Genomic DNA, 72,089 nt, shown 5'->3' on the forward strand with positions numbered 1-72,089 from the left:
CTAGCAACTTCAACCAAACTAGTGATAGTTAGCTAGTCTTTAAGTGTTTTCTAGTACTAATACAACTTTTAACAAAAGGTGCATTCAAAATGTACTAGCAACATAACAACGAAATAGAGACAAACCACATTGCATAACAAAATGCACTAACAACATCCCAAAATATCACCATTATCTTAAACTCTTAAAACTACATTAACATAGAAGGATCATTTCTGTTTTGGAAGCCTTAGTCTAAGTGTTGGCATGAACTTAAAGATTCTTATAGTTGTGCTGAGACTTGTAGCAGCAAGTGTTTTAAGTAATGCTGAGTGGATTGGCCTTTATGGTGGTGTGAAAGTAGCTAGAGCTGGAGAGGGTGCTAAAGTAGATGGCAGGGTAGGTGCTGGAGGAGGATATGCATGTAGAATTAGTTGTTAATTGGATCTTAGAGGCCTAAATATTGCTTGAGGTGCAACATGAATGGACATATTAGTTGTCTGCTCCTACAAGAACACCAGATGAAGTGCATAAAGTTAGCAACCAATGATAACAATGCAATCTTTTTAAATCTAATATTATGAAAATAAATTGAACAAGCAATGATGTTTTACTTATGGCAGTGGTTGATGGACTGATTGGGAGACTTAGACCTCATCTTATGATGGTGAAGTAGATAAAGTATTTCCCTTAGTATTTGGTTCTCTCTTACCCTTAGCCTTTGGTGGTGGTTTAGGCCTTGGTGGTCACAATGTAACTCTTGTATGTCTTTGCATTGTGACCATCCTCACCATCTTTCTGACAAATGACCCTGAATGTCCTTCGTCCTTTTGTCCCATCGCGTGCATCCTCAATAGGAGCAGTTTTTTTTTCCTTGGTTTGGTGGCCAGTAGATCTCCTAATGGCGGGTGGCTCTAGAGACAAAAGATCAGTCTTTTTCTAATACTTCTCTAAATTGGTAGTTTGATGACATACTCATAAGTTGCTCTAAATGCATAAGCTAAGGGTGCACATATAGTTCTAGCCTATCACACCTTTTCTAAATAGCTTCCAATGCATGAATACATGGAATTCCTGCACAAAATAAAGGGCGATGACATAAGCTCAAAAGAATGCATTTGTTAAATACATATAAGTCAAAAATAACAATAACATTCTTATTAGTTGTTAGTTGCCACATGTTGCAAGTACAAGATTTCCTTTCAAGATGCACACCAACCTTCCTTGAGTGTCTCTGGACCTCAAACACATTATGATCGTTGTCACTATTCTATTGAGCTGTCCAAAACTTAGTATCTTTCATAATGTCTTCCATTTTCCTTTGCTGAACCAGTGCCAGTAGCCTAATGTAGGTGCTTAGAACCTTCTTGTGCTTGGCCATTCTCCTCATCAAGAAGCACCGAAGCTCTTCCAACATGGTAAGGATAGGCTTTCCCCTATAGTAGTTTATTTTGGTGTTCCAAACTTCACTCATGTTGTTGGTCACATTTCAAGTTTGAGATAATGACTAAAATGGACTTTGCTCCAGCAAAAGGGTTGCTACAACTTTCTTCTTACCAGCCTTCTTATCTCCTTTGTCACCTTTTCTCTTAGTTTTCTTCGTGAGTTCTTCATATTCATCATCATTGGTATCATCCTCAAAGCTTAGTGGTAGGAGTTTATACTTCTTGTCCTCAACACTTTTATAGTTATCATTATCAAAGATTGGTTCATTAGAAAATACCTCGACCTCTCTATCCTCATCAATGTCTTCTTCATTCATGTTATTATTAACAACATCTCCCTGACCCAAATTCATATCATCTTCGTTCACAAAATCAACATCTTCTATAATTGGATGATCAAAGAACAAACACAATTCATTAGTGTCTCTGTCCTCCCTCTTCTTGGCACACATCTCTAATTTCCTGGTTTCCATATATAGGGTGTAGGCCTACTTCCATGTTAGGAGCTCTTGGATCATGAAAGCTTGTTGTAGCTAGAACTAATTATGCAGATTATTTGGCTTCCCAAAATAAGATTAAAAGCAGAGAAGGGAGAAAGAGTAGAGAGAAGAACAAAAATTTTTTTATGAGTGAAAAGGTATAAAATTATATTGATACTAGAGTGAAAAGATTATCCCTTCCAATACATTATGTAAGAGTATATATAGTGTGAGAGTTCACTATGAGGAACTAAACAAGAGTGGTAAAATTAACTCACTTCCTAACCACTTATAGTTAAGAAACTACTAGCTAATGGCAATATCTCCCAAATTTAGAGGGGTTTACTAATCACTCTAAGTTTGTCCCTGAACTTAGAAAATAAGTGCAATGATAGAGGTCTTGTGAACATGTCTGCAATTTGATCTACAATTGGAATATGAGCTATATAGAATTCTTTACGATTCACCATGTCTCTTAAACAATGTAGATCAATCTCAAGGTGTTTACAGCAGCTGTGAAGTACAGAGTTGGTGATGCGTGAGCATCTTTCTTATCTTTTCTTAGTAAATTTTCAATTGAATTTGTTGAATTAAAACAAGATTTAGGTGTTTTAAGCCACCATGAATGCTATTTTGAGTTGTTTTGGAATTTGATTAATTTTAGGTAGCATTCGGACGAATTTGACAAAATTCAAAAAGAAGAAAAGGAGCCAAGTACATACAGAAGGTGGCGTCAAACTCCAGATATTCAAGTTTGGCACAAGGATCACAACAAAGCAACAATTTGGTTCGGCCATGGTGGCACCAAACGCCACCTCACTGGCGTTTGGCGCCAGATTACACGTAAAACTCCCATTTTGGTTCGAGTATAGTGGCCCCAAATGCCGCATCACTAGCGTTTGGAGCCGTGAACATTGGAATGGGTGCCAATGTTATGTGAATGTGGCACCAAACTTGACGTAACTCAAATTTGGCACCAAACTCCTAATTTTGAAAGGCTCTTGCGTGATTTTCATGATATCTTTTGATTTTATTAGGTTTTTAGAATTCGTTTCTTTATTTAAGAAAATATATTCTTAGGTTTTAGAAATAATATTTTATATTAATTAGTAAGAGATATAAAAGGAGAAGATTTCTTGGCCTAGGGTTTCTCTCTTCTTTCGCACTTTCGCACTTTTTTTCTGTTAGGGTTTTCCCGCATCATGAGCAACTAAACCACCATTGTTAAGGTTAGAAGCTCTATTTATTTGGATGGATTAATAACTATTATTTTCTACTTCTGATTAATGCATTGATTTACATTCAAGAATTAGTTTTATTCTTCATCCTACAAATTAGAGTATATTAGAAAATAACTCTTTTCTAACTTGAATTCTTGTTGAATCTTAGAAAAGTTATATCACCTAAATAACAGCTTGAAACAAAATTCTCATAACTTTCTAATTATCTGAATTTAATGTGATACGTGATATATAATCATATCATCTTTAGGTCTTTAGAGTTTTGTATGGCTATAAACTAGGGTTTGAACTTAAACCCTCTAATTAGATTAAGTGACAAAAAATTGGTGGTTGATTGAGTTACAGGAGGATTAAATTACCAAAGAATTGGAATCTAATCACTTAAAGTTGCTATGAATTAAATTCTTGCATAATCAAAGTGGTTAATAAGAATTGTTAATCCGAAAAAGTAAATATCTCCAAAACCTTAACTGTTTTTTCATATAATTCTCACAACTAATTTACTGTTTGCTTTCTTAATTTATCTGATTATTGTTTAATGCAATTTGAACCCAAAACACTCCTTTATACTTGTCTGACTAAGTAAATCACTCAACCATTATTTCTTGGTTCATCAATCTTCGTGGAATCGATCCTCACTCACTTGAGATATTACTTGGTACAACCCGATATATTTGCCGGTTAGTTGTGGTTTTCAAAATCTGCACCAGTTGGCACGCGCTACTATTATCACAATATATAGTGGGAAGAAGCGGTTGTGGAACCTTTAATTCATAGATAAGATTTTAGATAGTAATCAACTCAGATTGAAGGATAGCCATGGTTCAATATTCTGCTTCAGTACTGGTTCTACAGACCTTGAACTACTTGTTACTCTTCCAGACATTGAGATTGCACCCCGTGAAGACACAATAGCCAGAAATTGATTTTCTATCGTCAACATCTCCACCCCAATTTGCATCTGCAAAACCAAGGAATCTAAAGTTAGTAGATTTGTTAAAAACCAAACCTTTGTCAGTTGTACCTTTTAGATATCTTAGGATTTGTTTCACAGCTTTCCAATGCAAAATTGTTGGATGATGCATGAATTGTGAAACACGGTTGACAGCATAGGAGAGGTCTAGACGTGTGATGGTGAGGTATTGCAAAGCACGAACTATGGACTTGTATAATTTTGGATTCTCAAAAGATTCTGACTCACTAGCTGAGAGTTTAAGAGTGGACATTATTGGTGTGTTCATATGGTTAGCAGTGTGCATTTTTGCTCTTTCAAAAAGATATAAAGCATATTTTTGTTGTGAAATGTGTAATTTTGTAGGTGGTAATGCTGTAATTTCCAAACCCAAAAAATAATAAATATTGCCAAGATCTTCGAGAGAAAAGATATTGTTAAGATCTTGTATGAATGTATTAATTTCGTGTAGATCACTACCTGTGACAACTACATCAACATAAGCAAGCAAGAAATAACAGATTTGGAAGAGCTTTTAACAACAAGGGAACTATCAAATCAAATGCTATGAAAATCAAGCTCTAGGAGCTTGCTTAAGGCCTAAAGAGCCTTGTTAAGCTTACAAACTCTATTATCACTAGCATTAGCATAACCATTTGGCTGTGACATGTAGACATCTTCATCAAGTTCGCCATCTAAAACAGCGTTATCAAAATCAAATTGTCTAAGTGTCCAGCCAAAAGATAAAGCTAATGTTATAATAATCCTTACTATTGATGGTCTGATTACAAGGCTATAACCTCACTATAATCAATGCCCTATTGTTGGTGGAAGCCTTGAGCCACCAACCGTGCTTTTCTCAAGATGTTGCCTTTGGGATCTCTTTTGATGGCAAATACCCATTTACAACCAATTATGGTTGCATTGGGTAGTGGTTGAACTAGCTTCCAAGTTTGGCTTTTCATGAGAGGATGCATCTCTACATTCATAGTATTCTTCCAATAAGTGCATGTGAGAGCCTACTGAACATTCTTAGGGACATTATTAAGCAAATTAAAATTGTTAGAAGAACTATTAATAAGAAGAGCAGTAGGTATAGTTTGTTTTGCTTTTGATCTTGTAACCTTATTATGAACATTTAATAGGACAGAAGATTCTTGATCATTATTAGATGATATAGGAGCATTATCAGTAGAAAAGGGTACTAAATCAGATTGAGAAGTTGATGTAGAGGTAGAATCACTTTGTATAGTTGTTGTAGAAGGTGTATCATTAGGAATATGTGTAGAAGCATTGTTATTAGGAGCAAAAGAACTATCAGTATAGCTATCATTAAGAGTAAGGGAACTCATTCTCAAAAAAAATAACATGTCTAGAGAGGTAAATGTTGCTAGTTTTACTCATACATTTGTAGCCTCGATGCTTGTTATCATATCCCAAAAAAATACACTTCTCAGATTTATAATCGGACTTCACTCGATTATATAGTCTCAAGAATGGAAAACAAGTGCATCCAAAAACTTTCATTAAGTCATAATCTGAAAATTTTCCATACAAAGCCTCAAAGAGGCTCTTATTATGCAGAATTTTTGTTGGAAGCCTATTAATGATAAAAACAGCACTAGAGACAGCATCTTTCCAAAATGACATTGGTAGTGATGCAGTAGATAAAAGAGACAAACCAACTTCTGTTATGTGCCTATGTCACCTCTCTCCACTCACTTCTTGTTGGTGAGTGTATGCACATAATTTTATGTGTTGGATTCCCTGACTAGAAAGAAATTCAGTAAATTATTTTGACAAGAATTCTATACTTAAATCTATTTGTAAAATCTTTAAGACTCAGCCAGTTTGTTTTTTTCATGTACAGCTTATAATCATTAATTGGTGTAATAGCTTTAGATTTATTTATCAATAAGTATAAGCAAGTGAACTTAGTACAAGCATCAACAAATACAATGTAATACCGAAATCCATTTCTAGAAGTAGTTGGAGCGGGTCCCCGAAGATCAGTAAACTCCATAAGACCTAAAATTAAATTTTTAATTAAAAATTATTTTAAATAATAAAAAAGTCTTATATTAATATTAGTAATACATTTTAAATGTATAGTTATGGTAAGCATCATAATTATAGCCGAACCACATTATATGTACATTAAAATTAGCTATTAAAATATAAAATACATATTAAAAATAAATTAAATAATATATTTATTAATACATAAATACACAGTAATTAATTTTAATGTATAAATAGTAATTTTGTAAAAAATTTTATAAAATATACATCCACCAATTTATCAAATCAAAATTCATCAGTTAGAAAATTTTACCAATATAATTAAATTACATAAAATAATCTAATCTTTACTAAAATATTTTAACATCAAAGTTAGTTTCAACCACAAACTTTCTTTTTCTCTCTCTTCCCAAATAGGCCATGCGGCCATTTCTCTCTCTCTCTCGTCATTCCATTTCTTTTTTCCACCAATAACGTAAGAAAAAGAAAGCAACCATAAACATTCTTCCTCATGATTTCTAGCTTAAGTTCTGATCGCAATTCTATTTCAAATAACTTGAGTCCTCACTACACTTTCTTCACGTCAATACCAATTTTATTAAAGGCATGGTAAAAAATCTCTTCCTCTCCTTCTCTTGGAACTTCGTTCAAGTGGCCAAGAATGATGATCCAATTTTGTGATTTGTTCTTTGTTTAAGGAACCATAATCTAGATCATTAAGGAGTTGGAATCATAATCCTCAAGCTCTTAGGTGAGAAGAGAAATTCTCTCCCCTTTTTTCTTGGCGTCAATTCAGCCAAGAGGCCATAAATTGATTAGAATTTTGTTGTTGGATGCAAATTAGGATCTGTTGGTGAAATTGAACTCTAAAGTGGGATCAAAAGCTTGGATCAGATTTGAGGTAGGGAATTGTATGATCATTTATGCCACTTTGTCTTAAAACCCTAGGCTAGCCATTTTGCAAATTGATAGAATTATATTGTTTGTAACTGTCGATTTTGTTGATGACTACGTGCGTGTTTGGGGAATAATGAGAATGGATCGTTGAATGTGAAACTTTCATGCTAATGAGTTTGGAAGTCACTTGAATGATTATGGAAATTTCTCTTTTCATTATGTAGTAAAAATATAAAAAAAATTTGTACATAAATAATTTTAAGAATAATCTATAAATATGGTCAAACAAGAGTTAAATTCTTCTTAAATGTATTAGGTAAAAGGATGAAACTCAAAAAAACACTTTGAGGAGTTAAATTTTTCTTCCGTGGTAATTAAAATTGATAAAAGTGGATTGGTTGGATTTGAAGTGTAAAGGTGTCATCTAGTTAAAAAAAAAAAAACTAAATGTCACTTTACTGATGTCACATGCCATGAGTTTTAGTTTAACTTGTGAAAATCAACTTCTTACATTTCCAGTTGACAAGATTTGAGGTGATAGGAATACCTAAAGATATTTTGGAAAAAGCAGTAAACCAAATATCAGATTAAAAATCATTAGACAATAGATTTCTTTTTCATCATTGTTTTACACTATAAAAGAACCTCAAACCATCTCTTCAAATCATCTTCTTCTTCACATACCTTCAACCTGACTTTCACCTCCACTTTCACTGCTTTTCACTTTCACCTTCACCTTCTTCTAGATCTTTCTGACTTCTTAAGCTAATAAGCTAAAAAATCTATCTTTTTCCCTACCCAAATTTCCTTTCATTGTTCTTCATTTTATTCACCACCTTCACGAGTAAAAACTGGCATTCTGGTGTCCCACTAAAACAGTCGACAACCATTAACTGCACTATCCACTTTAAACAAAACTCATTCATCCTCTTGTAACATTAGTGGAGGTCTCAACACTTGTTCTCCACCTCTATTTCTCATCATTAATTCTTGTATTGCTTATTTGCCATTAATAAAAGTGTTTTTCCTCACAAGTTTACTTACTCTGAATCTCTCATCTTAACCATTATTTTTCACTTAATCTATTTTTCACGAAACCCACCTGAATCACCCTTTTAAGGGTAAATATGTCCTTTCATCCTCAAGATGTGTATGTTGAGTTTTGAATGTCATATTGCCACCATCTTGCTGAACAAGTCTTAAGAAAGAAAATGCTTTAGAGAAATCTCATTAAGTTACTAGGTCAAGGGTAATAGAAACCTCTAGATATTTTATTGTTCGATGAATGGTTAGTTATAATAAATCGTAACATATAATTCATATTCTACAAAATTTTATAAAACATCGTGGAATCATAGAACATAGAAATCTCTAGATTTCCTAGATAATTATTTATTGTTCCATGAACCATTAGTTATAGTAAATTGTAACATAGACTTCATATTCTGCTAAATTTTTTTTATTAGAGACAAAGAGGAGATCCTAGGTTTCGTACGAGTGAGTTCAAACATGCAATCTTGAAGCCTCGTATTACAAGTTTCAATCTTAACAAGTGTTTATCAAAACAATGGATATTCCCAAAACTGGGGTGGGCTTAATTGTAAAAGTGGGATAGGGCTCACATTGTATGTCTTGATTAGAATGTTTAAAATCTTTTGAATACTAAATTTTGGACTAGGTTAACATAGGACGACAATTATTTACGCAAAAAAAAAAAAGTAAAACTACATAAAATGGAATAGATACTTGTTTGGTTTTTAAAATTTAGAATGAAAATTAAAATTATCCCTAACTTTTTTTTATTTAAAGTGGTCCTCAATATTGTATTTAGAATTAAAATTATCTTTTCAAAATTTTTCAAACAAAAATACTCATATCTTTGTTCTGGCTCCAACCCTACCATCAACTATTATCACCTTTACTCCTACCAAGTAGTAGCCATCCTCTTTTTTAATATTATTCATTTCATCTATCATCAACAACAACACAATATTCAAATTTAAGAACAATACCAACAATAACATTGTTTATTGCAATCTAATTCTCCAAATTCAACAACAATACAACATTCATATTTTTTGAAAGAGAGAAAAAAGGAGGACAAAAGAAGAGACAAGATACATGAAATGAGTTCAATGAGGGAGGAGAAGAAGAAAGAAAGAAAAAAAAATGAAAGAAAAGAAAAAAAAGAGAAAGGGAGAGTTGGACGGCTACTACTTTCTTCTTCCTCCTCATAGCTATCCTAATTCCATCGTCCACGACGAGATTCAAGAACCCTAATTCAAGACTAAAGGTCAAAAGAAGACATGGATTCTGAAGAAGTCTGAAGGGGCATAGCTAAAGAGCGTGCGACCATTGTTTGCGTCGCTAGTAAAGAAGTCATCATTTAGGGTTGCAACTCTAGTGAGGTGGAGAAAAGAATGGCGATAATATTGGGAAGGAGGTGATAGAGGATGATGGTCTTTGATGGAGGATGATGAGGGAAAGAGGGAGGAGGATTTTTTAATTTTCAAATGAAAAAGTTTATGAGACAGCAGTTTTATTGAATTTTGGCCAGCATGTAACTAGCAGAGGAAGGTGAGCCATTAGATGAAATCTTACACCAATCTCACACCATCAAATCATCATTGATGGCTAGTTGATGGCTAATAATCACAAAAATTGCTGGCCCCTAGCATTGCTCTTTTCAAATTTTATAAAGGATAAATTTGTCAAAAAAATATTTTAATGTTAAATATAATGTTAAAAACTATTTTGATAAAAAAAAGGTTAAGCACCATTTTAATTTTGTTTTCAAATATTAGGGATCAAAATAATATTTTAAAAATTTTTAGTAATTAAAAAAATTAATCAAAAATAGTTAAAATTTGTCTTATTTAACATTCATTAATTATTGTAAATTAATAAAAGTTAATAAGATAAATTTTAACTTTTTTTGTCTTTCTAACATTACTAATAATATTTATCCCACAAATAATTATATGTATATATGCATGCAGAGCAAAATGCAAATATATACAAATCTAATAGCATCAAACTAGGTACCTAAACTACTTATTCTAGATTTTGATCCCTTTTCATTTTAAATATGAAAATAAACAAAACAAAGAATCAAATAGTTAATTATCATAATATTCAAAATTATTATGTCACAAAATCAACAAAAATTGTCCTTTCCCAATACGACAATAAATTGAGTAAATATTTTTTTTGTTTTTGACATTTTTTTCGTGAAATATATCGCATCCTAATCATTTTCAAACATTAACCCAATTCCCACCCATTAATAAAATTGAATAAATGGACCCTTACAATCGATTAGTAGTAAATTATCTATCTGACTTATCATGTGTGTGCCAAGTGCCAACCCCAAATTAATACAGGAGTCAGGAACTAAAAACTCTCTCTACAAAAAAAAAAAATACACATTTTCTCTTTTCTTCTTCCCATCTTCTTCCTTCTCTTCTTCTCCATTCTTTTTGCCAGTTACTATCATCCCGATCAATATTATCATTGGGCTTTACCTTCACAACCATCACTGTAGCACCACCATCCCGCGAACCAACTTCTATTTTCTTCTTTCTCTTCCTTTCCTTTTTCTCCTCTTCTCTTTTTCTTCCTCCATCGCGCCACTTCCGCCTTTATTCTCTTTTAGGTCTTCTCTACATCTTTTACTATTATATACTATTTATTATTTGTGCTTTATTTATGGAACAAGTTTTAGTTAGGCTAATGTCTGTCTATCAGGGTTGATTGTGTTCATGGTTTTATAGTTATGTTAAAAATAAGGCGATTTTTCAAAATTTGGTCATATTGGTGCCCACTATGGTAGTAAAAATATGTAGCCATCGCTGTCGCTGCTACCTAAGTTGTTGTTATCTTTGGGTGGTTCTGGTTGGGTAGGAGGACCTCTCTAGGAACGTTTGATAACTAATTCAGGTTCATAGTCAGTGGTACCTATTTTGTAGGTTTTAATTTTAGGATCCAAAGGAGAGTGTCTCTAACTATGCTGTCGAGATTCCTATGTAGCTTGAGCGGGTAAATGATTCAGTGATGGGGACTAAGTCGAATGTTGATGATGAATAAGTGATCATGTTCCATCAAGTTTACGAGATTGCTATGAGTGATGAGGAAAAGCCCCAATACAAGCTTCTCTTCCTAGGGGGAGTGGGTTTGCTACCATAACCCAAATCATCTTTGTTTTCTGCATTTTGTTTGGATGTATAAGTGTTTGTTTGGTATGCGTGTTCCTTTCTCTGATTTTTAGGTCAAAATCTTTTCTACTTGTAGAATTGCCCCTTCCTAACTACATCTAAATGGTTGGGCCTTCATCAAATCTTTCTAACTCATTTGCCAGTTTCCCACGTTGTCGACTTCCTTCAAAATCTTATTCTTTCCAAGCTCATGCTAATCGAAAGTTCTTTCATATTTTTAAAAATTTGTTCTTGAAAGTTCGTCCCATTTTTAGCATCTGCCTTTTTTATGACGAGTTGGAGCGACATATTCGCTATAACATCTATTGGTTCGAGCATCTCATCTAGAGTTTGACTTTAACATTATTGACAAAGATAAGCAAGTGGTCATGTAGTTTTTTTTGTGGATGTTAGGGGAAATCTCCAACCACACACGTGTTGACCAATATGTTAATCACCAAGAACCCAAGTCATATGAGGACCAAGCTTGGTATATTACTTTTATTATTATTGTAACTTCGTTATCATTGTCTATCACTTTGTATACTTTGTACAACAAGGATGACGTCGAGGTCAGGTGCCTTTTGTTGTCTTCAGTAGATTAAGAAAAAGGCAGCAAAGAAGGCCTCCAAGGATTTCTCTTCTATATGGTATCCAAGAAGTCCCATTTTACTCTTGACTTTGAAGCTCAAGGCCAAAAAACTACAAAGAGCAGAGACTTGATGAGGCTTCTTCTCAGAGCATCAATCTTCGCTTTAATATTGTTAGAGAATCATTAGCATCAAATTAGACCAATTAGTATCGTCTATATTTATATAGTATATCTGTATATTAATTATAGGATTCTATACCTTTATTACTCTGATTCATTTAGCACCTATAAATACCCCTTGTATATTGTACCTTTGAACACAACTCAATAATACACTTTTCATATTATTCTCTTAGTCTCTTGTTTCTAACATGGTATCAAGAGCTTAGGTTCCTTTTTTTCAATGAATATTAGTTCATAGCCCCATTATTTTTTCTTTCCGGCAGTGTTCTTTGGCCTTCTTTTTCGTTCCCTTCTCGACGCTTTGGTTCGTCAACCCCGTAACCATCTTGTTCACCTGGTCGCCGTGATTCCAACGCAACCGGAACCGCCGCCATCCGCCGCCGGACGCGCCGCCACGCGCCGCCGAAAGACGCTGCCACGACCAGGTTGTTCTTCCTTCCAGATTCCACCCGTGCCTCTTTGCTCTCGATTTTCGTCTTGTCTCTGACGCTTTGGTTCGTCACCTCCGGTATCATCGTGTTCTCCTCTTCACTGTCTTTCCAACGCCGCCGAGATCTCCGCCATCCGCTACCGGACGCGCCGTCACGCGCCGCTGGAATCCAGCTGCTCGCCTCCATCGTTTCTCCTTCAGAAGGTTCAGCAGCCGTTGGATCCGAGATCCAATCGGACGACCCTCGCGCTGCCACGTGTCGCGTTGCAGCTACCCTCCGTGCACGCCTGCCCCGACCCGCACACGCCCGGTCCGACCCGCCCGCTCTTCCACCTGGCTGCCCGCGTGTCTCTCTCCCTCCACTCAGGTGCTGCCACGTGTCCTTGTGGCACTGACGTGGTTGCTGACGTGGCGCTGACGTGGCGGACAAGTGGGACCCTCCCTAAGGTTTTTTGGTGAGCTCTTTCCGATTTTGCCATCCGTTTCCTCATTTTCTGCTCAGAAATTGCAGTTTTTCTCTCCTCTCCTTGTTCTCTATGACTACTTTTATGGAAAAGTCAGATGTTTTTGCTGCCACAGACAGAAAAGGGGCCTTCTGTCGCAACTGTAATTGTTTCGGACACCCGTTCTCCAGCTGTCCCTCTGTTGAATGTCGCACATGCCACCAGAAAGGTCATATTAGCTACCATTGTACGCAACTGTTTTGCCATTATTGCAAGCTCTCGGGACATTTGATTACTACCTGTCCTACTCGCCCACCACGTCCTGCGCCTGCTTCTACTGTTGAATCTACCACCACTGCTTCTCTCAACTCGTCTCCTGTCTCTCTATCTGATATTGCGTCTCTTCTTCAACGTCTTCTCTCCCTTTATGGTAATACCCCTGCTGCTCTTTCCACCCCTCCAGGTACTTCTAAATGGTATTTTGACTCAGGATGCTTTAATCACATGTCTCCATTGCGTGATCTCTTCTCGTCTCTGTCTACCACTACAAATGGACCTTCTGTCAATACTGCAAACGGTTCCCTCTTGCACCCAACACACAAGGGTTCTATATCCCAGTCGACTCTTAATCTTCCTGATACTTATTATATTCCCAAATTAAACTTTAATCTTATTTCTGTTGGTCAACTTGTTGATCTGGGTTTTGAAGTCACTTTTTCTGTTTCTGGTTGTCGTGTACAGGATCCTCGGACGGGACAGGTCATCGGGACTGGACGTAAGGTCGGAAGGTTGTTTGAACTCGAGAAACTTCATATTCCTCATGTACCAAATCTCTGTGCTGCTTCTTCTCCCTCTACCCTTCACTTATGGCATCAACGTCTTGCCCATACATCCTTAGGTAAACTGCGTCCTCTTGTGTCTCAAGGGGTGTTGGGTCAGGTTCCAAATGAATCTTTTGATTGCATTTCTTGCCAAACTGCCAAACAACCTGCTTTATCTTTTCACAATAATTCATCTCTTGCTTGCTCTCCTTTTGATCTCATTCACTCTGATGTTTGGGGCCCCGCTCCCACTGCCTCTATGGGCGGAGCTCGATACTTTGTTGTTTTCATTGATGATTATTCCCGTTTTACTTGGGTTTATTTGATGACTAATCGCCATGAGTTACCCCAAATCTATATCAACTTTGCTACTATGATTAAAAGTCAATTTTCAAAGGTCATTAAGGTTTTCAGACGTGATAACGCTATGGAATACTGTGATTCCAAACTCTTAACCTTTCTTGCAGAACAGGGCACTTTGTCTGAGTTTTCTTGTCATGGTACGTCGCAACAAAACGGTAGAGCTGAACGTAAACACCGTCACATTCTTGACTCCGTCCGTGCAATGCTCCTTTCTTCTTCGTGTCCTGAGCGTACTTGGGGTGAAGCTGTTCTTACTGCTGTTCATGTTATTAATAGACTCCCCTCTTCTGTTCTTGGTAATGTTACTCCCTTTGAGCGTCTTTATCATACCTCCCCAGATTATAGTTCTCTTCGAGTTTTCGGATGTGTATGTTTTGTTCTCCTTCAGCCTCACGAACATAGTAAACTTGAACCTCGGGCTCGTATGTGTTGTTTCCTTGGTTATGGCACTGAACACAAGGGTTATCGTTGTTGGGATCCTCTCTCTAAACGTGTCCGTATATCTCGTCATGTTGTCTTCTGGGAGCATCACATGTTTTCTCGGTTCTCATCCTTTGAGTCAATCCCTACTACTCAGTCACCTCTGTTTACTAACCCAAATGTTGATCTTTTTCCTAGTGATGATTCTACAGATTCTATCTCGCGTGAGCCTCCACAGCCTCCAGTTCTTCCGCCTTCTCCATCTCCCAATGATTCCAGACCGGACGATGATCCTGCTCCTACTGTCGTGCCTCCTCCTCTCGCTCGTTCTTCAAGGGTAAGGAATCCACCTCCTCATCTTCTTGATTATCATTGTTTTTCTACTATCCTTCATCAACATGAACCTAAGTCATTCAGAGAAGCCTCCACAAATCCAAATTGGCAACAAGCAATGCAGGAAGAAATACAGGCACTTGAAAAGGCACACACTTGGGATTTGGTTGATCCTCCTTCTGCTCAAGAAGTTGTAGGCAGCAGATGGGTATACAAGATCAAGACTCGCTCTGATGGTTCTATTGACCGGTATAAGGCGCGATTGGTTGCTCAGGGTTGTACGCAAGAGTATGGTATTGACTATGAAGAGACTTTTGCTCCTGTTGCTCGTCTCACATCTGTTCGTGCTCTTCTTGCCATTGCTGCAGTCAAAAAATGGTCTCTCAGTCAAATGGATGTGAAGAATGCATTTCTTAATGGAGATTTGAAACAACAGGTATATATGAAGCCCCCTCCGGGTTATTCTTGTCCCTCTGGCAAAGTTTATCTCCTTCGCAAAGCACTCTATGGGCTTAAGCAAGCTCCTCGTGAATGGTTTGACAAGTTCAGCACTACCATATGCAGTCTTGGTTTCACTTGCAGTCCTCATGAGCATGCTCTCTTTATTCGTAAAAGTGAACGTGGAGTCGTTCTTCTACTTCTGTATGTTGATGACATGATCATTACTGGGGATGATGTTGATGGTATCTCTAATCTCAAGGCCTCACTTCACCAAACCTTTGAGATGAAAGATCTTGGTTCTCTCAGCTATTTTCTTGGTCTTGAGGTCATCTCCACCGATGATGGCATCTATCTCTCTCAGGCTAAGTATGCTTCAGATCTTCTTGCTCGCGCTAGAATTACAGATAGTCGCACTGAGTCTACTCCTCTTGAGCCTAATGTTCGATTTACCCCTATGGATGGCACTGTTTTGGATAATCCGAATCTCTATCGACAGTTAGTTGGCGGTCTCGTCTACTTAACTGTCACCCGACCAGACATCGCCTATCCAGTTCATGTACTTAGCCAGTTCTTGTCAGCTCCTCGTACTACTCACTATGCGGCAGTTCTTCGCATTCTTCGCTACATCAAAGGCACTCTATTTCATGGCCTTTATTTTTCGGCCCATTCCTCTTTGTCTCTTCAGGCTTACTCCGATGCTGATTGGGCTGGTGATCCCACTGATCGTCGTTCCACTACTGGTTACTGTTTGTTTCTTGGCGACGCTCTCATTTCTTGGCGTGCTAAGAAGCAAACGTTCACTGCTCGCTCAAGCACAGAAGCTGAGTACCGTGCCCTCGCTGACACCACTGCTGAAGTTATCTCGGTTCGTTGGCTTCTCGCGGATCTGGGTGCTCCTCAATCGTCCCCTACTGATGTTCTTTGTGATAACCGCAGTGCTATTCAGATCGCCCATAATGATGTTTTTCATGCACGCACCAAACACATTGAGATTGATTGTCACTTTGTTCGCCAACGTATTCTTATTGATGCTATTCGTCTCATTGCTGTTGGAACACTAGATCAGACTGCTGATATCTTCACGAAAGCTCATCACCCGACTCGTTTCCGGACTTTGTTATCCAAACTCAAGTTGGTCTCCTTAGCTCCCATTTGAGTTTGAGGGGGGATGTTAGAGAATCATTAGCATCAAATTAGACCAATTAGTATCGTCTATATTTATATAGTATATCTGTATATTAATTATAGGATTCTATACCTTTATTACTCTGATTCATTTAGCACCTATAAATACCCCTTGTATATTGTACCTTTGAACACAACTCAATAATACACTTTTCATATTATTCTCTTAGTCTCTTGTTTCTAACAAATATTAGTGCCAAAGACTTCTGGGCTTCTTTATATATTGATTAGCGTTTTTTTTTTACTTTTCATTGTTCTCTTTCCCTTAAAGGGGACCTCTTTGTCAAAAACTTTCAATGAAGGGCACACTGCCTTAGTGAGGGCAAGGTGGCATCACCTTTGAACGTCGCATCGAGAGTAGTGGTCTATCTCTTCAATGTAAAGTGAACCTGTTCGGAAATAGATTCTCTCAATTTTTTGTAATACTTAAGAGAATAAAGTATGATCTTTTATAATTAATTTTATAAGTGGGATCAAAAATAAATATGAGAGAGAGAGAACAATAAAAAGTTAGATTAAACAATTGACACTATCTAATTTTTTCTCCGTTGTAGAGAATCTGCTCCTAAATTGTTCGAGATTACAGTGACCAATCTTGGGAATGAAAAAGAATCACTAAGTCGGGTCGGAATCGGGTCGGTCTTACACAATCCGATCTGATACTCACCCGCTCGGGAGGTCTAGGCTGCCCTAAATGTACCAAACTTGGGCTTAGGGCTAGCCCGACCCATTAAGCCCGTGGGATAAACGGGTTAGCCCGTTTAAGCCCGTTTTATTCGCAGGCTAAAATTTTCTAGCCCGGACCGTTTATGGTCAGCCCAATGGGTTAAACGGGCTAGTCCGTTTATCATTTTATTTTATTTTTGACAAAAATTACTATGTTTAGGACAAAAACCATTAAAAAAATATTTTTGTTGATGGGTCGATTTTCAGATCGGATCGGGAGAAATATTAGCTAAAAGCGCTACTTTTTTAAAAAAAAAATTAAGCGGGCCAACAATTTAGCCCGCGGGCTAGCCTATTTAACCCGTCATTTTTTTCGAGTTAATCGGGCTCAACCCGTTTAACTCGAAATTTAAACAGACTTAATTTTAGAGACAAAACCCGCCCAATTAAACGGATAAACGGGCTAGCCTGATGGGTTTAGCCCATTTTAACGTCCTACTTGGGCTTCCATTGCCAAAGCTCTTAGTGGGCCAAATGCAATTTACACCTTAAGTATAACCTCAATATCGGATATGTGCAACTTAGGCTCTTATTAGGCTCCTATATAGATGTAAGTATCTTGTCCATGTTGAGTCATATACCATGAAATAGAGTAGGTATTTTTTTTCTGGACTTAGCCCAAATTTAAGAGTAAAATTTTTTTTCGATTCTTGTCTATTTTCATTTTAGATCATCCACACCATATCAATTGGAAAATGACAACTCGTCCTTATCCTTTTTTTTTTTTTTGTTAGACACATGAGCTTTTTTGTGAGATTTTTCGATAAGTCTTGACGAAATTTAATGACATATTACATTAAATTATATAACGTGACGTCGCTTTTACTATATAGACTATAACTATTTGAATAGGATATTTAATCTCTGTCTAATCATCAAAATGACGTCGCTAATGAGAAAAATATTAAAAGATTTTTCTCATTATAAATCCCAACGAACACTCACGGCATACACCCTAATATCACCTGTCACAGCTCCAACAACTACAGCTATCTTATCCTCCTAATCCATTGAACAAACAAAAACAAAAGCTTCTTTAAACTAACATCACAAGTTATAGACTTATAGTTATACAGTTAAAACGTTAACAGCTCTCAATTCGTAGGTGTCAAATAAATTGAAATAAATAAAGGGACATAAGATAGCTACCTTTCTCTTTAAGTTATGAATCAAGCAAGAGAGAGATAAAAATGGCTTGTTGACTTTAATTTGCTCAGGAAAAGATGCTTAAGGATAATGGTGTTGAAATTACTGTCAGTCCTCCGAACAAGAAAACGGTATAGGTGGAAATAGGGCCAAAATTTAAATAACGTAAACAATACAGGAATGTGCAAGTGATAAAGAGGAGGTTGAGGTAGATATCATTGAATTTGGGGGTTGAACGCTTGGTCTTTTTAGATTTACCCCTTGCTTTCACATCGATGTTTTGAAATGAAATAAAAATTCAAAGAGTTCATGTTAATTCAAAGAGTTTAGGTTAAATCTACAGTGTTAGACATATCATGGTGAATGGAGCTGCTTGTTGCAGAAGGAATGGAGCTACAGTTTTGTTTTTGTTTTGGGGGAAAATTTTCCTAATCATCCGTGACATGTCATCAAATTCTGTCAGGAATTACGGAAAAAATTCACCAAATGACTCGTGTGTCTAACAAAAAGAAAAGATAAGAGAAGGAACTGTCATTTTTCAATCGATAGGATTTGAATTGTCTACAATAAAAATGGACAAGAAACTAAAAAAGAATTTTACTCTTACCAACAAAAAAAAAAGAGAAGTTAAATGATTATGAATTTTTCTTCTGAAAAAGCTGGTGAAGTTGATTTGGATGGTTTGGATCTTCTAATTGACAGTGGCGAAAATCCATTCCCACACTGGCCAATGAATTTGACCACCCAAAAAAAGAATAAATAGTCAAATTATTCCTAAAAGATCACTTATTCTTTAAATTAATCCTTAAAAATCCTTTTAATAAATTCATCTTTCAAAAATTTTAAGTTAATCACATTAATCTCTTTTATTTTTGACAACATTAAAACTCCTAACTGTTAACATACTAAATTTATACAATTAGATTAAATCAACTCCAAATTGAACAAAATTTTTAAACAATGAAATTCTTCAAATTGAAATTTGAATAAATCTAATTTCATAGATTTATCATGTTATCATAGAATGCCATATAAGCACACTTTGACACCATAAGCAATGAAAATAACTGAGTGACTAATACAATTAACTTAAAAAGAACCAATTAGAAGAATGAGTAATCTTTCAAAAACAAATTTGACCATTTATTCTTCACAAAAAGACAAAAACGTGAAGATTATATATAGTCGAATAACAAATATTATTACATATGCTGTAAAACTGACGCATATAACAAAGGAATAACTCATCCCTAAATAAAATCTGTCGAATTCAACAACATTCAAAAACAAAATCTTATTCTAAGAATACGCAGATCAGAACTTAATAACAAGATATATTTCAAAATAAGAAACAATGAATGAGTTCAAAGTGGCAGATAACTTTGCCCGCCACTGAATAAATCATACCTTTGATAAAAAATTTTCCAGAAATTATAAATGGTTCTGGGACAGAATCCCACTTAAGTAAATTTATTAAACAAAATTTGCCGCAGCAAAAATGTCTAAAACTCTCGAAACTAAATGATTTTCATCGCCATCTAAAAAAAAGAACACTATAACTTAAAACCGACGCTAAAAGGATTTAAGCGCCACCAGAACCGTACTTCTTGCCGAACACAATAACCTGAAGCTTGTCGTAACCAGCAAGCACACCAGCACCTGCAACGGCACGAAGGATGTTAGCACCAGCTCCCTTGAACAAGGACTTGGCACCCTCATTCTTGAGGATTTGAGCAAATGCATCCATGGAGCTCTTGTACTTCACGGCCTCGCCGGATGTCATCATCATTCTTCTTCTGACAGTGTCAATTGGGTATGATGCAAGACCAGCACCATTGGTGATGAGCCATCCAAGAGCAAAGCTAGCAAAGAAGCTATCCTGCAATAGTACAGAGAGAAAGCAATATTTCAGCTAAAGATTGTGGTGGTGAGAATCAATTATATGAACAATGCTATCACAATCTACAATAAAATCATATATTATCAAAAGATAGTGAAAATTTGAATAACTGTCAGGCTCCGCAGTGTAAGATCCAATATAAATTAAAAAGCTTCCAAATCACGGCCTGCAAGAAGAGTTGTAATCCTCTAACGTCGGTAAATGTAGGTGATTAAGTGATGGAGTAACCGCTATGAACCACTCATAAGCTATTGACTTCAAGGTTGTTACCCCCTCACTTCACCCCTTTACAAATTTTCACTCGAGAATCTAAACTCAACCAACATAGTTAACAACAACAGGGAACTGGTTAAACCAAACATCACAGAAAAGAACGATAGTGCAGCATGAACACTAACCTGCAGGCTTCCGGTGAGAAGAACTGGCTTCAGGGAATCATACATTCCAAAATAGAGACCACGGTAGACAATGATTCCAACACAGGAGATGTTAAAACCACGATAAAGCCCAGCAACACCATCAGAAGCCAAAGTCTTCCTGTATACATCAACAAGGCCATTGAATTGTCTTTCTCCACCCTTCTTTGCGGCCTTTGCATCGTTAGCAAGACGGGTACGGGCATAGTCGAGGGAGTAAACAAACAAAAGGGATGAAGCACCAGCAGCACCTCCAGAGGCCAAGTTTCCAGCAAACCATTTCCAGTAACCATCTCTGTCCTTCTTGAAGTTGAAAAGCCTCTTGAAGTAATCCTTGAATGCAAAGTTCAAGGCCTGCGGAATTCAAATTGCAAATTTAACGTTATGAAACAAGAAATAATAGCAGTTGATGGAACTGAAAAACAAATGAATGAAATAACTAACCTGAGTTGGGAAATAACGGATGACATTGGCAGTGTTACCTCTCCATAGGGAAATCACACCCTCATCGGCCATAGTTCTCTTAAAACAGTCACCAATTCCCTTGTAGGGCTCTGAGAGCCTACCTGACTTAATCATCTCATCCTGATTCTGGATCAAGAGCTTAACCCTTTCAATTGGAGCAGCAGCAGTTTTGGAGACTGCAGCAGAAACACCACCCATGAGAAAGTCGATAAGGAAGTTTCCTTTCTCTGCTGGAGCTGCGACAAAAACAGGGGAGGCTGTTGCTGTAACGGCACTCAAATCAGTAGTAGCACTACATGCCGGCATCATTGGGTACTGCAACCCTGCATTTGTGTAACTCCCGAATGCACGCCTTTGGTACAAAGCACGCTGGGGGAAGGCTCCATTATAGCTCCTGATATCGGATGATGGGTTGGAGCGGAGATGGAGCTGTCCAGCAACCTTCTCCATGATTGTTGGATGCTGAACCTGATCAACCATGGTGGATTTCCTGGAAAATAAATTAATCATAGCATCCATGTCAAATATATGCAATTAGTAACCGAATTTACTAAACCACTCGTATCCAGAACAACCACCCGAACAAAGTATTTACATCATATTGCTATCTATGAGGAACATCATACAAGCGATACAGGTAGAACAGAGTTATCTATACCATTGTTACCACCACAAAAATCAAAGATACCCCTAAAACATTAAAGGGTAACTGCATCTATTTGTAAATAAAAATTATCCCGATAGGGTAACTGTATATATTTGTAAAAAAATTATCCCGATGTGTTATTAGCCTCAAACTGTTAAATCTTTTAAATTATACCAAAACCATAGATTTAAATTATACAAAACCATAGATTATAAATCACAACTGTCAAATACAGTAACAGTACCAATACTCTATGAAAACAAGGGTACTAAATTATAAAAAAAGTAGAATGTTTATATATATATGAAAATACAGTCTAAGTTCCAAGAAATTCTCAATCTCTATTTATAAATCACATGTAAGATACAGTAGTACAAAGCATAAAAGACTCCAGGGATTTCATATAAACACGAGCTACAAAAGATCACATAACGAAGGATGCAATTACAATAATATATAAGGGACTTTCAAGTTTGAAAAAAAAACATGGCACCATAGTGACATAAGCCAATCTACGACTGAAAGCGACGTTTCCACCAATAATAATTACCCAATAGAAAAACCACACTATGCGAGACGGAGATCACAATAAAAACACAGACGAAAACAAAAGCCAATTAGATCTAGCCATCTTGAAATATCAAAATAAATAAAAATCAAAATTAATAAAGAGCCAATAATCAAATCATAATTCATATGAAACATAAAAAAAATTGTATAAAATATAAAAACAAAAGCAAGGACCTTTTCCACCAACGCGGTACGGAAACAGATCTAGATCACAGATCAAGGTCAGCACGAATCAGATCGAAGAAAACTAAGACACGGATCTATCATTTAACAATGAAACAGTAACCAAAACGTACACAAAACACATCTAAACCCCGTAAAAAGAAAATTTTGATAAAACGGTGGGTCTCGCTCATACACTGACAGATCTGAAGAGCTAACATGTTAAGGGAAAAGAGAGTGAGAGAAGAAAAAACAAGAACAACACGAAGATTTTCGGATCTGAAAGAGTGTGTGTGAACCGAATAGAAATGGAGGTTTGGGAGTTTAGCTTTACCTTTCACAAACAGAGGGAAATGAGATTGCGAAAGGAATGGGATGAGAGAGGAGATTTTTGCGGAGGCGTGCGTGCTTTGAACGAAGCAAAATCGCTCAACAGAATACCATTTTATATGCGAATGTAGGAGGGGAACATGTGGGTGGGTCCCATTAGGGCACACGTGTAACACTATTATTGAGCCATGTCAGAAGGGATCCATACTAGTGGGATGATGTTTGGTTGTATGCTCCAAGAGCAAGAAATTTTCCATACTCCATGAGCGTATATCACCGTCCGAATATGTTTGGATTTAAGAAGAGAAATAGGGATTTTTTATTTAAATAAATAAAAAAATGCATTAATTACTGAAATAAATAATTTTAAAAAATTTATCGTTTTGCGTTTTTCAGTTATATCTCGTTTACACTCGTTTACAAAAGTTGTTTATACATGAGTTGTGTCTCACTAGTTATAAAAGAATGTATAATCTTTGGTATTCTTCACAAACTTTTCGTATCATATTCCTCACAAATACAAGGCATGGCCAGTAGTAATTCTTACATAGTTGTGCTTGTGTATCCCAATTGCCGCATGTTTAACGGCGACAACGGGGTCACATTTAAGTGCGAGGATCCGATATTGTTTCGCACCCAACGTGTGAATACGTTGTCAAATTTGAAGAGTTTGATACTGAGCAAGCTCGGAGGTACATTGGCTAGAGAAATCGGAAGGGTGGCGTATAGGTTACTGGCCCCATGGGTAATGGAGTCTTTGAATTTCGACTATTCCGACTTCAAGGGGACGAGCATGTGCGAGTGATGTTCAATATGCATGGGAGGATCATGGTGGAGCAAGTAATGGAGCTGTCTACAGAGGTGGGGGCACAACGGCGGTGGTCCTTCTATACACTTGACGTATGTGTATGACGACCGACCTCTCGCACCACCGCCCATTCATGTTGCCGTTCCAGTGGATGAGGCGGAGGAGGGTGAGGAGGAGTCGGATGAGGATTACGTGGCGAATAGTGGTGATAGCGAATCGTCCGATGGTGGGGATGAGAATGAGTGTGTTCCGGAGACACCCGTTCCGACTGCCCCCCACCATGTCCTGCCTCCCCCTCTTTCGATACCGACGCTTTCGGCAGTTCCGTCTCACTATCACAGTCTGGATTTGGACGCCATGCAGGAGAGGACTCCGTTTCTTGACACGGGTGAAGAGGATTACAACCTAGACAGCAGTGTAGAGTTTTGGGTCGAACACAAGTTTAGAAGCTGAGAGGCAGTGCTTCAAGGTGTGAAGAACTACAGTATTCGGATGAGTTCGGAGTACCGAGTGATAGAATCAGACCGGTTAAAGTACCATGTGCAGTGCCGTCAAGCTGATAATGGGTGTCAATGGAGCCTCTGTGTGGCTCTTCGACAGAACCTCGGATACTGGTAATATTAAGTTTATGCGTGCCTTTCAATACTTCATTATGATATACTTAGTAGGTGTACAAAGTGCCTAAAAAAATACTGTGTTGTTGTGTTCAGGGAGGTTCAGAGGGTTGGTTGAGTGCATAGTTATCTAGCACCCACCATGTCTCAAGACCATCGTCAACTAGACAGCAGTCTGATAGGGGTGTGCATGGGCCGGGTGAAACCGGGTTTGACGTGACCCAGACCCGGCCCGAAATATGTACCGGGCCTATTTATGAGACCCGAACTCGACCCTAAACCCGATGAAACCTATACCCTTTCGGACCACGACTATACTGGGTGAAAATCGGGCCATTCACATTACCTTACCTTTTCTAAAATTAAAACATAACCACAATCAATACTAATATTGTCTAATAGTACTAAATATTTAAGTCAATACAAACAACACAATATTATGCATTAGTCTTAAATTTTTGTATCCTTATCTTCTTCATTAACTTGTGGTTCAGCAGGAATTGTGGCGGCATCAATAGCAGAAGCAGCAGGATTTTTAGCAGAAGCAACAGGATTTTGAGCTTCAATTTTCATTCTTATATTCTACTCAATCATAAAGATAGAAACCTTATAATAATGCATGAAGAACAAAACAATAATCAACTAAATAATCAACTAATGCATGAAGACCAAAACATTAATCAATAATCAGTAAACAATAATCAACTAAACAATAATTAGTAAACACCAAATGCATAAATAATTTAACATCTCTAAATTCACAATAATCAAAGTTCACAATAATAAAGAACCAACACCCACAAGTTTCATGAATGCATGAGGGATTGATCTCAAGGGAAATGCTGTTGACCTCACAAAAAAAAAAGGAAAAAATCAATAAGGACTGCAAGTCTACAACGACAAAAATGAATAAAAAATTGCTTCTCACTAGCACATCACAAAATTACAACACCCTTGACGTTCTATCCTTTGTCGTTTACAACTTTACCCCACAACCTTAATCAGAATTCTAATAATCAAAATCAACAACCACATTCCTAAATTCGCAAATTTTTATAATCAAATTATCAAAATCCCTAATCCCTAATCAGAATATTAACTAAATAACAAAATTAACTGTTTACTTGAGAAGAAGACCGGAGAAGAGAGCGGCAGAAAGAGAAGGACTAGCAGAGAAGCAGGAAAGAAGACGACCGGGCCAAGCACAGATGCGACACGTCACGAGAATCAGGACAGCACCATTGTCCCTCGAACGAACGGCTTCGCTAGAGACTCAAGACTGGGGTAGTGGGGTGAGACTGCCTGGTGCATGCTTGCTGGGAAGACGAGGACGGAGTAGCGGGCGACTGCGTGATGCGTGCTTGCTGCTGCTGGGAGTGCGTCGTCCGTGGCTGCTTGCTGGGAGACTGAGAATGGGCCGTGGGGATAGAAGATGAGGTCAGGGGTCACTGGGTCAGCGTCGGCGGTGGGAAGTGGCGGAGTGGAGACTGCCGAACTGGGGAGTGGGGAGTGGGGACGGAGGACTGGGCAAGTGAGGTTGAATGGCTGAGGGAGTGAGGTTGAATTTCTCAGATCTGAATGCATTAATGCCCTAACCCCTTTACCCCTTGATTCAAATTGTATGAGCGCATAAGTGAGTTACCGGGCCGCCGGGCCGGGTCCGGGTGACCCGAGCCATGGCCCAGTCTCAGTTTCACTAAGTTCTAAGGTTTCATTTTTTTCTCCCGAGTCAACCACGGGTCTCTTCGGGTCCGGGTCTTCATGACCCAAATTTCATTGGGTCCGGACTGGGTCTCAGGCCGGATCGGGCCGTGCTCACCCCTACAGTCTGATATGCTGGGTCATCTTGCCATTGATTCAATCCAACCCCTCTGTCAGCATTCTGGTTTTGCAAGGTGCGGTCCAAGCCAGCTATCACTTCAAACTGTCTTACAGAAAGGTGTGGATGGCCAAGTAGAAGGCAATTGCTCTGCTCCGCCTCTGTGCCGCCACCGGTGGCCTGGTACCAAGTAGCTGCTCCACCATCGCCCACGTCTCAGTGTCGTACCACCGACCGAAGTCACGAAGGCACCCCCCAATGGGTTCCTGTGTGCACGCAAGCCGAGGTGGTATGCCATGTCCTGCAAGGGGATAGTGACCTCACCCCACGGAAGATGAAACGTGTGCATCTCCGGACATCATCGCTCCACGAGTGCCGAAATCAGGAAATTGTCAAATGCAAAGTTCTTGAGCGGCACCGTGTCACCGAATCCAGCCTCAACCAGATACGGGATGATGGCGTCGGGTGGAGGAAGGGTATGGCTGACTCGCCGAGGCAATAGAAGGCGAGGCCTCTGTGGAATGAAAAATAAATTTTTAATCTATACATACATAATAATACATTTTTCTACTCTACTAAGGAACAAAGTACTACTCCTACTTAGTAACATACTACCATGTGTCTACTCTACATTTATCTCTAATTTACTTATGTCGGTAAGCAAATCCTAATTAAGTAATACCAATCTTAGACAAGCAAATATTGTTCTAAATTCATCATACAGTCATAACCCTAAAGCATCTTACTCAGTGTTTGTCACTACGAGACTATCCTAGCAATGTCCACATACTTAGATTAATTGACCATAACGCAACTAACCTCAAAGTCGACCGCCCAGCGTAATGTGAAGTCTCATTTAGTCTGTTGATATCACCGTCGTTGCCTGCCTGGCATGCCATCACCGTCTCAGGCTCAGATATCGAAGGAAAAGGTTAAAAAAGGGGAGAAAGAGTTTGACTAGGTCAAAGTGGGGTCCAACAAATATGTGTAAACGACTTATACTTATAGGTGACCCTCAGCCTTATCTCGTTTACAGTATAAACGAGATACGTGTCTATCTCGTTTACACTGTAAATGAGATAAGGTCTGTAAACGAGATAGACACGACACGGCTGACACTCGTTTACAGTGTAAACGAGATATGACTGGAAAACGCAAAACGGTAAATTTTTTAAAAATTATTTATTTCGGTAATTAATGAATTTTTTATTTATTTAAATAAAAAATTCAAAGAAATAGAGTTCAAAGAAATTAGAAATTTGCTTTGATAAATAAAATAAAAATATCAATAAATTACTATTTTTATTTGTGAAAGTTTTAAATGCTCACAAATTTATCCATAAAAAAATTATAATTGTACTCATAAAAGATGAATTTTGCATGATAAAATTATTTAAACACTAAAAAATTATTTAAAAATTCTAAATTATCTTTCCCTCTATTACTACTATCATCCTTTCTCTCTCTCTCTCCGAACAACCACCAGCTATCACCCTCATCTTCGTCGCAGCGGTCAATTCTGTCTATCACAATCTTCATCGTGCTCCCCACTCCAAACAGTTGAATTTAAACCCACCAAAAAATATCTTTTTTGTTACCCTCATTCGTCACCATCAGATCTAAACTACCACCGTCACCACAATACAACATTTTGAAAGTGAACCAAAATGCGAGCGACGAGGACCTGAAGAAAGCATATAAGAGACTTGTAATGATTTGGCACCCCGACAAGAACTCCTTTAACAGGTCGAACGCTGAGGACGAATTCAAACGTACCTCCGAAATATACGATGTTCTTAGCGACCCTCAGAAACTTCAGATCTATGATCTTTACCGTGAAGAGGCTTGCAAGTCTGGTCAGTTCTCCCGCTTTCACCGTCGTCGTCATTATCATTCGTTCTACTATTCTTCTTTCTCTTCTTCGCACCCTTATCAGAACGGGAATGCACACCAACACCACCACCACCAGAACCCTGGCATGTCGCCATCATCCTTTCGATTTAATCCCTGCGATGCTAACGATATTTTCGCCGAAATCTTTGACAGCGAAGGAGCTGATGTAGACAGTAGTGGGTGTGGTTGAGAATGTGTTGCTGTGCAACTTGGAAGAACTATCTTCTTGATAGTATGTGATACTTTTAGGTAAATAAGAATCAATTTTAAACCCTAACCCTCAAGATAAGTCTGGAATGTAGTGAGGGGTGGTTGGGATTGCCAACAGTGACGAAGATGAGGGTGGTGACTGGTGGTTGGTGAGAAAGTGGATAATAGATTGTTGTTGAAGATATAGATAGAGGAAGAGAAAAAAAGCAGGTGATGGTAGTAGTGATAAAAGAAGAGTAATTTAAAAATTTTAATTTTTTTTTTTAGTGTTTGAATAAGAATAATATTGTCATATAAAATTTATTTTTCATAGGTACAATTATAATATTTTTTTATGTGAATAGATTTGTTAACGTTTAAAATTTTTGTGAGTAAAAACGATAATTTACTCTAAAAATATAGAAATTGATAACCCCACCCTTACTTTATTGCACTTTAATATCTTATTTCAAAAAGTTTATTTTTATGAATATATACCACTATACCACCAATGATATATTTCGAAAAGAAAATTTTCAGTTTTTCACCGTAGCAATCATATTCATGATAAAATTCAGTTTATAGCAAGCAGGACTCAAATAAAAAATATTGACAAATTAGTTAAATTATTCAATTTTTTAGTGATTAATTTATTTAAAATAATAAAACACAACAAATAATTTTTTTATAAAAAAATATATTTTAGAACCATTTACGTAAACAAATGATCTTGAGTAAGATATTATCCAATTGTTCTAATGTCAAAAGATTACATTTTGATCTTGTTTGATTTTTATATAATCTATTAGAGAGTTTTGCAGAATAGCCATTTGAATCTAATCAATTGGGATTTTATGGATTAGTGAGTAATAATAATTCAACGTAATCCATTTGAGAGAAAAACGAATTATTTGTTTTTAATTTCTATGCATAATTTAAGAAAGACAGTAATAAATTATGAAAAAAAATAATTAATTTGAGAAAGCATAAATATAGTTTAAATATGAGTGTATTGAACGAATTAAATTTTTAATATATATATATATATATATTATAATTTTGTGTATAAATATTTGTATCAAAAAATTAAGGAAAAGTCTAGGGGTCAGCAATTCTATTGAATTATGGCCGGCATGTAACCAGCAGAGAAAGGTGAGTCATTGGATGAAATTTCACACAAATCTCACACCATCAAATCATCATTGATGGCTAGTTGATGGCTAACAATCACAAAAGTTACTGTACCCTAGCATTGCTCAAAAATTAATTCGTTCAACACACTTACATTCAAGCTATATTTATGTTCTCTCAAACCAACTCTCCCTCTCTCTTTATAATTCATTGCTGCCTTCTATAAATTATGCATAGAAGCTAAAATTAAGTGATTCACTGAAGTCTTCTTAGTTCGCTTTTCACTCTAGTGGATTATATCAGATTATTGTTTTCAAATAATCTATGAAACCATTTAGCAGATTATGTTAAAATGGTTAATATGTGAACCCTCTAACGAATTATATAAAAATCAAACAGGACAAAATATAATCCTCCAATTAAGTAATATCTTACTCAAAATAATTTGTTTGTGCAAATTATCATACATTTTATATAAATAAATATATTATTTTATTACATTCCGATCGATATACAAACTATTTTTCCAATACAATGTTACATCACGCGTTTTTTGTTCAACAAATTTCTCCTATTTGGTTTTAAATTGAGATTCATGACCAAGCTCAGTTTATTTTTTCTCATGTTAATCTCTACTCCAATTTTTATGTATCAAGTAGCACATAATAATTATTTGTAATCAGAGTACAAATGGACCTATATTAATTCTTAATTAAAAAATGGTAAAGATACCATTTTTCTTCTATTGTTATTTTATTTTTCTCTTATCATTCTATTATTTCAACTCTCAAATCACTACAATTACCACTATAACTTTTACAATTATAATTTTATTGTTATCTAAAAAAAATCATAATAGAAAAAAGGATATTCTTAGAGAAATTTTGATCCGAAAATAAAAATAGGATAAAATAAAATATTTAAAAAATAAAATATTTTAAATATTAAAAACGAAATTAAGACTTAACACACCTAAATATTAAGAACTAAAATAGTATTTTACCATAAAAATTTTTAACATTTAATTAAATTTTAGAATGTATAAGTACTAAAGATATCCTTCTTTTTTCCAACAGAGGGGACCAAATTTGGTTCCCATTATAATCTCATTTATTTAATTAATTAAAATAAATATAAATTAATATATAGTTATTAATTTTTTATAACATGCTATAATATTTTATTTAAAATTTAGATAGAACAAAATATTTAATTTTTTGAAATAATATTATTAAAATTTATAAATTTAAAATTCATAATTAAAAAAATAATTATGTAGGACAAAAACTAAAATTAGAAAATTTAACCTTTGAAGTTAATAATGTGATAATTAACAACAATAAAAATAAAATATACAATAAATATATATATATTTCACTGAAATTGTGCATAATTAGGCTTCTAGCACCATTTTCAACTTAAGAACAAAAATGAAACTACAAATAAATTATTATTAGAAAGATTTTGTGCATATACATTTAAAGCAGCTAAATGACAAATAGAAAAAAAAGTGTTTCAGATCAAAAGTTTTTTATTTTAGTATTAACATGCAGAGATGAATAAGTAAGTAAAAGTGAATAAAAAAGAAAAGAGAACATACTTACAAAGCGAAATATAAAAAAAGAAAAAAATGTCGAAAAGTAATAGAAACGGAATAAGCGAGTTCTTTGTTCTTAATATGTAGAAAATGAAATAGTAGAAAATAAAGTAGTTGCTGGTAAAAATCTGAATTGCAGAGAGATAATTAAAAAAATCAACCAAAATTTGGAGTTCTTGTCCTTTCTATTCCTCTCAACAAATTGTTTTCTTGTCCTTTCTTTGTTTTTTTTGTTTCTCTCAAAATGTTTCCTAATCTCAAAATCTCACCACCAATTACTCTTACAATATAAAGTCATAGATATATTTAATTGGTGTTATGAAAAACAATTAAAAGAAATAGAAGAGATCATATTAGAAGGCTTTAATTTAGAGGGCATTAATATATATATATATATATATATATATATATATATATATATATATATATATATATATATATATATATATATATATATATGATTAATTAAAAGATTCAACATTCTTGCAACATAAAAATAATTAATTAAGAGTGAAATAGCAAGAATAAAGATAATGATATATATACCTCTAGTTGTCATGAAAAAGCTTTCGAGATCTAATTGTTGTTGAAGTGCTTCTCTAATTTAAATCCTACTGCAAATTTAGGAAGCATTTTAAAAATATAACCATTTATATTTCTCAGCATAATCATTTTATTTGGACTTGAGGCAAAATGAAGCAGCATTACCTCTTCATATCAAGATGAAGTTGTTGATGTTGAAGATTCTCTATGTGGATTTTTTTGTCAGATTTTTCTAAAATAGGAAAATAGTATCTTTTTTCTGATAAAATTATCGATAGATTCTCTTTTTTATTTGTAATTTATGCTAATTTATTTTTTTTGTTTTCGACAAAAATTTCGTCGCAAAATCTATCTGTATTTCCGTGGGTTAAAATCTGTCAAAAATATCCGTCTGTAATAAGTAATTTTCTAGTAGTGTCTTATTTCACATTTTCGTTTCATATGTTGAATTTTCTTCGCTCTCATCCTTTGTTATCTTTTATAGGTTATCTCTCTGAGCATCGTTAAAGCTATTGATATTTTTTGAGTTCGTCAGTTTCAGATAATTCTGTTGTTATGTTTATCTTTACTGTTTGATTTGTTGGTGTTTAATATTTGAATATGTTTGTTTATCAAGTTAGATTAAGTGACTAGTTATATTAATTAGTTTGATGAGTCAATGATACACTTACTTTACATGATTATGTGTGTGCTGTTAGTTTAGAATATGTAAAATAATGATGTGGTTATAAATTGATGTCAGAAAAGAGAAAAATTTATTTTGAATGTTGTTTCATTTAAACTAATCATAATTAATTTAGGTAATTTCGTTATGCTATTTTTGGTTTCATTTTATTATCGGCAGATGTAGTTGGTAATATAATATAGTTAATTTTAAATTGATATTTTATCTAAATTATAGTATAGGTCCATTTGATTTTTTTTGTTGGATTTACTTTGAATGTAGGTGATAAAAACTTAGTTAATGTGAAATAATTTAGTTGATTTAGGTAATATGAAATAATTTAGTTGATTTAGGTAATATGAAATAATTTAGTCGTTTTTAATTTAGTTAATTTAGGTAATTTAGTAAATATAGTTAATTTAGTTAATTCATTAATTTTTAAATGAAGTTATTTTAATTTGTTCCGTTAAAGTATAGTCATGGAGTCAAAATTATTGGGCTACGAGAATACTTTATATAGACTGGATCAGATTGACCACATTGCAAGCAGACTTGATTAAGTGGGACACTTGCAATTCATGTCATTTATATATTTGAAATTTGAATTTGTGTTGTAACTTGTTTAATTTTTTTGTTTTACTGATTTATTTTATTTGGTAGGCACCTCGGGTCTTACGTACCAGGAGAAATTTGTTGGGACGTCCGTCCGAGCAGATTATGCCACATCTCAAACGAGCAGGATTCGAGTATGTTGCTTACATGATAGAGTGGGAGCATGACTGGTTGTTGGTCTCAGCTCTGATAGAGAGATGGTGACCCGAATCCCATACTTTTCACTTGCCATGTGGGGAGATAACTATCGTCTTGTATGATATGGTGTACCAGTTGAAACTTGTCATTGATGGAGGTTAAGTTAGTGGATGCATGGGTGGGTTGGAGCAGTTATACGAAGGACGGTCTATTGAGGAGTTATGTCAGTAGTTGTTGGGAGCTGTTCTAGGCCCCGATGATAGACAATTACAGACGAAGTGAACTGTCAAGCTGAGCTAGTTTCAGAACACTGTGTGCGGAGAGCTGGAGGAGCACCTGACTAAGAAGCGCCTATTAAGTTATACTAGGGGTTATATTATATAGATGATCGGGACATACTGTTTCCGGATACCTCTGACTCTATGATGCACATTAGATGGTTGCCTCTTTTGGAGGACCTAGAACGGTGTGGGAGGTTATCATGGGGCTCAGCAATGTTAGCTTGGCTTTACCGCCAGATGTGCCAGGTCACGAATTACCGGCAACAGAATCTGGGTGGATGCAGTAGTTTACTACTTTCATGCGCATAGCACCATAAACCACCGTTGAGGCCGAAGGAATATGTCATACGTCGTTTTTCCTTGTTGAGAGGTATAAATTTATTGTAGTATCTTTTTCATAAGTTACTTAAATAGTTTTGTGGTGTCTTAACTATTGTGACATTATAAGTGGGCGGGGTTGCGGCCAGATAATGACGGAGGCGAGAATAGACTTCTTACGTACAGGCATCTCCTCAATGGACTAGGGGTCCTTAATGTAAGTGATAATCTGCATATTGCAACCATTGAGAACGAGGCATTTCTTCAAGCTAGTTTGTGATGGCAACATTCTTGCCCCTCAAGCAACCAAAATAACGAGCAAACTCCCGTTGTGACTTGGAATACACCGCATTAATAAGATCCTTCTTCAAGTCATTGTTCTTGAAGTGAGTCAAGAAGTTAGCAGCTATATGTTTTATACAAAATACCTAGAAGACAGGTGACAGTTTCCATAAACTTTCATCGGTGTTCAGTATAGCATCAATCAACTTGTACCTGTCTCAAATCACTAAGAGGCTTGGTTAGGGTGTAATATGTTGTATCAAATGTGAAAAAAAAATGACCAAGCCTCCTTCGTCTCTCCCTCGACTACTGCAAATGTAATAGGCAATATGTTTGAATTGCTATCTTAAGCAATAGCCATTAGCAATGTGCCTCTGTATTTATCATAAAGGTGAGTGTTATAAATGAAAATAAGTGATTTACATTGCTTGAAAGCCTCAACATACAGAGAAAACATTCATAACACCCGATGAAACATGATAGTATCAGGTGTAGGCCAAGGTTGTATTACAAGTTAAACCCAGGTACCTAAATAACCACATTTGATATTACTCATAAGGTTTGACTACGTTAAGCATACACAACTAAAGGCAATATAACGAATCTTACCAGGTAAGTACATCTACATAGCGAACAACCAATGAGGAAGCTCGTTGTATGACTCATCCAATCTCCATATATCCTACCAATGACTCTTTGCTTTGCAAGCCAAACCTTACGGTAAGATTCCTTGTAACCAAAGTGATTTTTCACATCTCCTTGAAGAACCTTTATGCTGATGATTGGATCTGTTTTTACCATAGTGAATATGTGCTGAGCAATCACCTTTAAATCTACCTTCGATGATCTTGGCCCACTGATGTTTGTATGCAACTGTCTCCTCACCTCCCATTTTTCCTTCTTGCGGCAATAAGATATGCATATGTTCCATCCACAATCGAACCAAAACTGAATACACTATGCAGCATACTTTAATTGGTCACTCTCTAGTATTTTATACTCCACACCCCTGCTGATGTTGTATATCTTAACTACCAACTTCATTCCCTCGTTGGTTTCAAACTGTTGTCCAATCTCAAACTCACTTACGGGATTCTCTTTTCGGCTTGGATGACTAAAGAAATAATCTGAAGTCATTGTGTAAAGATTCAAAGTAGAAAAGTGATCCGGCCGATCGTACGAACGAGAAATCGCCGGATGTGTCATCGCGATTTGTGTATGGTGTAGAAGCTCGTCTCTTCCTCCTCCTCATCCTCATCAGGAATTTCAGTTGGTTCAGCCTCAACTCTTCACCGTCATCAGAATTGACTTGATAGGGATTCGTCATCGGGTCCCTAATCGCATAACTCTCATGACTTCTAACATCAGGTTGCATCATGTCATCATGTCATCATGTTCAATGTTTGACCCCTCCTGGCTACCTTCATGTGGCATATTTAGGTCAACCATCGTCCTTCTAATATTTCTTCAACAGTATCTGCAGATGATCCTTGTCCACCTAACTCAACTAGGTAAACAAATAATCCAACAGATGGACATTTGTCCAATGGTTGTGCCACATCCTTATAAGTCGTATGTCCTCGTCATCATGTAGCCGGTACCTATATAAAAAAATATAAAATATTCTCAATACCTCGACTATATTACAAAAAATAAAAAGAAGGAAGAATTACAACATCTACAATATACCTTTTGTAAAACAAAACATTATCTACTTTGACCGGATATCAGTAATAAATTTTTTTCACTCTTTTCGTGTGTTGTTGCCCAATGGAGTGCAAAATTTAATTCTTCAATGCTATTAAATTATTGATTTCGACTGTCATATATGCAATCACTGGTTGAGTAGACCTAAATACGATAGAATCTTCTTCATCGTACACTATTTCACCATCATAATAAATGAATAATAACAAAATTTCAGACATTATGAAGAATCAAGAAGACGAGGAATATCAAAGAGAAGCATGAACAACCTATATTGAGGTTGTGTGGGTATTTATGGAGGGGATAACGTGAAGTTCGTTGGGGTACGACAAACTCTATATATTGCATAGAGTTTGCCGTTGGTGCGGTAAACTCTATATTTTATAGAGTTCGTCGAGGATGCGGCGAACTTGACTCAAGTTAAAAAAAACATATTTTAAAATTTAAAGTTGGAATAACTTTTTTTAAAAATAATGTTTTTTTATTTTATAGTAAAAAAAATCTCATTGGAGTTGCTCTTTGAGCTAACTTGGGGCTTTTTTTTTTAATATGAAAGTAAAAGTAATGATATACTTTAACATTGTAATTTTCGGTGTTTTTTAAAATTGTGAAAAATACTGATTTCTATACCTCAATTTTTTTAATTTTTTAATACAAATCGAATGGTCTGGTTTCTATACCTCTACAAATCGAACGATCCGAATTCTATACTTCTAATAAATCAGACAATCCAATTTTTACTTCTCTAATTAAACAGTTTTATATTTAATAATAACACTATAATAATCCATATTTAAAAAAAAAAACTATTACCACTCTAATATCAAAAATAAAAAGTTCCTAACTTGGTGTATTATTCTACAATAAAAATAAAATAAAAGCATGATACATGGTAGACCGTGATTGGGAGGAAGAAAATTTCTCCTTACTGGATCATGGAAGAAGTGCTCACTAATGGGTTGTCTAACCATCCAAAATGGAAAGTTCCGAATCCCAAGGTGCCACAATTGAAAAGCAAGGTCAGCCGTTCAATAGTTCAGCCAGCTGGGACCACCTGGCATTTCTTTTTAATTTTTAATTTACATTATATAATTGAATATTTGAATTTCAGTAGACTATCGTGTTATTGTCTAAAGTCTAAAATATTTAATTTTTTACAAAATGAGTAAATGACTACAAAATGATATTTTGGTTTTTAAAGGATAGTTTAATTTGTTAAAGGGCACTATTTTTACTAGTAAATGACTGATACATTTAATCTATTTTTTGGGAATATTTGAAAAATTAATTAAAAAATGTGATAATTCACATATACGAATCTGATGCATATACAAATTTTTGGAGACAAATGTCTCTACTAACATTTTAAAAATATTTAAGAAAGTATATATATATATATATATATATAATATACTTCTATTGTAAAATTGTATTTACTTTTATATTAAGTGATATTTCATTAAGTTTTGTGTCAAAATATTATTTTATTAAATAATTTAGTTATTTTGTATTATAAAGACATATTTTAATGGAATAATAATATTGTTTAATTTTGTAATGCATTTAATACATTAAAAATATAAAAAGGTATTTTTTAATTATTTTTAATATTTTTTATAATTCTTAAAATGTGTCTTCAAAATACATATTAGTAAGATCCTATATATTAAATCAACTAAATAAAAAATAGAAATTTGTGATTCTACTTAATTAGTAAATTTATTTTGTTGGAGTTTATGTTTTTATTTTTTTTTAACTCAATTTTAATATTTTTTAGTAAAGCACATATGTATTTTTGATGATTAATTCTCAAATATAAATTAAATTAAAAATTATTTAAAAAATAGATAAAGCAATATTATTTATCTATTATCTATTTATCTTCTAATTAATTTTATTATTATTATTATTTGAAGTCAATTTTGGTTTTTTTAATTAAATAATTGAATAATTATTAAGTAATTTATATAACGTATAACCGGAATATGAAGAATTTGGTGCATTTTTTTCTAAGACAGCACTCATAACATATAATTCATAAAAAAAAAAGTATTTCACTATTTCCAATACACAAATAAAAATCTTTTTGGTTAGATAATAATCAAGTCTATTATCTTAATTAACCTCACATTTACTAATATATATATATATATATATATATATATATATATATATATTAATAAAGCGGTAAATTAATAGTACTTAAGATAAAGTATTATTTTAATTTTTAATATTTGAGATAAAATTTAATTTGCTTTTTAAATTTAATATTTTATTTTTATCTTAAAATATTTTAAATTGGTTTAATATTATTCTATTATTAATTCTGACACAAATATCTAACAGAATGACTAATATATACGTTAATAATATTATTGTTAAGTTATATATTTTTTTTGTGTTAGAAAAATATAATTAAAATTTTTTTGTAACATTTTATTTGTAAATTTTTTTCTTGTAAAAAAATTTTAAATTCTATTAATTAATCATCAACATTTTAAAACTAAAAGAAAAATTTTATATTAGTAATTATTAGTGGATCAATTTTATTTATGTACCAAAATTATACGTTATTAATTTTTTAATATGTTAATTATTTGTGTTAAATTCAAAAAATAAAAGAATTTTTTTTTCTGAAACAAAAGAATTACTATGACTAGCAATAGATACAAAATAAAAGGGCCCATTTTTGGTAATACATATTATGCAATAGGAACTTATCAACCAAAAAAATTTTGATTGTCCTCTGGTTTTGTTGGCAGCTAGATCAATGCGTTGAAGCTCCTGTAGAAGTCCATTATGAAGCATTGGGTATCTATCATGATATTTATATAGTAATAAGAGGAGAAAAAGAAGAAAAAATAAATTTTTTGTATATACATTCAAACTACTGTTAGATTCAGGTAAAGGAAATTGCAAAGCAAAATTCATTTAGCATAAAATCTTCAAATTTAAAATAGGAAAGATTTTATTTTTCTAAGTAGACTTGCAAAAACTCATCAAACTCTGATTTCTTAAATTCTTTTTTTGAGTATGTTTTATTATATTTAGTCTTGTTAGCACAAACGTTGCACGTTTGTTAACCTCTCGTGATGATTTCGACCATGGAATAAATTGATAAAATAGGAGGTGCAAAATAGGAGGTGCACTGTCACTATTTCTCATTTTCTCCTCTCCACTTTCTTCTTCTTATGCTATCGCTAATTATCTCTCTTTCGTTGAAACCTCTTGCTAGCTGCCACCTTTCATTTGTTTGGATTAAATATTTTTTTTCGTTCTTAAAATTTTGAGTTAAAATTAAAATCATAATTTTTTTATTAATATTATTTTTAACGTTATAAAATATTATAAAATTATTAGTTTTTACTTTAATTTTATTTTTTAGATCAAATTATCCCTAATAATAATAAAAATAATAAAAAAACAAAGCAAAATCCTCCCTACCACCCACACTGTATCTCCCACCACACTGACTATCATATTCTCTCCCTCCTCCTTTCTCCTCACCACCAACATTGCTTTCTTCTTCACTCTCGCTCCTTCTTCTGCCACTGCCACTACCTTTGCTCTCACTAATCTGAGAAACTTCCTCGCCATCAAGGGAGACGAGGGGATGGAAAGTCGAGGGGAGTCCGGTACCATAAGTGTTGATTCCTCCTCTCATTAGAGTTGGTGGCCACGGAGTTTGATTTCTGCTCCATCTTCTTTATTCTTGTCTTCTGCTTTTGTTTTTCCCTCTCACACAGTGGTAAGCCACCATCCCCTTTCTCTCTCTCTCTTTCCTGGTGACTCTTCTCTTTCAGTCTCTATTCCTTCAACTATCCTCAATCACAATTCGCTTTACCACTCCCATTTTGTCACCCTTCATATCACTACCAAAAATTCTCTTTTTCTTTTCCAAAGATTATAATTTTATTGCAATCAAAATTTAGGGTTTTGATTACAATACCAAAAAACATGCTGCTTCTTTATCGACGAGAACTATGGTTACCATGCCTTAAAGAAAGAAACAGGGGCAAAAAAAAAAAAAAAGACACATGCTTAAAGATAATTTTTTCAGACAAAAGAAAAGTAAGCTTCTTCTTCATTTTCAAGAGCTATGGTTGTCATGTCTCTCAAATTTTCTTTACCATCAATAGATTTAAAAACAACAATAACGATAATTAATTTATTTAATAAGAAATCCAAAGAGTAAAACAAAGAGAAAGAAGTAAAAGGGAGTGAGATAGCAACAGACAAACAGTATTGCTGTGATTGATGATGTTGATGAGGGTCATAGAATGATGATAGATGAGAGGATGCTGATGAAGGTGAGAGATGGTGGGAGATATGGTGTGGGTGGTAGGGACGGGAGAGAGTTTTGTTTAGTTTATTATTATTTTTAAATTTCAATAAGTTTTATGGTTAGTTCAATTTAGTTTTCTATTTTAGTAGATATCAATTTGTTAAGATAGATTAAATTTAAGGTATTAAGTTTTAAATTGTTGAAAAGTATTTAAAATTTTAAATTGATTGATTGATTAAAACTATTTGTTTGGATATTTTTTCTGAAAATGTTGTGAACTGCTCCCGCTAGTATATTGTTAATGTTGAGTTTTTGTCAATTGGTGTTGAGAAAATGCTCAATTGTGCTATTTGACGTGTTTGATGATTTTGCATGCCAAGTGTTCAATAATTTGCCTCAAAGAATTCTTATGAAATTTTGGTTCAATATTTAAAAGTCAATATTTGCTTTCACATTATCAATGTTATTATGCATTGCTATAACTGTGTTATGTCTCTAATTGACCAAAATTTTGAATTTTTGAATGATTGAGGGCTCTTGCCTAATATTACAAGATTAACAAACTTGGTCCCATGTAACCCAATTATGTCAAATTTGCATATTTATTTGGTTTTGGGTTATATTAAGAATGAATTTCAAATATTGAAATTAATCTTGTAGTATTGGTTATAGGAATTACATTGGTATTTGAATTTGTTCCTCTTACTTTGTTTACATTATTTTTCTTTATTTTATACACCAATTGTTTGTGAATATGTCTTTATGAATATATTAGATTTTAAATTGCATATTTGTTGCTACCATGTGATTTAGATTACTTGATCATGTTAGGCATATTGAATAATTTATGATGGTAAATGGATTGAGATGCTAATATTTGTGATAATCAAATTTTTGATGTTTATGTAATGGTATAATGTCATATTGGTTGTTTATGAACTTAATTTCAATCACTACATATCACACTTCAAAACTTTACTTTAGCACAAATCCACCACAAATGTACCAATTCCAATTGCCTGTGTGTTAATTGAGCTTCGTGTTGCTTGTTTATTTAGCTGTACTTGCAAATGTTGGAAACCGCTTTAGGCACATTAATTAATTGAGATGAATGTCGCTTTTTACAATATCACATATTACTTATTTCATCCTCTTAGTGTCCTGTAATTTTGGCGACATTTATTTTCTGACTAACTTCGTACCTATTGAAATAAAATACTTGAGGTAATGTATTTTATTTTTTTTGTAAGCATGACTAATGGAAAAAGAAACGCCAACCAAAGGAAACAGCGGAAGAGTCCTCCTTTAGCTCATCAAAGGCCAATCAACTGAAGGCATTCCTCAAGGCTATTAGCTGCATGGAGCTTGGTCTGTCGATCCAACAAGAGAAGTTGCCCGACTACAATGTTCGACAGAGCAAGAGGCGATTTGATAGGTTGAGTTTAAGATGTAATCGGATCGAGCGAGTGGTTAAGGATGAGGACTTGAGACCCCTTCCACATGAGAAGCCAGATACATCTGAGTCTGAGGAGTTATCAAGAGTTTCCTTTTCAAGAGTTCTGACTTTATCTTTTATAACATCCTACCACACAGAACTTTACGCTTAAGCCGTAAAATAGAGGTGGTGTGGTATTACGACCTCTAAAATTAAAATACATATGTAATAATAGTTGAAAGAATATAATAATCGAGGAACTTTAAAGGATGGTTTAAGCAAAATCGTGAAAATCAAAAGCGCAATGTTCACGTAACAGAAACTTGCAGACGAAAAAAAGAAGGACATATACATATAATAAGATCGGAGTATCAAGGATACAAAATATCGAGTTCTGGACTTAACCTGCGAAGCCAAGGCCGGCCAGAGAATATCATATACATACACACACTGGAGGGGGCCAGCAGAGAGAGAGAGAGAGAACAAATGCGATGGTCAGGGTCGCCACCGAGAAGAGGAGGAGCTGTGTTCCATGCCGCCATTGCCACTGATCCATGACAACCACTGCGAGGTTTCCATTACCGTCGTTCCAGTGCAGCCGTTCGTGCCCTTCGTCATTGTCATTGTTATGCTCAGCGTCGCTATTAAACTACTCTTCTACTTTAGCCCATGACAACAATAAAGAAGTTTCGTGACCCACAAATTCAGTCCAACAGGATACATAAATTTAGTTCTAATTTTAGTCATTATTATCTTATCTTATCTTATCTTTATGTTATCTTCTTATCTTATCTTTATTTTTACTTTCATAGGCAATGCATTATATATATTTAGTTTTACCTTCATAATTTTCAATTCAATCAGTCAACAATCAATAAAAATTCTTTTATTTGCCTTTCTTATTCATTCATAATTTTGTTATGGTATCAGAGCTCTTCTTGAGCTCTGCTGACATCTATGGATAACATGGATAAACAACCCGATTCAGATCCTAAAATTCCTTCAACTCCCCCGCCTACCATGAATAATCAGCCTTCCAATTTAACTCAAGATACAACCAATCTCTATTATATTCATCCAAGCGAAAATCCTACCTCAGTCTTGGTTACCCCTGTTCTCACAGGAAACAATTACCATTCATGGAAAAGATCATTCACTATGGCTATTATTTCCAAAAATAAATATGGATTTCTTACCGTTTTATCTCCTCTCCTCTACCCGGGGATCCCCTTTTCTCAGCTTGGGAACGTTGCAACAACTTGGTCTTATCTTAGTTATTCCATTCTTTGTCCCCTTCTATAACTCAAAGTGTCCTCTATTTTGACACTGCCTCCTCTGTCTGGACTGATTTGAAAGAACGATTTGCTCAGAGCGATCTTCTCCGAATTGCTGAGTTGCAAGAAGAAATCTATGCACTTAAGCAGGGCACTCTATCTGTCACCGAGTTCTACACATCACTAAAGTCTCTTTGGGAGGAACTCGACAGTTCTCGTCCTCTCCCAATCTGTTCATGTCCAGCAACATCTCATAGATTACAAGATTTCATAATTCACTTTCTTAAGGGATTGGATGAACGGTTTTCGGTGGTGCGATCTCAAATACTTCTCCTAGACCAATTACCTCTAGCAACCAGAGTTTTTGCATTGGTCATCCAACATGAACGACAGCTACAAGTTACCGCTGGGATTCTAGACGATCCACGTTCCATCACTGCCGCCGTCGATTTGCGGCACCCGTCACAAGGTCGCCGTTCGCGGTCGCATTGGCTTTTCCTCCGGCAAGGGTCGCAATGGTTTCCCCTCCAGCGCGGGACGTGGTGGTTCCTCTAAGTTCTGTACGCATTGCGGTCGTAGTGGCCACACAATTGAAGTCTGTTATTCGAAACACGGGTTCCCATCAGGGCATCCACGTCACTCTGGTAGTCCACATCACTCCACTGCTGTCGCCGTCGCCACTCCTCCTTCAATCGCCCCTCCAGTTTATGATGAGAGGGCAGCCCTAGGTCACTTTGAAGGGCATACCCATCAGCTGAATCCAAACCCAATTTTGGACCTCTCACTAGTCCAACAACAAGCTCTCATAGCACTTCTCAAAAGGACCGAGTCTCCCTATTCAGAATATAGAGATAATGGTTCATCAAATCATAATGTGTTTTTGCCTAATCCGAGTACTCATTATCTTTGTTCTTCAAACACATTTTCTATTTTAAATAATTTTTCCAACAAAAATACCTTTTTAAATTCTTGGATTATTGACTCTGGTGCCACAGACCATATTGCATCAAACTTATCTTGGTTTATTTCATATTATAAAGTCTCTCCCATTATCATTCACTTACCAAATAACACTAAAGTCACTGCTTCCTATAAGGGTGTTGTGCAATTTTCTTCATCCTTAATCCTTCATGATGTTCTTTATCTGCCTCACATTAATTTTAACATTATTTCTATATCCAAAATTACTTCCAATCTTCAATGTCAACTCACTTTTTCATCTTCTTCTTGCACTTTACAGACCAACACTTTGAGGACGATTGGCTTTGGTAGAATGAGAGAAGGCTTGTATGTTGTTGAAAATACTCTCACTCACACTCCATCAACTTCACATTCCATTCATACTATCAAAATAAAATCAACCATTACACCATCCGAGCTATGGCATTTTCGTTTGGGTCATCCTTCTGAACAACGACTTAATTATTTACATAAGCAATTTCCTTTTATTTATATGCATTATGATAAAACTTGTGATATTTGTCATTTTTCTAAACAGAAGAAACTTTCATTTTCTCAAAGCTTTAATAAAGCTAATGTAATTTTTGATTTATTACATTTTGACATTTCGGGTCCGTTTAGACAAAATTCTATTCATAATCATAAATATTTCTTAACTGTCGTTGATGATTTTAGTCGCTTTACATAGGCTATTTTGTTAAAATCAAAAGGAGAAGTGCAAAATCATGTAAAGAATTTTATTACTTTAGTTGAAACACAATTCAACTCTAAAGTCAAAACTATCCGTTCCGATAATGGATCTGAATTTATTTTACATGATTTTTATGCTTCCAAAGGCATTGTTCATCAACGTAGTTGTGTTGAAACCCCTCAACAAAATGGACGGGTAGAACACAAGCATCAACATATTTTAAATATAGCTCGTGCTCTTATGTTTCAATCTAATTTACCATTATCTTTTTGGTCTTATGCTGTTAAACATGCTGTTTATTTGCTTAATAGAGTTCCATCCTCTGCAATTAATTTTCAAACACTATTTGAGATTCTACTTAATCATCCACCAAATTATCATGACCTTAAAGTTTTTGGTTGTTTATGTTTTGTGTCTACCATAATGACAAATAGATCAAAATTTGATCCAAGAGCCAAAATGGGTGTTTTCATTGGTTTTCAAAATGGTTTTAAAGGATATATCATTTATCTTTTGGATGACAAAAGGATTGAAATTTCTCGAAATGTTGTATTTGATGAATTAGTCTTTCCTTTGGTCCACACAAATGACCCAATCTCTCCCTCCAACCCAACAACAAATTCTGACCCAAATAATTTTTCTATCAACACACATAACCCAAAAATACCAACCCTTCTAGTTGAACCCTCACCCATACCCATTGACCCAACTCCATCTAATTCTTTATTCTCTCTAACAACCTCTCCTTCTTCCTCACTATCGTGTCCTAACTAACTTGAATCCATGACAACCGAATCTCTTTTGAGGCCCACACCCCCCTCTTCTTCTGCACTAGACACTAGTCCACCATCGCCTCCTCATCCCTCGTCACCTTCCTCACCACCCGAGCAATCCCATCCTCGTCATTCTGATCGACCTCACCGACCTCCAGCATATCTCTCTGATTACTTGTGCAATTCGTCTCTCACCTCTACCAATCAATCTCCTTCAAAGTGCAAGTATCCTTTATCTTCAGTCATGTCTTTTTCTTCTCTTTCATCTTCACATAAAAGGTTTCTATTATCTTTACATTCTGACATTGAGCCAAAGTTCTTTAAAGATGCCAATCAACATCCCAATTGGCGTAGTGCTATGAAAGATGAGATGGATGCTCTTGAGTTGAACAAAACTTGGCGTCTTGTTGATTGTCCTGCAGGTGTTAAGCCAGTTGGCTGTAAATGGGTCTATCGCATCAAACGCAAGCCTAATGGTTCAGTTGATCGATATAAGGCTCGCCTTGTGGATAAAGGATTCACCCAGACTGAAGGTGTTGATTTCTTGGTAACCTTCTCTCCTGTTGTCAAGCCTGCCACCATCAGATTAGTTTTGGCATTGGCCTCTATGAAGCATTGGCCCATACATCAGTTAGATGTCAATAATGCTTTCTTACATGGGGATCTTTCTGAAGATGTTTACATGACTTTGCCACCCGGGTTCACATCTCCTCGCCCAAATCAATGCTGCAAGTTACTAAAGTCATTATATGGTCTACGACAATCTAGTCGTATGTGGTATGACAAACTTTCTCATCTTTTGCTATCCCATGGATATCAGCAGACTTTATCTGATTATAGTCTATTTGTTAAATTTACTGGTGCTCAAATTTCTATACTTCTAGTCTATGTTGATGACATCGTTCTCACCGACAATTTTATTTCTGAACTTGCTTCCATTAAGTCTATTTTGCACCAACACTTCCGAATTAAAGATTTGGGCCCTTTAAAATATTTTTTGGGTATTGAAGTAGCTCAATCAGCAAAGGGAATTTGCTTATCTCAGAGAAAATATTGTCTTGATCTTTTGGAGGATTCTGGTTTATTAGGTGCTAAACCTGCCTCTGTTCCAATGGATAGTTCCACAAGATTATATCAAGACAAAAGTCCCTTGCTATCTGACCCTTCTGTGTATCGCCGTTTGGTTGGGCGTCTTCTCTACGTTACCACTACTCGATCAGACATCATGTATGCCACTCAACAATTAAGTCAATTTATGGCAACTCCTACTGAATCTCATCTTCAAGCTGCCAAACATGTATTACGATATATGAAAACTAGCCTCAGTAAAGGACTTTTTTTTCCAAGAGAATCAGAAATTCAGCTTCTCGGCTTCAGTGACTCTGATTGGGTTGGATGTCCTGACACTCAGCAATCCTTAACAGGCTATTGTTTCTTCTTAGGCAACTCTTTAGTCTCTTGGAAGACCAAGAAACAAACCACCGTTGCCCGCTCATCCACTGAAGCAGAATATCGTGCACTTGCCAACACAACTTGTGAACTTCAATGGTTACTAAATCTGTTACAATTTTTAAGCATCTCTTCTATCTGCTCACCAGTTTTATATTGTGATAATCAAAGTGCTCTTTATATTGCTGCTAATCCAATTTTTCATGAACGAACCAAACATTTAGAGGTCGATTGTCACTTGGTTCGACAAAAAGCTCAAGCTGGAGTGATGAAACTTCTCCCCATACCTTCTTCTGGGCAATTAGCTGACATCTTCACAAAGCCTTTGTTTCCTCAACCCTTCCATCTTAATCTCAATAAGCTTGGAGTTCTCAATATCTTTTATCCTCCAGCTTGCGGGGGCATATTAAACTACTCTTTTACCTTAGCCCATGACAACAATAAAGAAGTCTCGTGACCCACAAATTCAGCCCAACAGGATACATAAATTTAGTTCTAATTTTAGTCATTATTATCTTATCTTATCTTATCTTTATGTTATCTTCTTATCTTATCCTTACTTTTACTTTCATAGACAATGCACTATATATATTTAGTTTTACCTTCATAATTTTCAATTCAATCAGTCAACAATCAATAAAATTTTTTTTCTTTGTCTTTCCTATTCCTTCATAATTTTGTTAGTCGCCAGTACTGAAGTCAGCCACTACCACCATCGAGCTTTGTTGGAGTTGGTGCTTCTTTTGGAGGTTTGGAGGGGAGACTTGCTAAGTTCTGCCTTTGCTCTTGGTTCTCGCGGCTGCCGGAGACTCTGCCGCCATCAGAGCTGCTGATCGATTGATGTCGTTACTGCTGTCAATGCCAATGGATGTTAAAGCTACTGTTACTGATGTGATTTAAAAATAAAAAGCGGTTCGTCGCGTTTGATTTTCGCGAGTTGCGACATTTAGGTAGGGGATTTAGTTTAAAATTAAGCATTTTAATTTATGAATGCCAATGAAATTTAATGAGTAATTGTGAATAATTTATAAATATTTTGTGTGATTAATTAATGAAAATAAAACTTAGTTTGAAGTTGTGAAATTTGGATTAAGTTTGGTATTGAAATGATGTTCTAGTGTTTCAATTAGTTTATTGAGTTTAGGTTTTGGCTGTGAATGTCATCGGGTTTTGTTGTTGTGAGTGACCAATTGACAAGTTTAATTTTGGTTTGTAGCTGTAACTGATATTGATTTTTTTATTTTGATAGAATTGTTAAAAATTTTGATTATATGTGATTATGCTGAATTGGTTGAGCTGTGACTAAATTTTGAATTTAGTTGTTTATGCTGAATCAATTGTTGTTGAATTATTTGCTTGAAGATGGTTGTTAATGTTAATTCATGATTTATTAGAATAAAGTTTGAGAACGATTAAATGATTAAAATTTGATTATTAAATTAATTTTTTTATGAAATCTGAATTTTAAGATAAAATAGTAATTTTAAAAAGTATAAGGATAATTTGTAATAATTAAAAAATATATGGAGCTGAATGTTTCGGTGAACATAATAGTTGATTTTAGGATAACTGGGATCTTGTGAATAATATATACTTTATATGCAATATCATAACGTAAGGAACACAAAAATACATTGATCTATATATTGATTCGGTAAAAAAAAAAATTGAATATTTTTAATGTTTAAATTATGAATGGTTCTGACATCACTTGTTAGAATAAATTATTTTATTAACCCAAATCATCTATATTGAATCATCAAAAATATATCATAACACAGAAATGTACATTTACTCATAAAAATCAGAAATTGACAGAGAATTATCTCAGTTTTGTGGTTCTTTCGATATTCCTCAACCAAAACCTTCTATAGTCTTAATAGGGTTGAATTATGACTCTTCTGATGGGGAAAGAGAAACGAAGACGACTTTGGTATGTTAGAGACCGAAATCCTGAAGGTATTATTTATATTTGAGTATGACAACCATTAAATCTTAAAACCCAAATAAAATAATATCTAAAATCCAAAAGATAATATACCTAAAATTCAAAAGATAATTATCTAAAAAACAAAAGATAATATCTAGTTTTATTCTCATTTAATTCTAAATCAAAAGTAATTATGACTTGTTCAATTTAGCATTTATAACAATAAATGAGATTATCATTATATAAGTCATTTAATTTGAAATAACATAATTTGTGATTATAATTAATATATGTATTACCCACAAATAAATTAAAAAATTAAAATAATTTTTTAACATAAAATTGAGAATATAAATTTAATTAAAACTAAACATGTAAGAGTGGACATTATCAGCGCTTTTCTAAATATAAATTTAATTATACCCTCCATTTGATTAATATAAATTTAAGTATGTATAACCTCTATTTGATGAAATAGGTGCGATAGAATACATCTTATAATAAGCTTGACAACTGATTTTGTTTTTATTTTTAAGAGTAAAGTATTATTTTTGTCCTCAATGTTTGGGTAAGTTTTAAAGTTGTTCTTAACGTTTCAATCGTCCTATTTAAGTCCTTGTTTCAAAATTGACTCAATGTTGTCCTACCGTTAGGGATTCCTTAACAGAATTGACGGCGTGACAAAATTGAGACGATTTTGAAACGTTAGAGACTTAAATAGGACGAAAACGTTGGGACAAAAATAATACATAGAAATAAATTTTAATTTTATCCTTTAATAATATCAATTTTTTACTATACATAGTATTCAATTATTTTTTAATCACATATAAGTAAATTACACTTAATCATATTACTTTCATTTTAAATAAATTATTTTTTTATAATTTTACTCTTAAAAATTTTTAGTTATCATGAAATGTTTGTAGAATGACTAGTATATAAATTTACAGAAAAAAATATATACAATAAAATATAAATGATACATTTTGTCTCTAATGTATCAAAATTCTTTAAAATTATAAAAAATAAATTTATTTAAAATGAAAGTAATGTGATTAAGTGTAATTTATTTAGATGTAATTAAAAAATAATTGAATATTATGTATAGTAAAAAATTAATATTGTTGAAAGATAAAATTAAATTAAATTTTTTTATGTATCGTTTTTGTCCCTAACGTTTTCGTCCTATTTAAGGACCTAACGTTTCAAAATCGTCTTAATTTTGTCCCGCCGTCAATTCTGTTAACGGATCCCTAACGGTAGAATAACATTGAGTCAATTTTGAAACGTTAGAGATTTAAATAAAATAATTGAAACATTAAGAATAACTTTGGGACTTACCCCAAATATTAAGAACAAAAAAAAATACTTTATTCTACTTTTTAAGACCCAAGTTCTAAAAAATATACAAGCAAAATTGAGAGAAACTTAATACAACAATATTAATTAAAGACTACATCAATATATCACTGAAAATTTTGTAAAATATTCCTGTAAACTTTTAACGTCTTGATGAGATTTTTTTTGCTGCTAGAGACTTTAATATCATTTTAATACACTATAATTTTAAAATAATACTAGACACACCTCACTGGTCTCTAACAATGCATGTAATAGCAAGAAAAGGGAAGAAATAAAAGACAGATAGGAACACATTTTCAATGTTATCAATTAAATTTGCCTATAACTAATATATATTAAAAATGTTATTTAATTTTTTATACAAAAAAATAAGTAAATGGATAAAATTAAAATATTATACTAAAAATTTAGATAAAAAAGGGTTAACATCCTAAACTATTCTTCTAGTTAACGTCTAAACAGAAAAACTTTGGATTAATTTTAGATTTATTTTACTATCTTGATGTTTTAAAAAATAAGACATGAATTTAGTTTTAAACAACTTTAAAATATTAATTATTTAAATGTATTAAATAAATAAAATGTAAAAATTAACGTTCATTTTTATTTTTATAAAAATATTCTATTTTTAGTATTCTAAAAATAATATTGGTTAATAAAATTCATAAGATATATACTTCATTTTATTCATGTTAAATTTAAAATAACAAATTAAAAAATTTAGTTAATACATAGTCTAAGAATACATATTAAAATTATTTTTAAAATTTTTTTTTATTTTTATTTTAATAAATATACAATAAATATATTAAAAATTAAATTTATACTTTTACAATAATTTTTTTTATTAGTAAAAGACATATTAGCTAAACCCATAAATTAAAACTCTTAATTATTATTTGACCATTTAAAACTTTTTGTGTAATAAAAGAAGTTGAAAAAGAGAGAGACAGGTTCAGGAACCTAATAAATACCGATTAATTAACCAACCATATGTACCGGTTTCTTTCCTCGAGCCCATTCATTCATTGCCTTCATTTCTCAATCACACAACAACGCAAGCAAAGGACAGAGATAAGGATGGCAACCGGCCGGATAGAAACGGAATTTTGCTCTATTCGATCCTATTTTATTCTACAATAATTTATATAAAATCTTATTCTTATTTATAGATAATAAAAAGTTAAATTTTAATCCATTTCTATCGATATTCGTCTCATTTTTATATGTCTCTACAATTATTAAAATTTAATAAATAAAATAAAATTTTAAAATTTATATAATTATCATTACATACATAACATAAATTAAAATAAAATTTTAAATATAATACAATATTATTAATTATTTTATATATATTATATATATTATATATTAAAATTATATATTATATATATACCAATACCTAAACTCAATTCTTCGCTCTACCAAAAAATTTGTTCGTTAAAAATTTGCTCCAATATGAAATAAATAATTATCTGTCCTAAATGAATAAAGATGAAATGAATATCCGTAAATTTGAATGGTGTTGCCATCGTAAACAGAAAATCACCACCATATCTTATGGCAAATGATTTTGTCTTGTTGGAAAAGGAACACATCAACAGAATAATTTCTGCCACCACAAATCTCTCGCCGTCTCGTCTCTACTCTTGATTAGTTTTAGAATCACCATCAAGGTCCTAACTATTGCATCATGTGAGAAACAATAAATCAAAGTGGCACTACCTTTGTGGCTTAAATCATGCCAAAAATATATATAATCATATAAAAAAAATTTAAAAATCATCAATTTTAATTTATAATTTTTAGTTAATAATTTAATATTTTCAGTCTAATAACTTAATATGACATATTTTTCTAATACTAATATTATTGATGAATAATATTACTGATAAAATATTAAATTGTACTGATTTTATAGTGTTGTTCGAATTATATTTTCCAATAATTCAATCTTATTATATTATATTATATTGGAAATATGATTAATCCAGGATACGATATATAAGTACCGATAATAATGAATAATAGAAAAATACATATTTAAAAACACATTTCTTCAAAAATAACTTGCGTGACCATTATTGGAGTGGAATCACCACATATGGTACCACTTAAAATATCACAATTCTCAAAGAAAAGGAAGAAGGCATTATTACAACCTGGTCCCGCAATAAGATGGGAAGAAAATACAATCTAGAAGACAATGAAAATTAGACCCAAAAAAGGGGGTCACTAGCAAAAAATAAAAAAAAATAATTACATTAAAAATAAACTAATTAATCTACCTTGTGTTGTAGCATAGGAAGCAATTGATGACCCTAAACCAAGCACTCCTTAGGCGAGGGTATATCCTATTGCTGTATAATCTTGATTCTCTGCTTATGTCTTCCATGGCTTCCACAAAGAGATTCAAGTTTCTGATTGGTGGAATATAGAGGATCAATGGAACTGCAGAGAAAGCCATTGTGAAGAACAACTGCAACATGTTCTTTTCCTCTCTGTTCTTATTTTCGGAGTTCTTAACACACCAAGCTAGAGAGGAATTATATAGAGATCCAATTAGACAAAGATGGAAAACTTTGACTCCAGATTTAAAAGGGTATTTAATTTGTGGATTTTCGTGGTGATACGTTTTTATGGTTTGAATGTTGGATATAGAGAAAGGTGTTGAAAGGAATAATATATAAGGACTAAGGGAGGATACCTTTAAGGGAAAGCTAGTTCTGGAAACTTTAAGAAGGTTTCATTTCATTTCATTTTTCAACCCCAAACGGCAAAGTGCTAACTACAAATCGGAGATCGGAGAATATTATATAAAATTTGTGAATTTTATTTTATTTGATACAATTATATTATACTACAATTAGTTATTAATATAATATATATTAAAATATAAAATATATATTTAAAATAACTAAATTATATATATGAATATACAGTATTTATTTTTTGTATTTTAATAATATCTTTAGTGGATATTATATAATTATCTATTTATATATGTTTTTTCAAATATTTTTTTTCAACTGTTAAAATAATTTAAATTTGGTATAGTAAAATAATTAAACTATCTTTTAGAATATTAAATATATATTTTTATATATTTGGTTTTTTTTTTGTACATACATGATTATATATAAAAACAGGGGGGGTGTTTGGCGTTTATGTTAGTCGTCATCAGTTTTTACTTTTTATTATGATTTTTTTATTTGCAAAAGAAATATTAATTCAGTATTGTAATATTAGAACATAGGATAAAGTATATTTTATTATTTTTTATTTTTAAAATTTGTTAAAAATATTAAAATTATTTTTAAATTTTATTTTATTTTATTTTATTTTATTTTAATATTTTTAATTTGGATTAAATATATTTTTAACAACAAAATTTTTAAAAAATTTAAAATTAATTTAATAATAACACATGATAATTATATCAATTATGTAACTATTTTCTTTCAATTGCAATAATATTCCAATATTGTGGTAATTTATACAATGGGCTATTGAGTTACAAAATGAATATCTCCCATACTATTTAGAATAATCATTCGAGTACTAGGAATAATAAATATCTTCCCAAAAATTAAACTAATTTTGGAATTCACCAAAAATTGAACTCTTGACTTTTTGGATCTAACACTCTAATACCATGTCATGATATCATTCATCCCAAAAGTTTCAACTGATGAAAAAAGGTAACACTAATAATTATATCTCTAATACTCTATAAACTTCTATTGTACACATTGTACAAATATTCCATTGACTTCTTATGCTTTTCATTTATAATTATATCCTCTATTTTATTAGCGCCATTCAAGCTGATACTAATTTAAAAATCAAATCAAACAAAGACTTCTAGCATTTGTATATTATAGAGAACTCAGTGTCATAAATTCAATATCAATCTAGAATTCATATGTAGAGCACAAATCCCAGCACGGATGGCTAGGCCAAGACACAATGGAGGTGAGTCTTATCTAAACCATGAACTTTGTGGTTCATCTCTAATTTCATTTTCATTGCAGATTAATGATTTTGTGTTCATCTTTCTTTATGAGATTTTTTTTGTTTTTTCATTTTTATTTATTGTGTCTCTCTTTTTACGATTTTTATTGATTGTTAATTTTGTTTTTTGGATTCCAATGCTCTCAAGGTTAAATGAAAATTAAATAAGGTTCATGACTCATAATTAGTGTGTGTTTAATGAAAGGATGATGAGTGCTACACATACAAGTCAACGAGTCATACAAGTTGGGAGAAACTTAACAAAAAGCGCGCTGGCCCATAGATTTTCATGGCGTGCTTCGCGTTCCTCCTTCTCCTCTTCCTCTTATTTCTTCTTCTCCTACTCTTCTTCTTCTTCCTCCATGAAAGCGAGTTTCTTATCAAATTTGTTCGATTTCCTTCGTGCGTTGTCTCTTTGCCTTTTCATTCGTTGTTTTATCTACATTTATCATTGGTATTCTTGCTTCGTTTTTTTTCGATTTCATGGTTTCTGAAATCAAGCTTTAAAATCATTTTGAAGATAATGGAACTTCAAAAATACACCCAAACGATTACAGAAATATACCCAACCGATTACAGAAATACACCCAAATGGTTAAAGGAATTCACCCAAACGATTATAAAAATACACCCAAAGGATTACAGAAATACACCCAAAGGATTACAAAAATACACCTAAAATTCGTTGAAGTACACCTTATGCATAATTCAGAACTCTTCCTCTTTTTCCTCCTCATCTTCTGCTGCTTCTTCTTCTTCTTCATTTTCTTATTTCATATTCTCGTAATTCTTTTTTGGAGAAAAAAATCAAATAAAGAAGAAAAAATACATAATGTTGCAAAACCAAAAGAAGAACGAGGATAAACACGACGATGAAGATGAAACACTTCAAAAACGAAGAGGCATGGAGAAAGAAAAAGAAGAAGAAATAAATGACTTGTATAACCTGTATGGAAAACGCTTGTATGTGGAGAATTCCTCTTTTATGAAAAAAATAAAATAAAATTTTGCATACACTAAATTGTCCTAAATTAAAATTAGATTTGAATCTTCTAAATTTTATTTTAGAGGATAAAGTGTGATTTCTTGCCATTTATTTCATAAGTGGGACTAAGAAAACATGAGAAAAAAAACATCAAGGATAAAAGATTACATTTTATCCTCTCAAATAAAATATAAAATTTAAAAAATCCAAATTCATCAAAATTAGATACGTATAATAATTTTATTTATATAAATCATTACAAATTGGTATATTTTAGCATATGTATATTAATAGCGACATTTTCTATTATTTATGAACAAAGTGTTTGTACTTCTTTTTTAAACAAAAAAGCTCTATATAATAAAGTGGAGCAAATTAAAAAAATAAATAAAATTAATAAACAAAACAAGAGTCTATCCCATTATCATTTTATCAATAATAAAAAAGATTTATATCATTTTACTTTTTTAATTAAGAAAAGATTTATTAATAATTTTTTCTACAGCTATTTATTTTTTTTAGAATATTCTTTTATTTACTTTTACTTAAATATTTTTAATAATTACAAAAAAAAACATCAACCACTTCTTTCATACACTCCTCTTATATAATAGGAATTCATCATGTTTATCTTTCAAAATGTTGTTTTAATATATATAAAAAAGATTATAACCTACCGATAATAATGCTAAAATATGAGAAAGGAAAATCTGCATTGTAATAATCCACTAATTTAAAGAAATTAGTTTTTTGATTTCATAAATTATAATTAGTGGTATTAAGTACATATCTAATGATTCTCTTTACTGCTAAAAGATGAAACTTTTTAGAATTTGATTGAAATCTTGAGCACACTCCAATACTTTAAATGATATTTGGCTTTGAAGATGTAAGATACATTAAGAAACCAATTATTTTTTTATATCTTGTCTCATCTACATCTGTAACATACTCATCTTTGTCTAGTTTGATATTTAGATGCATAAAAATTTTCATTAGTTTAGCATATTCTAGCCCAAATCTTTTGACAAGTTTCTTGGTATACTTCTCTTGATGAACAAAGATGACATCATCAGTTTACTTAATTTGTAAGCCTAGAAAGAAAGTAAGCTCTCACATCATGCTCATATCAAATTCACTAGTCATAAGTTTAGCAAAATATGCACACAAGTCTTCATTAGAGAATAAAAAATAATATTATCAACATAAACTTGTACAAGAATGAAATAATCTTTGAAATTTCTAATAAATAAAGTGGTATCAGTGGCTCCCCTTTAAAAATTATTTTTCAACAAAAATGAATTAAGCCTTTCATACCAAACTCTAAGAGCTTGTCTCAAACTATATAAGGCTTTAGCAAGTTTGAAAACATAATTTAAAAAAAAATTGTTTTCAAATCCAGGAGGTTGAGCTATATAGACCTCTCTATTTAATATTCTATTTAAGAATACACACTTTACATCCATTTGAAATAGTTTAAAGTCACAATGAGCCGCAGAGACTAAGAATACACACTTGAGTAACGAGTCTTACTTTGTTTGGAACAATGGTTCCATCTTCACCCAATTTATTTCTAAAAATCTATTTTGTACGTACCAGCAAATTTCTTTCTGTTCGAATCAAGTACAAGAATCCAGACTTGATTCTTTTTAAACTGTTGAATTCTTCCTCTATAGCCAATACCCAAGATGGATCAACAAATACCTTTTGGACATTTTGAGGTTCAATCTATGAGATAAGAGCTATATTATTTAACTCATTTTTTTTAAAGATGATCTTGTTGTCACACCTTTGGAAGGGTCACCAATTATGAATTTCTCTATATAAATTTTCAGAAATTTCTATTCTCTTGGCCTTTTGGTTTGGGTTGATTATTCAGGTTCATCTAGATCAACAATTGTCTCATTTTTAGAATTTTTTGCTCCACCAGGAGATAACTCTAGACTGTCTCCCTTACAAAATTGACATTCTTTGTGCTTTCAAGTGCAGCTTCTTGTGAACTCTAATTTGATTGTTCTATCTCACCTGCTTTAGTCACGTCGACTCTAATTTTTGGACTTTCATCAATGTAAACACTAGAAATATTGTTAGATTCACAGAATGTGACATGCATAGTCTCCTCAACAGTCTTAGAATTCTTGTTATAAATCCTATAAGCCTTGCTATCAGTGGAATAACCAAGAAAAATGCCTTTATGAGTTTTTGGATCAAATTTTCCTAATTTTTTTTATGTTGAGTATAAAACACTTGCTTCCAAATACACAAAAATATTTGAGGTTAGGAGAGTGTTATTTTCAAAGTTCATAAGGAATTTTCTTTAAAAACTTTATATGAGTGTTCTTTTTAAAATATAACATGTTGTATTTACAGTTTCAACCGATAAGAATTTAAGAACATCATATTTACACAACATAAATCTAGCTATTTTTTGTAAATTTCTATTTTTTTCTTTTACAATCCTATTTTGTGTGGTGTTCTAGGACAAGAGAAGTTGTGTGATATGCCTAGTTCATCACAAAAAGATTTAAAATGTTGGTTTTCAGATTCCTTACCACGATCACTTCTAGTTGAAACAATCTTTAAATATTTTTCATTTTTAATCTTCTTGCTGAATTTTTTAAAAACTAAAAAGGCTTCATGCTTATGAGTTAGGAAGAACACCTAACTGAACTTAGTATAGTCACCCACTATTACCATTTCATAACTCTTTTTTCGAGACTTTAAGTTCTAGTTGGTCTAAATAGGTCAAAATGTAACAATTTCAATGGTTTTTTAGTAGAGATATCTCCCTTGGGTTTGAAAGAAGTTTTTGTTTGTTTACCCATTTGACAAGCATCATATGTAATGTCTTTATCAAACTTAATATTAGGAAAATCTCTAACTAAGTCTTTTTTTTAACAAATTTAGAGATTTGGAACATACTAGCATATCCTAATCTCTTGTGCTACATCTATTTTTCAGATTCAATTGAAGAAAAATAAGTCATATTTTGAACCTTATGATAATCTAGAGTAAGACTATAGACATTGTCACATCTCTTTGCAATAAATAAAATAATCCATATTATTTCATCTATTACCTTATAATCTAATTTCTTAAAAAGTTACTGCATAACCAATATCACATAATTGACTTATACTCAAAAGATTATGCTTTAACTTTAACCCGTCTACTAAGAAAACATTATTTATGTAAGTTGAGAAATCTTTGTCAATCTTACCAATAACAATTATTTTACCTTTACCATCATTATCAAAAGTTACAAATCATTCATCATACTTGTTGAGTTTGATGAAGAAGGTAGATTTTTCGGTCATATACCTTGAACATCCACTATCAAGATACCACGTGTCTTTTTTCTACTAGAATGTAAGGTAAATCCCATCCACATCCCATTCACGTCCATGTGCTCAACCATCAAGTATATTTGAGCCTCAAGATTCGAATCTTCTTCATCTTCAGAATCATTCTCCAAATCTTCCCTAGTTGTCATCATCACCTTCTTTTTGTCCTTCCTTGATTTGTCACTTTTTTTTATTGAAGACAATTAGATTTGAAGTGACCCAAATCCTTATAATGGTGGCAAGTGAATTTGGATTGATCCATTTTAAAATCTTTGGATAAAGTAGCTCATTTGCCTTTATCTTTATATCTTATTAATCTCCTCAATTTTTTTGCAAAGAACACCATCTCATCATCTGAAATACTGTCATCGTATTTTTTTTCTTTGATTATCATTTTTGACTTCAATGCTACACGTTTTTTTTGTCATATATATATATATATATATATATATATATATATATATATATATATATTAACTTAAATAAACACATAGACGGTCTCTAAAATGAAAAAAAAAACATTTCAAATTCCAATAAAACATATTTAACCAAGATCCAAATCTCTTCTGTTTGAGTTGTTTTAGACAAAGGAACCAATTGATCTTGATTTATTTAGTTTGAACTATAATCATCCATTATTAGGAAAAGAATTCGAAAATTGATGATGTTTCTAATTTAATTCAATAGTTATGTTTGTTTATCGTATAACTTATATTATTTATTAAAAAGAACCATATTGATATGAATTTTTATTCAATTGATTCTTTTCGTATGTGATATCCATTATTACCTATCTAGTTGTATATATTACAATGAAAATAATTTATTGATTTTTTATATATAATATAATATTAATAAACAAAAATTAAATACTTAAAAATATAAATATCAAGGCTAAAATTTTGGACCAACAACCTAAAGCATTTTTGGTAACTAACCTAAAGCATAAATAGTGTGTGACAGTGTGAGTAATACAATTTATAAATTAATCGTAAATCAATTAGCTGGTCAATCATAATAAATAGTATACGTAATTAGTACAATTGATATAATGAGATAAATGACAATTAATAGTAATAACTAATTCTTCTTGAATAGTACCCTAGTTAACTAAACTCAATTTAAGAAAAAAAAAAAAATATATATATATATATATTCAAAATAAGTCATTAAATCAACTATTATCTATTTATATATATACATATATTATTTCAAATATTTTCGATATGTATTTCATGTTTCAATATATATTATTTTATGTTTCAAAGTTTATGACAGGTTGAATTGGAGATTTATCCAGGATACCTCCAGGAGGTAGGTTTGTCGCGAAATTTAACCGATTTGATAGTGAGTTGCTATTCGTCTGCAAACATGAATCTATTGTAGAATGGGACTCTTTCGGATCCTTTCGTTCCTTTTAGGGGTATCCGACAAGGTGACCCCATGTCACCCTACTTATTTGTGTTGTGTATCGAACGGCTATCACAAATTATCACAATGGCAGTTAAGCATAATATCTGGGAGCCAATCACTCTGAATAGGAGAGGTCCGAAGCTATCACATTTATGTTTTGCTGATGATATCGTTCTATTTGGGAAAGCATCAATGGAGCAGGTGGAGTTAACTCGTGGTATTCTTGAGCTGTTTTGTCGGTGTTCTGGTCAAAAAGTTAGTTATGATAAGTCTTGCGTCTACTTCTCTGAGAATGTGAATTTCAGTCGTAAGAGGACACTGAGTGAAGCCTTAGGTATGCGACTAACTTCAAACTTGGGCAAATACTTGGGTATTCCTCTCCTCCATGGCCGTACTAAAACTGAGGACTTTCAGTTTATTATTGATAGGATAATGAGTCAGTTGAGTACGTGGAAGGCTCGTAATCTCTCTCTGGCAGGCAGAGTTACCTTGACCCAATCGACTCTAGCTTCAATTCCAACCTATATTATGCAAACCATGAGAATTCCCTTGAGGGTTTGTGATAAGATTGACAGTATATGCAGGAGCTTCGTTTGGGGAGGTAATAACTCTGGTAAAAAAATCTACTTACTTAGCTGGAAAAAGCTATGCTCTCCGAAGAAATCTGAAGGCCTGGGGTTTAGATCCGTCAGAGTGATGAACGATGCAAATCTGATGAAACTGGCCTGGAAGTAATTCATAATAGGGATTCTTTCTGGGTACAGGTCCTCCGCAGTAAATATAGGTGTGGTGATAATACCATCCCTTTGATGAAGCCTCTTCAACGTATGTCTAACACTTGGAAAGGTATCTCTCACATTTGAAAATAATTTGAGAGGAACCTTATCTGGAGGATTGGTTCAAGTCAGACCGTGGATTTTTGGAAGCATCATTGGATCCCAGGTGTTCATTGCTTGATGGACTTTGCCCAAACAGAGGTAACATCGAACATGAGAGATGAAAAAGTCTGTGACTATGTGGTGAATAATAATTGGAATTATGACCGTATCGGTTACAATTTAGGGGATGATTGGCTCTCCATCATTGCCTCTATTAAGCCACCAGAAGCGGAGTTAGGTGAGGATTCGATTGCTTGGATGCTAACACCGAATAGGGTGTTCTCCATAAAATCAGCTTGTTCTGCCCTTGCCTCCCCTGTTAGTTATGAGAATGCGAGCCTTTTTACTCGGATATGGAAGTTGGAAGCCCCTCGAAGGCTTCGCAGTTTCTGCTGGTTGGTAGCCAATAATGCACTTCTTACGAATGAGGAGCGTGTTCGGAGAAATATAGCTCAGTCTGCTTTGTGCGGTGTTTGTAGCAGCAACTCAGAATCTTTGCTCCATGTCTTGCGGGACTGTCCAGTCGCATATAGAACATGGAAGAGCATTGATGACAGGTTGGATGCGGAGAATTTCTTCACCAGACCTCTTATCCCTTGGTTGATGGAGAACTTATCTTTCCAATCTCCTTTCAAAGGGCTTCCGTGGCCCCTCCTCTTTACTAGTACCTTAAACTTCCTGTGGTTTCGAAGGAACACTTTTGTCTTTGACAATGATAGAGTCCCAGATGAAAGCAAGATTCATGAAATAGCCTGGTATATAGCACAGGAATATCACAGGGCGCATTCTGAGTCTATGCGATCTAGGAGAAGAGTGGGGACTTTTGCAGAGAAGCTCATTAAGTGGCAGCCACCTCCTTCTCCTTTTATCAAGCTGAATTCGGATGACTCAGTTAGTAAGGATGGCAGAGCAGCTTGTGGTGGTATCCTTAGAGACAGTAATGGTCAGTTCTTAGCTTGCTATAGTGTGAATTTGGGTGCATGCACAGTGACTACAGCTGAGCTTTGGGGCATACTCTTCGGCCTTGAACTAATCATTAACTTGGGACATTCCCATGTTGAAATTGAGGTTGATTCAGCGGTAGCAGTGCAGCTATGTTCTCAGGATTTGAGTAACCTACATTCGATAGGAACTCTTGTATCAGCAATAAAGATAAGGTGCAACAGACTCAGCAGCTGGACTCTTCACAATGAATTCAGGGAAGCAAACTCTTGTGCCGATAAATTGGCATCTTTTGGTCATAGTTTAAGTTATGGTTGTCATTTCTTTTTTTCATTGCCACCTTGTATTTCCTTGCATTTCTTTACTGATGTTGTAGGATGTTCACTCCAGAATAGTTTCTGGTTAGTTTTCTCCTTTTTGGGCGTTTAGCCTCGTTGTTAATAAAAATATATATATATATTCTATATGAGTAATTAATTTGATAACTGACTTTTAATTGTTTGAGAACAGTACAACTTTTAGAATCTTGTCTATTTTAATAAATGCCACAAATTAATTGAAAATTGCAGCATAAATAGTTGAATACAAACTAGCACAAAAATTAGTCATTTTCTCTGCCCATTTCTCTTGAAAAAATAGTTCACACCGAAACAAACTACTTTTCGGACAAAAGTGATGCATATTTTACAAAATCTTTTTCGTGATGCAAGGTAGAAGTGCTTATCAATGTTTCAACACAAAACTAAAAGAAAATAGTTCCATCATAAAGGCCTATCTTTAGGAACTAATACTTGATCCTCCAAAGCAAAGTGTTGTTTTTGGCATTAACTGCATAAATCAGGTCAGGTGTCACACACCTAGATATTTCAGGTGATGACAACGACCTTGACCTTAATGACGCAAGCAATGCCTTATGACGCGATTCCTTTCGCTTCAATACTTTTACGTAAGCATGAAGCCCAAGCCATTGCACTTCTTCCTTCTTCAACTTAAGAATTGGCCGGATACCAGAACCAAGACGCATGGAGCGCATCCTTTTCTTTATCAACAAGTACATATATCTGGGAGTTGACCAAAGAAAGTCTGTTTAGCAAAGATCAGATGTATTGCAAAATGCAAATACCACTTCAATAGTATGAATATGATGCAACAGCCATACCTCAAAGATCTCCAAATAATGTCCAAACAATATTTTTTTGGAAGTTTGCAGATGAATGTCAGGTCACGAATATAACAATGAAACTTCATAGCACATAACACAAATACTTGATAAATATTCAATCTGACAACAGCATCTGAATTGATATTTGAATCGAAGAATATAGGATGGCATTTAGGTCTTAAAAAGAGATACAACTTCTCCTTTAGATTAATGCCTGGATTTCCTTGCCAGCAAACTGTAAGTGTTGAGCTTAGATGGTTATTCAAGTACCTGTTTAGTAAACAGAATCACTTACTGACCACAGAATCCATAAAAGAGACATTATGAATAAATTAAATCTAGATAAATGTGTCAATCTAGATGCTTAGACATAAAAAAATCTATTAACATCCTGCATGAAAATACTGTAAGGAGATATTTTTGCATGAGATGAGTATCATAAGTAATATCACGATTCAACAAGTACCTTGAAATTTGTAACTATAGATGAAGGCACATAAACTTATCAAATCAATTCAATCTATCGGCATTGAGTCTATTTATCTAATTAAATCCCTCCAAGCTCCTAATCTTGATTGTCTGTATTAATAGGTGGAAGATTATTTATTCAATAACAGAATATCATCATTTACAATCTAAAACACAATAATGCCGGAGTCACAACCTGTATATACTAAAATTTACGATGAACCCTAATACCAAGTCTGGACAGCCATAAAGAAAATAAGATTATTAAAACCTATGATATCAGCAGAGCCAAACGGAGCTGAAGATATTATAATATTATCTCTAGTTAATACTCACTTGGTCTCCGTAGATACAAGTGTTGAGTCATTTTCTGGTTTATTTAAATTTTAAAAAGTCAAAATAATTCTTGGATAACAAATGTAAGTCAAATTGGTCCCTTAACTTGACTCACATTTTTTTATTTATCGGAATTATTTTGACTCATTTAATCTACGAGAACCAAAGTAACTCGCCTATATACCTACAGTGATCAAAGTGAGCATTAACCCATTATTTTTATGGTACCTGTAAGATCCTGGTAAGGCTGCAGCTCAACTAAAAGATAAAACAAATAATAGAGTACAGAATAGAAGATGAAATAGAAACAGAGGGGCTGGTTGATATCATTAAGATATCATTCTTGTCTCTGAAAATATATTAGGGAACGTAGTATGAAATATGTAAAAAGGGGGAGATACAAGTAGCATTTGAGAGGCTACTACTCTCCTATTGGTTCTGTCCAGCCTAATTTCCAAGCTAAAACCCTCTATCTCTCTTCTCCCTTTTATCAATCTCATTTCTCATTTCCCTTAAGCTGAAAACAGGGATACACATCATATGCTTCAGTTAAAGTTTTGAATGCACATTAACCTTGTGTAGTCAGCCTGAATTTCCATAGTTGAGGAGTTGATTAGCAGACCACTCCAACGAATAAATGAAGTTGCACCATCTTTGCCCACATAAATCCTGTTCAAGAGGGAACCTGACATCTGTTCTACATCAAAGTTTGCACCAAACTTTCTCACATTCATGTAGCAGTTATAAGCACGAAATCCTCTTTGCATCCTGGACAAAAAGCTAGCTGCCAGTTTCTTTGAAGTTGATAGAAAAAGAAAATCATCAATAAATCGCATTAGTAGATAACATGGAGATGAGACTTTATCCCCACTATTGGTGTTCGCAGCATCATTATCCTTGCAACTTCCAGATTCAAGTGCCCTTCTAAGAAATGGGAATATCACATGTTGCTCCAAATGTCCATAATAAAAGGAGCAAAGCAAAGTAGATAAAACACCTCCCTGGGGAATACCAACACCTTGCAAGAAAAATTTCCCATCAAACTGCAACACATTGTGCTTCACATGCTCAGTGAGATATGAAAATAGCAATTTCTTCCTCACGTGCTTCCGACGCTCCTGAGACATTATATAGAGTTCAATTGGGCATGGTATAGAATACTTACAAAAAGTTTCTAGCTATAAATAATTATCTAATAGATAATTAAGCACAATATATTCAACTAGGACCACGGTTCATGCATGCGATACAGGGAATAAGGGGAATAAAAGGATTTTCCGTTACTTGAATTCAGATCAGAATAGAGTTAGCATCAACTATGTCTTCCAATCTGAGGTTTCTTAAGGATATGGTCCCTTCAATTATAGGAAATACTGAAATAGAGAGGACTGGATTTGGTTACCATAGAGCACATGTGGCAACACAGAAAGTGTCAGAAAAGAGATGTGGCCTTGAAGAGATTGGGCTGGTTTTAGCTGACCAATTTTGTCATTTGGTTGAAGATGCCTGAGATAGGCTAGCCTTATTTGATACAATAAGACAAGAAGAAAAGCCAAGCCCAAGGTTGAGAGCCCATTTAATATCCTCCAATTCCATTCCAGATTAAGTGAGCCAATTGATAGATCTTTCACTTAGTGAGTGCAGGCTGTGGAGTGGGAGGGAGGGAAAGGAAGGTGTTTAACTGTATCTATGAAACTATTTAACTGTCAACTCTCCCTTCTGCCCAACAAAACTTAAATTCATATAGACAACCTTTAGTAAGGATGGGTAGAAAATCTTATAGAAGTTGCTAACCGTTCATGTGCCTCAATATAACCGTTTTAAGTTTTTTGGATAAGTGGTTTCATGACGGGTATCAAAGTTTTTATGACCAAAGGATCTAGAGTTCCATTTCTCTTATAAGAAAGAATTTAGCATAAGACAAGAATAAATAAACAAATAAAATAAAATAAAAACTATGCAAAATTTCACACTGTAAGCCCAAATGAGGATCTTTCAATGAAGGTTTTGATGTGAATTCACATAATTGGAACATGAAAAAGAATGAAGTTAGTGGGGATTTAATATGAACCCAAAATCCAAGCACAAAGTTTCAGCAAAGAGGCATACTAATGATCATTTGCAAAATGACTTGAACATACGATTTCCTAATGCATCCCCAGAAAGGGTGCAGACCAAACTGTGCTTACTGAAAATAAAGGATTTATCTACTAAAACACTGAATTAAGTTTTTTAGTCTCTGTATGGTGCACATTCGGTAGCATTTTTGTTGGCTAAAATCAGGTGACAGCAATGCAATTATTAAAATAACTAGATATTAGACAACCATTAGTACAATAAAATTTTAAAACATTATAGATCAGATGGAGGGTAAGAAAACCACAATTATAGCATGGCAGTTAAGTTTGAGAAAGAAACTTTATTACAGGACAGATGAGGGCACAAGGTGCACATATAAAGACTCGAACAACTTTCTTTTGTTGCCAACTGTGAAAATCAGAAAACGATACCTGGTTGACAAAGACAGAATGCTGAGATTGAAATGAAGTGAATTGTGTATGCCCAGCTTTGAAGGTTTCCAGCATTGTAAATTGTTTTTGAACCCACAAAGATTTCTTTGTGCAAACAATTTGATCATACTGCTTTAGAAAATATTCATCTTCCACGAGAATATCTTTCATTATGCCAAGCAGTTTCTCCTGATCAACAGAATCAAATGCTTTCGATACATCAGATGTGATGATAAATAGATTAGGCATATGTGTCAATCCCTTCTTCTGGCCAACCAAAAATGTGCATAATTTTTTGTAAACATCATTGTAATCAAACACTGAAGAACCTAGCTTCAAAGGATCCTTAAACTGAATACCTTTTAGAATGGTATGGGCATCACGAAGCGCAAAATTTACAGATTGATAGCGTTCAGACCTGGTTTTCTGCTGTGTTAATGTTCCCTCTCTTCGGGTATATTGAGCTCCCGAAGCCGAAGTAGGCATATGCAGTGGCATTCTTGATGAACCTTTGAGATTTGCCACCATCCTTACTCCATTTTCTTTTGGTTGAAGTCTGAGCTTTGAAAATCCAAATGGTCTGCCTCTAAGAATATTTTGTACAGCCACATTATCCAGAGAACTGTATCCACTGTCTTTGAAGCAGTTGATAGTTCTATTTGTCAATTTGTTCCAAACAGGTTTGCAATAATAGAAAACATCGTTCTTCCCTTGTTCACTTTCAGTAACATAAAAATTTGCTTGCACCAATGGTACAACAAGGAAAGAGTAGTACCAGAATATCCACTTCTCTAGAAGCTTACATTTAATATCATGTATAGCATTGCTCCATTTTCTAAATTCTTCATGAAACACTTTATGATGTCCTTCTACATCTGTTCGAAAGCAAGCATTTTGACTATTCAAGAAATACTCATTTGATAGGAAAGGAAATCTTGAAGTTTTAAGTCCATGCATGCATAACTTTAAAGGAAATTTCTCAAATCTCCGTAAGTTAATGAACTTCGAAATATTTCTCCTCATGATTCTCTGATTGGAAGGAGAACCTAATAACTCGTAAGGAACTAAACTCCTAGAAACAGCCCATATGAAAGATACCACTTGACTTTTCGAGCAGTATGACTTAACTGCCTCACACTGTGAATCAATTGCTTCAATATTATCTACACAATGCTTAGCCAAGAGCTTTGTATGCTGGCAACACTGTGTCCTGCGAATGAGATGTTTAAACCACTTAACAAGGGAGTGGTACCTGCATAGCCATTGCAACTATTATATCAGCTTTACATTAAATTTGACTAATAAGGATTTTTATTAGTCATAGGGGATTGAACTTCACCAATGAATTTTACCAACAAAAATTAGAATAATTCAGATATTAATTCTTACTGCTCCCTCTTTTACTACTAGTTTATACATGTTTAACAAGGAACCATATCAGGAATCAGAAATCAAATCTTTTTCTACTACTTCCACTATAAAGATCATGTCTGTGTGATAACCTTCTCTCTTTCCTACTTTCCTGGCCTCTGGATATCACTCAAGAATTATTGAAGGCAGCAAACACAGGACTCGTTAAAATCTCAATTCACTGCAGCTAAAACTCCCAGCAAATAAATATCCAAATTCCAGTGTGTTGCAACACCTTTACGATGAAGTTACATTCTAAGACCCTTTCTAACAAAAACTTAAAAGCCAAAAGGATTGGCACCATATGTCTTATAAAACAATTATATAGCCAGGTTTTAAGTCCTGCAGTATGTCCAAGATCCAAAATGGAATGATATCTGCACAGCATATTGTAAAATGAAATTATCATAGATTTTTTTTTGGTGACTTAATTATTGCAGATTTTACATAGAAGAATGCACTCTAATAATAATAATAAAAAAAAAAGGCCTGCTTCAACTTACAGGCATGCAGAGCCAATGAGACATGAGCCACTGCTGTGGGAACAAGGAATTGGCCGAGTGCTGGTACTTGCATCTACGAAGCCAAACACATCGCCAATGAGACTTTTTGAAGAAGTCAAATTTGGCCATAACGAATATAAAATATCTGAATATAGCTCGTGAAGGAAGCATATGTTGTTAGAAGGAGATTTATGCCCTTATTGTATCATAACACTAGCAAAATAGCATCTAACAGAATATTGAATTTGTGCAAGTGATTCTGAAAGACCTCTTAAAAAACAAATTTCTCATTTTACAATACACAGATTCAAAACACATTAGAGGATACGTTTCTTTGGAAGAACTGAGGGTGAAGACTCAATGTTGTAGAAGATAGGATGCCTTTTGATATCGATTGCCTTCTGAACAGCTTGAAGAGATTGCAAGAGTGAACAGCAAGAACATTGCCAAGTCATCTGCAACTAATAACACAGAGGGGTTGATAATAAGCAACAAGTATATCTTGAAGATAGTTCATCACTTATTATTTTAGACAATATAATCCATCATTGACATGTCATTACCCCCTTCTCCTTCATAATATTCACATAAATGTTTACAAGTCTAACACACCAAGCCAGTAACTAATCCAAAACATTTTGATTGTGGAGAAAAAGATAATACATATATACTATATAGTAACAAGTAACATCATTTTTACTTTAGAATGAGCTCAAATTTAATAAGATAATGGGGGGAAAAATCAAATTATGAAAATATAGTTGGGCCATGCACACGCAAAATATTAAATTTGGATCTATCCCTGCATCAAGCCTCACTAGAATTTAAGATTGGCAAATAGCTATGGATGCATAGTCAAATAATCAATACGAGTAAAATTTGAAAGAGAAAGAAATGTAATACAACAATTTTAAGATAAAAATTTGTGCTAGCAATCTACATAATATTTCATAAAGACTATGATAACCTTTTCATGAAAACTTGGGCTAGTATTGTCACACTGAAAACTAGCACGAGCACAATCATTATTAGTAGTATGCATATTCCTATTAATAAGTAAACTGTTCTCATCAGTCGTTGATTGCTTCTGTTTTTTGCTTCTGTGCCGCTGCCATCTAAATGCCCTAGATCTTTTTCCAAGCCTAGGTGTACAACTACCCAAACCTTGTTTCCCTTCTGATTCTGACTTTGTTATAACAGTAGCAGTTCTTTTTGGCCTGGGAACATCAGAGACATTGTTGTCATTGATGCTCTCATGATGATTGATCATTAGGGTTGAAGACTCCACACTAGTTAAGCCAAGACTACTTGCAAGGCCACTAAGACCATCGGTGCTGTAAGATATATGGCTCTTTTGTTGCTTACATGTTAAGTTTCCAACATCATCTGATTCAGATCTTTTTCTTTTATTTGCTCCTGTTGCAAATAGAGCTTGTTACTGCAAGTTTGCAACAACTTATACATAATCAAGAGGGAAAAGAATGTTTTCTATAATATTCATGGACTGCCAGGAAAGAAGCCACATGATAGACATAATATCAATCCGGAAAAGTAACAAGAAAATCGGTTCAGGACTGTACATAATACAGCAGACATGACCAACTCTTTTATGTTGTGAAATCAATAAATGGAAACACTATTAGAAATCTCAAGTAAAGTAACTTGCATCAAAATTATTAATTTTAATCATGAGACATTTGACCAATTGATGCTTATAGTATTAGTACTCAAGTTTGACACTATAGCAAGTTGGCATAAGATTAAAAGTCTCAACGAATTACAGAATGGAGTTCAAACATGCAAAATGCTTACATTTGAAATTCTGAATACAGTTACAAAGTCATCTTCGGTGTGAGAGAGAGAGTTAACAATGATAAAGTCATATGTTTGAAAAAACAGTACAACACAAACACTTCTTATTACCGCATTTATGAACAGAAGGATGTTGATAGCCAGACTTTGACGAGCACTTGAGCATCTCAAAGCACTTCTCATTGATAGGAGGACCTCCCACCTGATAGTGTTTTCCACGGGGAGCTGGCAGGAATATCGATGTATTGTTCAATAAATAAATCATAAGATCGTGTCCAACCTGAACAGATGCAAATATTTAACTAATTATTTGTATGATAATAGTAAAAGCTCCACAAATTTTTTATATCATACATACTCTTCCTAACAGGCAACACCAAGATGCACAGCTTAAAAGCTCCACAATATGGCTTGAGCGTTTTCTCTGCATGTTAACAAAATTACCAAATTAACAAATGCAGCGCAAATACACTTCCATAAAGACATACTGCTTGGCATTAAATGCATGCTTCTACATATACTAGTTGGAATTTAAGGAAAGAGAGAGGTACAAAATTACAAATATAACTAATATGTCTAGTCTCTAAAACAAAAAGGAATGAACAAATCATACTACTTCTTGAGAAGTACTAATTCATAACCATTAACACTAGTTCATCCTCTTAGATAAGCAGTGCACTAAAAGGAATAGGTAACCAGCCTCTAGAAACGAAAGTAATAAATCATATTACTCTTCGTAAAGAATTAAAGCATAACTATAATAAAATTTATCCTTATATCATCAATGCACCGAACTGAATCCTTCATTTTTCAGGCTATGTGATGTCCCAACTTAACAGTTAACAAAGTCAAGGAAGAAATGAATGCACATGATCATGAAATACAAATCCACTAACTACGTCACGAAGTATGGCGGGCTGAAGAAGTTTTAAGCATATTTTGACATCAAGATTGCTACATACACATTTACAATTATGCCATCCCAAATCTCCACAGTTTTCTCCATTTGATTAGAATGGGTCTTGTCTAGTCCTCTGAACGCATAATACTCCAATGTTTTAGCATAAGCAAAATTAAGTGCACATATAGCACTTTTGTTTCTCCCATCCATTCTCAAAAATCAGACGACAAACTAACAAGAAGCTTACCGAAGTATGCAGGCCTAAGACAGATAATCATAGTAAAAGAATTCAGGATAAACAAACCCAATAACTAATAAACCAGATCATCTTGCAGAATCATTTTACATTTCTGGATAAGATTCCCAGTATGTGAAAACATTCAACAACCTGCATGCCATCTAAATGAATGACATAGCATTACTTGAAATAACTAAAATCCAAAATAAAAAATCAAGAATACACTTAAAATGAAAAAACAGAAAGTGAAACAAAGATATAAAAATACATAAAAAACAAAAGAACAGTATAGCACAGTGCTTAAGACAAAAAGGAAAAATTTTGACCAAAAACAAAATAGAAAAGAAAAATAAAGAAGAAGCTTTATACCCTATCATAAGCAACGCACAATACATTGGTCTTAGCTGTTTGCCTTCTACACAGCATCTCTTCAATGACCTTACACACAATCTGAAATTCAGGAATCAGAATCAGCAAATATCCTAAAGATTACCTTAAAGCTCCAACTAAAAAAGACCAATCCACAGAAAATAAACACTTTATACACTTTAACTACTAAAAATGCTTAAAACAACTCTAATGCTTCTGTTTTTTAGAGCATAAAAAGCATATTCGGCGATGATGTTTTCAGGAGAAGCAGTAAACATGTGATTATAATAGAAATGTTAGGGGAAACACTTTTTTATCAATATTAACCAACAGTTTGGCCAACACTTTACTTTTATACTATTAAGATTGAGGGATTATAATTAGAATTCAGTACATAGTGTTTAAAATCATGTATTGGTCAAAAATGATGTTTTATTATCGTGGAGCATTGCTCATTATACTACATTATAATATTGAGTATCAAATATAAAAGCCAACACAACAAAACAGAAATCAACTTTTTCCAACTCACAGATACCCAAAAAAAAAAACAAAAACAAAAACAAAAAACAAAAAAAAAAGAGCAAAGAAAGCCCTGCAGGAAGCGCTTTTAAATAAAATATCCAACGCATAAAAAGTGTAGAGGTTTCGACCAGTTGAAGTGCTTACAAGCCAATAAAAAACCTAATCTACATTTTCGACGTGAATATCTTGCTAACGGATCAAATAGAAAGCAGCTTTCAACAAATTCTTTAAAAAAAAAAAGTATTTTTTTAAGTGTAACAAAAGACCTCATTTTGGGGACAGGTAACAGGAGAACAGTGATAGAAACAGGGGACTGAAGGCGCGTTTCCGGCGACGACGACAAAGCACTTTGTGAGGAGTTTGCGGTAATCGGAGGGGTCGTCGGGCCTAAGGAGGAACGACATGGCGTCGGCAGCGCAGCCAAGGCAACGGCGGCCATTGCAGCGGCAAAGGTCCGGCGATGCAAGCGGCGGAGGGAGCAGCGAGATAATGGTGTCGCAGAGTGTACGCGCTTGGTTGCGGAACATGCGCCATAGGACGCCGGGTACTGTAGGCCTGCGTTTCCTCGACATTTTCCCGGGAACGAGAGGGAAAATGAAGGATGTGATTTCAAATTAGAGTAGGGGAAATTTGGTGGTAGACCGAACAAGCACACATATGAGAATTATTTATTTTAATTTTAAAATATGAATTTGATTTTGATATAATATTTTATATATTTGTATAATTATATCTATT

General features: G+C 33.8%; 2 protein-coding genes and 2 long non-coding RNA genes across 5 annotated transcripts; 2 read left to right on the forward strand and 2 right to left on the reverse strand.

The window, feature by feature from the left end:
- The first annotated feature begins 6,561 nt into the window (after nt 1-6,561).
- Nucleotides 6,562-7,155, forward strand: LOC112708442 (uncharacterized). Its single transcript, XR_003156335.3, has 3 exons — nt 6,562-6,727; nt 6,817-6,869; nt 6,963-7,155. It is a non-coding gene; the product is annotated as an uncharacterized lncRNA (long non-coding RNA).
- A 12,495-nt stretch (nt 7,156-19,650) lies between these two features.
- Nucleotides 19,651-23,072, reverse strand: LOC112707478 (ADP,ATP carrier protein 1, mitochondrial). Its single transcript, XM_025759221.2, has 4 exons — nt 22,785-23,072; nt 21,052-21,562; nt 20,590-20,961; nt 19,651-20,170 (listed from the first exon to the last, which is right to left on the reverse strand). The coding sequence occupies exons 2-4, from the start codon at nt 21,550-21,552 to the stop codon at nt 19,874-19,876; spliced, it is 1,170 nt and encodes a 389-aa protein (XP_025615006.1). The 5' UTR covers nt 21,553-21,562; nt 22,785-23,072; the 3' UTR covers nt 19,651-19,873.
- A 15,380-nt stretch (nt 23,073-38,452) lies between these two features.
- Nucleotides 38,453-41,380, forward strand: LOC112707479 (uncharacterized). The gene is made up of 2 exons (XR_003156063.2): nt 38,453-39,124; nt 40,912-41,380. It is a non-coding gene; the product is annotated as an uncharacterized lncRNA (long non-coding RNA).
- Nucleotides 41,381-61,633: 20,253 nt separating this feature from the next.
- Nucleotides 61,634-71,977, reverse strand: LOC112707480 (telomerase reverse transcriptase). Of its 2 annotated transcripts, none has more exons than XM_072201312.1 (11): nt 71,618-71,977; nt 70,827-70,907; nt 69,677-69,742; nt 69,430-69,598; nt 68,474-68,922; nt 67,835-67,961; nt 67,507-67,651; nt 65,594-66,845; nt 63,657-64,201; nt 62,277-62,549; nt 61,634-62,178 (listed from the first exon to the last, which is right to left on the reverse strand). In XM_072201312.1, the coding sequence occupies exons 1-11, from the start codon at nt 71,921-71,923 to the stop codon at nt 61,902-61,904; spliced, it is 3,690 nt and encodes a 1,229-aa protein (XP_072057413.1). In that variant the 5' UTR covers nt 71,924-71,977; the 3' UTR covers nt 61,634-61,901. The 2 variants fall into 2 exon arrangements, with proteins under 2 accessions (XP_072057413.1, XP_025615007.1); XM_025759222.3 differs by having other exon boundaries at nt 67,835-67,967.
- Nucleotides 71,978-72,089: the final 112 nt, after the last annotated feature.

Source organism: Arachis hypogaea, chromosome 8 (assembly GCF_003086295.3).
Source record: "Arachis hypogaea cultivar Tifrunner chromosome 8, arahy.Tifrunner.gnm2.J5K5, whole genome shotgun sequence".
NCBI lineage: Eukaryota > Viridiplantae > Streptophyta > Magnoliopsida > Fabales > Fabaceae > Arachis > Arachis hypogaea.

Excerpts from the sequence above, each read along its gene's own strand:
- LOC112707478 (XM_025759221.2), bottom strand. The coding sequence starts at position 21,552 with ATGGTTGATCAGGTTCAGCATCCAACAATCATGGAGAAGGTTGCTGGA. Across the intron at positions 20,962-21,051 it reads TCCGTTATTTCCCAACTCAG|GCCTTGAACTTTGCATTCAA; the intron begins GTTAGTTATTTC and ends TGAATTCCGCAG. Across the intron at positions 20,171-20,589 it reads TTCTCACCGGAAGCCTGCAG|GATAGCTTCTTTGCTAGCTT; the intron begins GTTAGTGTTCAT and ends GTACTATTGCAG.
- LOC112707480 (XM_025759222.3), bottom strand. The coding sequence starts at position 71,923 with ATGTCGAGGAAACGCAGGCCTACAGTACCCGGCGTCCTATGGCGCATG. Across the intron at positions 70,908-71,617 it reads TTACCTGTCCCCAAAATGAG|ATTGTGTGTAAGGTCATTGA; the intron begins GTCTTTTGTTAC and ends CCTGAATTTCAG. Across the intron at positions 66,846-67,506 it reads CTCATTGGCTCTGCATGCCT|GTACCACTCCCTTGTTAAGT; the intron begins GTAAGTTGAAGC and ends ATGGCTATGCAG.